The sequence below is a fragment of the Pristis pectinata genome, chromosome 14 (assembly GCF_009764475.1).
Source record: "Pristis pectinata isolate sPriPec2 chromosome 14, sPriPec2.1.pri, whole genome shotgun sequence".
Taxonomy (NCBI): Eukaryota; Metazoa; Chordata; class Chondrichthyes; order Rhinopristiformes; family Pristidae; genus Pristis; species Pristis pectinata.
Genome location: NC_067418.1, coordinates 7,738,686 through 7,801,071, shown reverse-complemented (window position 1 = coordinate 7,801,071; position 62,386 = coordinate 7,738,686). Strand labels below are relative to the sequence as shown.

Genomic DNA, 62,386 nt, shown 5'->3' with positions numbered 1-62,386 from the left:
GTCCCGTGCATGCCGGATTATCGGAGTTTTACTGTTTAAAGATTTAGCAGAACCTCCTGGGTCCTGTACTATCTTATTGTTGTTCTTCATGTATATGAACACAGCTGCAAATCCTCTCTTTGGTATTGAGAGTGTTGCTTCTTGTTTAAACTGAAATCTAGGCTTGCAGAACGGAAAGGAAATTGCAATAATCTTCATTTCTATATTACGAGATACCTCTCTTACATTTTCCAGTGATGATATGTTTCATTTTGACTTGGAGATGCTTTCTTCACACCGAGCAATACTTCACTTTATCCGCTACCACAGATGCTTATCGCAAAAGCTAAACAATATTGTCAAGTATTAACATGTTCTTTTGCATTTTTCTTAGTTACACCAATAAAATAGTAAATTTCTAACAACCAATAAGGCTTCAGTGACCATCACTTACATTTCTCATGCACTGTGAACATGGGTTAGAGTCTCATGAGGGTTTTCTGATTTCCTCTTCCAACAGAACAGGTAATAAAATGACAGAAATGTCTCTTCAAAGAAACCTTGTGGATCATAGCCACATGAAATTGATAAAGTTAGGTAGATAAAAACTACTTTCGTTGGCTTTCTTGGAACAGGGGTCATTAAGAACACCTCAGGAAGGCAGCATCCATCACTAAAGGACCCAACCCATGTGGGACATGTCCTCTTCTCGTTACTACCATCAGGGAGGAGGTACAGGAGCCTGAAGACCCAGGCTCAATGATTTAGAAGCAGCTTCTTCCACTCCACCATCAGATTTCTGAACGGTCCATGAAGCCACAAACACTACCTTGTTATTCCTCTTTTGCACTATTTATTTTTGTAATTTATAGTAACTTTGCACTGTACTGCTGCTGCAAAACATCAAATTTCACATCATTAATGTCAGTGATAATAAACCTGACTTTGAACATAGAAGCAGGAGTAGGCCATTTGGCCCTTCAAGACTGTGCTACCGTTCAATCAGAACACGGCACCACTTACTTTCCTGCCTGCTCCCACATTGCTTTTTTCCCTTAATATCCAAAAATTTATTGATCTCTGTCTTAACACTGCTCAGCAACAGAGCCTTTATGAACATTTTGGGTAAAGAATTCTATTAATTCACCACCCACTCAGTGAAGAAATTTCTTCCATTTGGTCCTTATTTTAAGACTTGAGTCCTGGTCCCAGTAAGGGAAACATCACTTCCACCTCTGCCCTGTCAAGCTTCTTAATGTTTCAATGGGATCATCTTGTATTCTTCTAGGCCCAGTCTATTTAATCTCTCCTCATTTGGTAAACCCCCTATCCCAGGGATAATTCTGGTGAATCTTCGTTGCACCATCTCCAGCCCAAATACATCCTTAGTTTGGAGACGGGACCTGTGCACAATATTCCAAATGCAGCTTCACAAAGGTCCAATAGAATTGGAGCACAATGGCTCCACTCTTGTTTTCAAATCACCTTGCCATAAAGGTCAGCACGCCATTTGCCTTCAAAATCCATGGTGCAACGGCACAACTTTGTGTACAAGGCCCCTCTGAACATTTCCCACCACTTAAAGCAATACATCAGTCTAAAAACTGGAGCCAGGCATTTCAGGTGTAAAGCTAGGGAACAGTTCCACACACAGGGAGTGATTGAGTTTTGGAATTCGCCCCTGCAAATGTTAAATTTGTATTTTCATTGGCTGATATGGGAAAGCAGGTCAGACTTATTTTTACTTCCATGTTTCCTTTTGATGTAGGAGACCATTCGGCACATTGACTCTAAGCCAGCTCATAAACATACCCGTCCCCCACTCAATTCCCTTGTAGCCTATTCTCCCCATATTCCCCGCCATGATGTCATTCACTGCAGAGCAGAGTCCTGGGGCCAAATGGTCTCCTCCCATTCCCACAACATTCTGTGCGCAGTCCGCACTTCATACTGACGTGGATAAGAGTGGAATTCCTAGAAAACAATTAACAATTGGGATATGTCGAGCTACTGAAGGGTACATGGAGCTGCATCATCAATAACAAACATCAGCCCTCTGTGCAATGGTCATGCAGCAACCTGTGTCACATTGTCTACTCTCAAAAGGTTCAACAGCACAGTTTCTGCTGCCTAAGTGAGCTTTTCAGATTAATCAATCTATATCACAAATTAGTTTGGAGGGATCATCTTTGCCTAACCCTTTCCTATTTGTGCAGACATTCTGCTGAAGAGACTTTGTTCATACTACACTTAAGATAGGTGGAGTTCTGCGCTGGCTTCCCCTAGCTTGGTGATATTCTTGCTAAGTCAGAAGGTTCAACTCCATCTCCTGACATTGGAGCACAGTGTCCAGTGATATACAGAGAGAACCTCTGCCTTACGAATGTTAAATGGAGGACCTGTCTGTGTTCTAAAGTGGGTGTAGAGCATCCATGGCATGATTTTGAATGATACCAGGTGGGTTATACATAGTGTTCCACAGTTTTTTTTTATTTTATAGACATAGAATCATAGAGCACAGAAATGGGGGTCTTTAAGAAAAATTATCTGGTCATTATCCTGTTGCTGTTTGTGTGTACAAATTAGCTTTCATGTTTTCAAATTATAACAATGATGGCACATCAAAGGTATTTCGTTGGCCGTAGTGCACTTTGAGGTGGTTTGAAATGGACGAGAAAGGAGCTATATAAATGCAAGCCGCTTATGGAACTTCCTCCTAGCAACAGCCACATGAACAGCAGCTAAACCTGCTGCCCACCCTTCATGTGGCTCAAGTTCCAGCCCATCACCGGCGTAGCCCCACTTTCCCTGCTCGATAAAAGCATAGCCAACATTGCCCAGCAATCCCCATGAATTAAAGGACCAATCTTGTGGACACTGCTATGGTCAAGACCAGAGGAAAATCACGAAGGCATTAAAAATATTTCTAGAGCTCGCAACTAACCTCACCAGCACCCAATGCCGTTGGTTGGTTTCAGGGTGGGGATTATATTATTTCATATTGTTATGAAGCCCGTTGTTGTGTGTGATATGAAGCAGTTCAAGCATTCCTGAGATATTTCAAACATTCCCACTATAGCCACTGCACTCTTCACAATGCAGCACCATAGCATGCTCTTTACTGTAGTACGATTTGGACCCCTATGTTTCAGAAGTAGTACAGAGTATGCATTGATACAAGGAAACAGTTCAACTCAATTTTGCCTTGCCTCCTTTATAAAGAAATATCATAAAGTGGCTTTAGTGACAGGTTTTATTATTGAAATAGATTGTTTTCAATAGTCATCTTCAGGCACCTGCACTGCACCCTGACTATATAGGTGGTTAAATGGCAATTGGTGACTCTCAATTGGTGACTCTCAATTAGTCAAAAGAAGCACATCAACATTTGCAATAAATACATCAAAAACTCAACTATCAAATTCATTAATATGGCCAAAATGGGGTTTGGTTGTGTTTTGACAAAATGAGGTTTCACAGGGTTTACATCAAAGTGTTTTATTTAAATACAATGTGAAACGATCAGCCCAGGTACATTCTTTAAAACTACTTATTGTGGTTGAAGAACTCAGCTTTGTTCTATTTGGCAAATGTTCGTATACCTTTGAAATGTTAGGACGGTAATTCGTGACTCAAGATAAATTAACCTTGGTGGTTGTGCGATTTTGGATAAAATCAGAGAAGTTTCACAGAGCAAAAGACAAACTGCTGGAGGAACTCAGTGAGTCAAGCAGCATCTGTGGAGGCAGAGAAATGATCGACATTGCAAGACCGATGCAGGGTCCTAATCTGAAACATTGACCATTGCCTCCACAGATGCTGCTCGACCCACTGAGTTCCTCTAGCAGTTTGTTTGTTGCTCCAGATTCCAGCGTCTGCAGTCCCTAGTGTCTCCAGAGAAGTGAAGTGATGGGCAGCCATTTCACCCACTTCCCCAGTGCTGATGAGAGCTTTTTAAAATGGAAACTCTCTACTTTGGTCCGATACCCCTACCCATTCCCTCAGATCCTTTCATATTCCACCTTTTCAAATACTTATGCAATTTCCTTTCAAGTGATGTTGCCAAATCTGCCTCAGTAACTAACAGTGCAGCATCCGTGCCCACAGAGGGTGTTGGGGATGAGGATTCTAACTGGCTGAGTGAAATGGGGATTGAAGGGTTTTTAGAAGAATGCACTGTTTCAAATCCAGCTGGCACTTTCAAGAACCTTTTCACTGTCTTCTCCACTGGATCTGCTTTACAATGAACTCTCAGTCAGAACCTTGCTGCCCAAATCCTAACCTCAAGACCCAGTCAACCATCCCACAGTAAAGCATTTTGGAACATCCTGAAAGGGATGTTGAAGGCACTGTATAGCTGTAACAAAAACCATGCTGGAAACACTCGGCAGGTGAGGCAGCATCTGTAGAGAGAAAACAAAACGATGTCTCACGTCAAAGGTCCTTCATCAGAACGGGCAAACAGAGAAAACAAGTTAGCTTAAGTTGCAGAGAGGGTCAGGACAAAGGGAATTTCTCTGAGAGGGAGAAGCCAGCAGTTGCCGTAGCGATAAGCTGTTAATAACAGCATTGAGTAGATCTATCAATGGCTTAATCAACAGCTCATTACTATGGGAACCGTGCTCTTATCCAATCAGAGGGCACTCCCTTTGCCCTATGCATCTCTCCCCTACTCTCTGCAACTCGTTTCCTCACTTCCCAATTCTGATGAATGGTCTCAGATCTGAAACATTGACTCTGTTTCTCTTCCCATAGATCTCTTTCCAGTATTTTCTGGTTTTGGTTTAGACCTCCAGCGCTTGCATTTCCTTGTTTTTTTATTTGCTGCGGTGTTTTCTTCAGCCCTGCATTGTTTCACTGTTGACAGCAGTTTCCCCTTTGTTCACAAATACCACATGCTAGCAGCCTGAACCCTCCCTTTCCCCGAAACCTCCTCCACCTTCACAGTCACTTCCGCTGGCCTGTGTCTGGCCTTTTACACTTCCCCAGTGTGAGACACTCCACCGCTGGAGGCCTCGAGTTCTGGAATTCCTTCCACAATCCCCTCAGACACTCCTGCTTTAAGCTGCTTCTTAAAATCTCTCCCATTGACCAGGTATCATCAACTCATGTATAAGGTATATAAGATGATGAGAGGCATTGATTGTGTGGATAGTCAGAGGCTTTTTCCCAGGGCTGAAATGGTGGCCACAAGAGGACACAGGTTTAAGGTGCTGGGGAGTAGGTACAGAGGAGATGTCAGGGGTAAGTTTTTCACTCAGAGAGTGGTGAGTGCATGGAATGGGCTGCCGGCAACGGTGGTGGAGGCGGATACGATAGGGTCTTTTAAGAGACTTTTGGTGGATAGGTACATGGAGCTTAGAAAAATAGAGGGCTATGGGTAAGCCTAGTAATTTCTAAGGTAGGGACATGTTCAGCACAACTCTGTGGGTCAAAAGGCCTGTATGTGCTGTAGGTTTTCTATGTTGCTTGGTGGCTGCAGTGAAGAGCCTCGGAAACTTTTACTACCTTAAAAGTGCTTTCCAAAAGCAGAATCTCTCATTGTTCACTGGGATGGTTCTCAACGTTTGTTCTAAAGACCATAAAGAGCGAGTCTTCGAGTTGCCTCAGCATCGCCATCCTCCACCCCACCCCCAATCTCACTCCAGGGTCAGAGGTCAGCTCTGGGTGGCCTTTATTTTACAATAATATCCCAACAGTGATTATTGTACTGATTGTGGTCACAAATACGAGTAATGCAGTGTGGTATTGCCACACAACCTTAAATGGTATACAGTGAGGTTGTTCCTTAAAGAAAACCTATATTTCTATGAGGCATCGATAGGGTGAATGCACACACAGTCTTTTTCCCAGGGTTGGGGAAACCAAGAACTAGATGACATGGGTTTAGGATGAGAGTTGAGAGATTTGATAGGAACCCAAGGGGGAGCCCTTTCACCCAGTGGGTGGTCCGTATGTGGAATGAGCTGCCAGAGGAAGTGGTTGAGGGAGGTACGTTAACAACATTCAAAAGACACTTGGACAAGTACGTGGATAGGTTCAGAGGGATATGGGCCAAACATGGGTAAATGGGACTAGCTTAGATGGGAATCTTGTTCAGCATGGACCAGTTGGGCTGAAGGGCCTGTTTCTGTGTTGTATGACTCTATATTCTCTCTCTCTCCCACCCATACGCACAGATGCGATAGGTCCTTGAAAGTGGCGCCACAGTGAGACAAGATGGTGGAGAAAGTGTCTGGCATGCTTGCCTTCATCAGTCAGGACAGTTATGTACAGATCTGGTCACCCTGTTATAGGGAAGACATCATTAAGCCGGAAAGAGTGCAAAGAGGATTTACGAGAATGTTGCCAGAACTTGAGGGCTTAGTTATACAGAGAGATTGGGCAGGCTGGGACTTTAATCATTGGAGCATAGGAGACTGAGGGGTGACCTTATAGAGGTAGATAAAATCATGAGGGGCATAGATAGGGTGAATGCACACAGACCTTCCCCCCCCTCCCCCCACCCCCAGGAAGGGGAATTAAAAAACTAGAAAGCATATGTTTAGGGGGAAAGGGGAAAGATCTAAAAGAGACCTGAGGGGCAACCTCTTCATGCAGAGCGTGGTGCATACGTGGAACGAGCTGTCAGAGAAAGTGGTTGAGGCAGGTAAAAAAAAAACATTCAAAGGACATCTGGACATGTACATAGATAGGAAAGGTTTAGAGGGATACGGGCCAAACGTGGGCAAATGGGACTAGCTTAGATGGGCTAGCAGATGGTCGGCATGGAGGAGTTGGGCTGCAGGGCTTGTTTCTGTGCTGTATTACTTTATGATAGCATTCTCAGCATCAGAGCTATTAGACCAGTTACCATGAAGTATTGTTAGCATTTATATAGTGAACATGAATACACCTACTGTATGGACCGATCCTCTCTGCATATATCATGCACATGGGCTGACCTTCTAAACCTAGCCTACAACACACACACACACACAGAAGTATCCTCTCAGTTCCCCTCACACCACATCACCTGATCCACTATTATATATCCAGTCTATTGCGGCAGAGAATTAGATTCAAGGCTTCTTTGCTCATGCTTTCCACTATTACTTCTGGACAAACCAAGAACCATCTCATCAAAATATGTCAGGTTCCACATGCTAACAGAGGCACCCAGCTCTGCCTCGCTCGGACCACAGCCTCTCATTCGTTCTCCATTAGCTGTTGCACTGCTCTTCTGATAACCATGACTGGGCACGCAGAAACCTCTTGAGGGTGCTGAACCTACTGAGATAGTTGATTGACATGGTGTCATGACAACAATCTTTCCCTTAATGTCAGAAAAACAAAAGAGCTGGTCATTGACTTCAGGAAAGAGGGCGGTGTACACGCACCTGTCTACATCAATGGTGCTGAGGTCAAGAGGGTTGAGAGCTTCAAATTCCTAGGAGTGAACATCACCTATAGCCTGTCCTGGTCCAGCCACGTAGACGCCACGGCCAAGAAAGCTCACCAGTGCCTCTACTTCCTCAGGAGGCTAAAGAAATTTGGCATGTCCCTTTGGCACTCACCAACTTTTATCAATGCACCATAGAAAGCATCCTATCTGGATGCATCATGGCTTGGTATGGCAACTGCTCTGCCGGGGACCGCAAGAAACTGCAGAGAGTTGTGGACACAGCCCAGCGCATCACAGAAACCAGCCTCCCCTCCATGGACTCTGCCTGCACTTCTCACTGCCTCGGTAAAGCAGCCAGCATAATCAAAGTCCCCACCCACCCAGAACATTCTCTCTTCTCCCCTCTTCCACCAGGCAGAAGATACAGAAGCCTGAGGGCACATACCACCAGGCTCAAGGACAGCTTCTATCCTGCTGTGATGAAACTATTGAACGGTTCCCTTATGTGATAAGATGGACTCTTGACCTCACAATCTACCTTGTTATGACCTTACACCTTATTGTCTACCTGCACTGCACTTCCTCTGTAGCTGTGACACTTTACTCTGCATTCTGTTATTGTTTTACCCTGTACTACCTCAATGCACTGTATAATGAATTGATCTGTTCGAATGGTATGCAAGACAGGTTTTTCACTGTACCTCGGTACACGTGACAATAATAAACCAATACTGTTCATCACCAACACCACTCCCCAGAAACCCTGCTGTTCCATCTAACCCAGAGATAAACTTCCATCCACATATCCATCACTAAGACTACCAACTTCAACCTCCATAGCATCATCACCTGGTCCCAACTACTCCAATGCACTGCTAATCGGTCTCTAGTGTTGCATCCTCCATTAACGCAAGATCATCCAAAGTTCTGGCGTCCACGTCCTGACTCACACCAGCACCCATTCTTCCACCACTCCTACTTCCATTGGCTCCCAGTCCAAACACATGTCCAGTTTGAATTTCTTGTGCGTGATTGCAGGTTCCTCAGAGGCTTCACCTCTCCCTTTCTTCTGCACCCTCCTTCAGCTCTGCATCCCCCGAGATCTCCGCGCTTCTCCAATTCTCCTCCGGAATACGTTTATTTACATCACTCTGCCAATGGGCGGCTGTGCCTTCAGCTGCCTGGGCCCCGTGCTCAGGGAACTCCCTCTCTTCCTTCCTCCTCTCCTTAAGACCTATCCTTTACGTGAGGTATGCAGAGAGTCAGCCCAGCTATGCGAGGAGAAGGCAGACTCTATTGCAAACAAGCCTGATCCAACAGCCTCAGTCACTTCATGGGTTGCAATAAACCTACCATTACCACCCATCCTAATCTCACCTGGTTTAGTCTCAAATGGTCTGATTATACGGCTGATTTTACATCAATGACCTCTCAACATTTTACAGCCAACCTTAAACAAAAATCAACCATTCCTTAAACGTACTGAAAACGCAAATGATCTGTCACGTCCCCAGTAAAACCCGGGTGTCATTTTGTCAGTTTATCGATGGTGTTACATCAAACATGGGCAGGGCCTTCCCCTAACCAATTCCTCAGCCTCCCCCCTTTTTGGGCCTTGCCCCCTCTCTCACCTGCCTGTCATCCCTCTGCAAGTGAACCAATGCATCCTTCCGAGCAAATCAAGTTGGCAAAGCCCAGCTTGACAGGAAATGGCCACAAGGACTTCATGTAAACAGGAAGTGGTCCAATTATTCCATGCACTTCCACTGATAAGGTGAATGACAGTAAGTGTCATTTGGAAAGATGAATTGGAAGATGTTCTTTCCATGCATTCACAGGATGTGAGCATTGTGGACAAGGCTGGTGCTTGTCTTTGAAAGAAGGTGGGAATTTTTCTACTTGAATACTTGCAACGCACTTGGCGAAGGTGCTCTCACAATGATGTCAGGCAGGAACTGGGAGCCAGTGACAACAGAGCAATGGCTCTGCATATCCAGGTCAGGCTGGTGTATAATTTGGACAGAAACATGCTGCCCCTTCCCCTCCAGGTGCTGGATATCAGGAGTGGGACAGAACAAAATCAAATCAATGTATTCTCTTGTACCCTATGCTCCCAGATCAGGACTGCTGAGAATCCAATTTGGAAGTGAGTCAACTAACTCCCGGCTGTTCCATTATTATGATCATTATGGTTTTGTTCTTTATGGCATCAGATAGAGTAACAGAACAAGAGTAATCTAGCAGCCAAAGTCCTGCTTGGGGAATAAAACTGAATGTGCCCAATGGTTCCCAATATTCTAAACTGTACAACTCTACTGCAAAGAAGTCTTTGTACATTGATTGGCATTGGTTCAGTCAGATATCTGGGCAAAAGGTAGCCCGTGAGTTAATGAGGTAAAGAGTGGGCTAGATTAGCAGAGCGGGACTGAAGAACGGCTTCAGTCACTTTACACGTGGCAAGAACTTGCAGCCCATTGACCCGCTTCTTCATCTTCAACAGAGTCGTCTTCAAACTTCTAAGTGGAGGAGAACCGTCCAGCGTAACTTCTGCTGCTGCTGTCACAACTCAATGTGATTTCGGGTCAGGTCTTCTCCATAGTTGGTGGCTTGGCTGCCAACAAACATGTTCCAGTTGTCCAGGATTTCCTGCTTTGATAATCTCTTATCCTATTTTTGATTTGGGGTAAACAAAAAGAGTCACTGTTGTATAACAGGATCGATTGTTAACAGGAGTACGACTTGCTGCAATGTCTTTCAAGCTCAAGCTATTCTGAGGCACGGTATAGTAAGCAAGTGTAGTCACAGTTGTAACGGTCCAAGTCATTTAAAAATCATTAAAATTGAAGCAAATTTAGGAAGTCACATTCTTAAAAAAATAAAAGTACAAAATACAGATAAATAATTAAACATATCAAACTAAAGCAAAGTAATTTACAAGAAGTAACTTCTCTTCCTCTTTGTCCTCTGACCAACAATCCCCACTGAAATTAATGGGATCTCAGAACCTGTGACAGCTCAGACCTGGTGTGATATCAGAGAGGAACACCAGGGAATCCTGGCAAGGCCGGGTCCTTGGACTGTGCAGAATCCAGTGACGGAACAGACCAAGAGACTCAGCATCCCCTCCCGAGATGTCAAGTGGCAACTATACAAGTCGTTGGTGGAACCGCACTTGTCTGCAGTTCTGGTCACTCAGCTATAGGAAGGATGTCATTAAGCTGGAAACGGTGCAGAAAAGATTCACAAGGATGATACTGGGACTGGAGGAGTTATAAGGAGAGACTGGATAGGCTTGGACTGCTTTCCCTGGAGCATAGGAGTCTGGGGGTGGGGAGGGGCTGGCGGGTGTGCATACCTTAAAGAGGTATCTAAAATAGATAATCTGAATCGTCAGTCTTCCCTCCCCCCAGGGTAGGGGAGTCTAAAACTAGAGGGTTTAAGGTGAGGGGGGAAGACATTTAAAAGGGATCTAAGGGGCAAGGTTTTCCCCACACAGAGGGTGGTGGGTATATGGAACGAGCTGCCAATGGAAGCTGTAGAGGTGGGTACAATTGCAATGTTTAAAAGACCTTTAGACAAGTATATGGATAGGAGAGGCTTAGAGGGGTATGGGCCAAACACAGACAAATGGGAGAAGCTCAGGTAGACAACCTGGTTGGCATGGATGAGGTGCACAGAAAGCCTGTTTCCATGCTGTATAACTTCTAGGACTTAAGAGAGCCTGTCAGTAAGCCCTAGGTTTTCACCTTTCATGGAAATCCGGGATTTACTTCAGGTCGACTGACTGAACAGCAGTGGATCCAGTTGGTAACGCGATCAGGTACGACCTGCGGAGTAACGATGATCTGAAACACATCACCTGATGGGGGAGTGAAAGTAGATTCACCTGCAACTTCCGAAAGGGAGTTAACCTCATACTGAAGTCTGAGTAAAGGGCAGGGAATTGGAGAACTTTTTCAAAGAGCCAGCACAAGCACGATGGGCCAAATGGGCTCCTTCACGTTTGGGACCGATCGATCTGGTGTTTAAGGAATGTCCCTGCACTCACCCTATTTTTGTCAGATTCATAGACGAGATGCCTGGCTTCAGCCTGAGCATGGTCATAATCTTCTGGGAGGATCCAATGTCGGATTTCAGCCTTGTCCATCTTCCCGTCCTTGTTCAAGTCACGGAAATCGGAAAACTGTTCCCGCTCAGTCTTGACCCATTCGGGCTCGGCCGCACCTTCCTCTTGTGTGTACATATCGGCTGAAAGAGAACATAGAACAGTACAGCACAGGAACAGGCCCTTTGACCCACGATGTTGTGCCAAACTAAACTGATGACACCTAATCCCTTCTGCCCGCACAAGGTCCATATCCCTCCGTTCTCTACACATTCATGAGCCCATCTGTGAGCCTCTTACACATCTCTATCGTATCTGCCTCCACCACCACCACTGGCAGTGCATTCCAGGCACCCACCGCTCTGTGTAAAAAAAAAACCTGCACATCTCCTTTGAACTTTCCCCCTCTCACCTTAAATGCATAATTAGATAATTTGACCCTGGAGAAAAAGATACCGGTTGTCTACTCTATCTATGCCTCTCATAATTTTATAGACTTCTATCAGGTCTCCCCTCAGCTTCTGACACTCCAGCGAAAACAACCCAAGTTTGTCCAACCTCTCCTCGTAGCACATGCCCTCTAATCCAGGCAGCATCCTGGTAAACCTCTTCTGCACCCTTACCAAAGTCTCCACATCCTTCCTGTAATGGGGCGATCAGAACTGAATGCGATACTCCAGATGCGGCCTAACCAGAGTTTTATAAAGCTCCAAGTGGAGCTGGAAGTGAGACTGAATGGCTTCACCACCCTTTGTATCTCTGAGCTTTGAGGCCATACATGAGGGTGACTTCCATTATCACTACCTCATACAAATCAGCCTGTGCTTACTAACATATAATGGTTGGATTTCAATAGTCTCACCTCCTATCCTAATCCCTTCATACCCTTGCTCTCTGCAAAACCTTTTCCATTCCAAAAACCTTGTAATGATCCTGACCCAGGGTCCAACTATCAAATGGTGTCACTCCAGGCTGCGCAATGGACAATTGCTTCCACAAACCAGCCATGGGGTATCAGCGCCACCAGCAACTCTGTCCGAGCCAAAAAGTCAAGTCCCAAAGGACGGAAAATGATCCATTAAAAAATCATTTACATTTTTTAGAGAATATTTTTGATGTATTTGAATGCTCTCCTACAAGTTAATAGTTGCACTCTATATCATGGGCCTAGAATATGAAAAAGTCTTGCATTTCCACAGCGCCTTTTGCATCCCTCTCAGCCAATAAGGTACTTTTGAAGTGCAATCGGTGTTTGACTGTAGGATCTGGGGCAGCCAATCTGTGTATGACAAGCTCTCAAACAGCAATGCTCTGACAACCCGTTTATAACCAAAATGTTGACAGGGGGATAAATATGGTCTCGGTCTTTAAGTATTGCCAGGAGATATATTCTCCTGAGTGGATGGCTGCAGTTTCATGTCCCCTCTGAGATTTGGCACCTCCAACACTGCAGCATACTCTCAGTGGAGTGGCAGGCTAGATTTTTGTTCCTGTCTAATTTAAACACACATACACACAGCTATGCAATTAATCCCACTCCTCTGCTCTCTCCCCATTAAGTCAGCAAATGCTCCCTATTGAATCCAACACCCTTTCGAATCAGCTTCCACTCCCTCATTCAAGCAGTGGCAAAACACTCCTTCAAATTCTCTTCTCCTCACTGCTCATTTTCAGCTCCAAAAGCTTGGAGCTCAGCTCAGGCAGGGAGGACCTTGCAGACGCAAAGCAACTTTGAAGATTTTAATCCTTGAGTTTGCCGTCTCCCCCTTAATGAGGAGGAACTGCTACTCATGGCAGTAGGTATGATATCCACTCATGGAGACACTTTGCAGTTAGAGTTTCATTGGGAAATGATCGCAGAAAGTTTTTTTTAAATAATTTTGATAATGATAAAGGGTCAGAGACACATTCATCCTTACCAATGTACTCGTCCTCATCAACAAATCCATCTTCGTTCTTATCAATGTCTTCAAGTGTTTCCTAGAAATGAAAACAGTCTTAAGTTTGATTGTTCTGTGAGCTGGCATGGATTTATAGAGACATACAGCACGGAAACAGGCCCTTTGGCCCAACTCGTCCATGCTGACCAAGATGCCCATCCAAGCTAGCTCCATTTGCCCAAGTTTGGCCCATAACCTTCTAAACCTTTCCAATCCATATACCTGTCTTTTAAAAGTTGTTATTGTACCTGCCTCAACCACTTCCTCTGGCAGCTCATCCCATTTATGTACCACCCTCTGTGGAAAAAAAGCTGTCCCTCAAGCTCCTACTAAATCCCTTCCCTCTCACCTTAAATCTACGCCCTTTAGTTCATGAATCCCCGACCCTGGGAAAAAGACTGAGTGCATTCACCCTGTCTATGCCCCTCATGATTTTATACACCTCTGTAAGATCACCCCTCAGTCTCCTACGCTCCAAAGAAAAATGTCCTAGCCTGTCCCACCTCTCCCTATAACTCAATCCCTCGAGCTCTGGCAACAACCTCGTAAATGTTTTCTGAACTCTTTCCAGATTAATAATGTGCCGGCCAAAATCCATGTTAATCCCATTTGCCTGCAATTGGCCCCTATCCCTTTAAACCTTTCCTATCCATGAACCCGTCCAAATGCTTTTTTTTTAGAAAAACATTGTAACTGTACCTGCCTGTACCACTTCCTCTGGCAGCTCATTCCGTATACTCACCAACCTCTGCGTGAAAACTTGACCCTTTTAAATCTTTCGCCTCTCACCTTAAACCTATGCCCCCTAGTTTTAGTCTCCTGTACCCTAGGAAAAAGATTGTGCCCGTCCACCTTATCCATGCCCCTCAAGATTTTATACAGCTCAATGGGGTCACCCCTCAGCTTCCTTCACTCCAGGGATTGGATTGACACAGCCTCCTTCGATGTTGTTGGAAAAACGGCAGATGGTTAGTTCAGCGATGGGCTAAACAAAGAAAGGAATTCCACGTATGCAGATTCTCTCTAAACCTCAGTGAGTCCCTTTTGCTTCGCTTTTCCCCACCTCTGCAACTCCTTCCAGACCTACCACATGCCAAGGTCCCAGCTCTGCTCGTTAGTGATCCCTGACTTTATTCATTCCCATACTTTCAGCAATGAAATTATTCCACCGCCCTCAACCCTTCCCACCTCTTTTTCCTCCTTGAAACTCACCCTCGTAACCTGACCTAATGTCTCATGTGGGTTGGTGCTACATTTCATTTGGCTGCACTCCTGTGAGCTGTTTGGTACATTAAAAAGGTTGTTTATAGCCAGTAAACTTTCTGAAGGATTGTCACTGCTGGAATCAGCTGTTGTCACTGTCTACACGCCACAAACTCACTGACAGCAACATGATCACCACCGGATCATGTCTTTAGATGTTGCTGAGGCTCAAATAGTGGTCAAAATGCTGCACACAGTTCCTATGCTCGTACCCACACAGCTGTTTCACTGCAGGGTTCCCCTGGCCTCTGCTCGCACCCACACAGATGTTTCACTGGAGGGTTCCCCTGGCCTCTGCTCGCACCCACACAGCTGTTTCACTGGAGGATTCCCCTGGCCTCTGCTCACACCCACACAGCTGTTTCACTGGAGGATTCCCCTGGCCTTTGCTCGCACCCACACAGCTGTTTCACTGGAGGATTCCCCTGGCCTCTGCTCGCACCCACACAGCTGTTTCACTGCACAGAGTAAAGGGCAGTGATTTTCACCCCGTGCCCTTTGCGAAGTGCAACAGCGAACGAGGATTGCCACAGCAGCGGGCCGCCACTGGATGTTGGCGCCAACGTCACCACCGATGACCAGTGATTGCCTGCACAACACAAGCATATAGGCCTAAGAAACAGGAGCAGCACCAAGTCACACGGACCCTCTCGACTCACTCTGCCTTCAACCCACTCTACACCTGTCCAGCAACTTTTCCCCTTCTGTATAAAAACCTAGCTCAACTTAGGGATACACTGTGCATGTGTACACATACACAGCTGACTGGAGAAGTAAATGCCAAAGATTCCTGATCCTCAGAGAAGAAATTCCTTCTCATTTCTCAGGCACAGGCAGGCACGGTAGTGTAGTGGTTAGCATAACGCTTAACGGCGCCAGCGATCCAGATTCAATTCCAGCTGCTGTCTGCAAGGAGCTTGTATGTTCTCCCTGTGTGGGTTTTCTCTGGGTGCTCCGGTTTCCTCCCACATTCCAAAGGCGTACAGGTTAGGAAGTTGTGGGCATGCTATGTTGGCGCCGGAAGAGTGACGACACTTGCGGGCAGCCCCAGAACACACTACGCAAAAGATGCATTTCACTGTGTGTTTCGATGTACATGTGACTAATAAAGATATCTTATACGTGGCCGGCCCCTTACCCCAAGGGCCATGGTTGCATGTGCCACTCCAGTGCTCAACGTCCCAGGGAGATTTATGGCATGCAAGTGCCAGAAATGGCACCAGGCAGGATACTTCCACTTCCCTGCTCTCTGTCCTTGGCCTCGCAGGTTCTCACTCTTCAGAGGTGCCCACCGAGGTACGTGGTTCTCCACCTCTGCAGAATCTCTGTGTCTCCAGGTACTTGTGGTGAGGGTTTCTGCTTCCACCATCTCCTAGGTACTGAGCTCCAGACCCCACCTGTCATTGCGAGAAACACCTTTATCCTCAACTCCTCTCCAACCTTTCTACCAATTAAATCTATGTCTTCTTGTTATCGCTAGCCCTGCTGAGGGAAAACACCCTTTCCACTTATGCTGTCGAAACCTTTCATAATTTCACGCGCACCAACTGAATTGGCCTTTGGTCTCCCGTGTTCCGGGCAAGCCAAGGCCAAAGGCAAATTTAACTTTTTCCTTGTAACTGGCATTCTTTAGTTCTAATTCTCTAATTCTTTCCTTGTCATAGGGTATACGGTACGGAAACAGGCCCTTCAGCCCAACTTGTCCATGTCGACCAAGGTGCCCATCTAAGCCGGTCCCATTTGCCCCTCCATGAACCCATCCAAATGGCTTTAAATATTACACATTACAACTGTAGCTACCTCTACCATTTCCTTGGGAAGCTCATTCCATATACCTATCACTCTTTGTGTGGAAAATCTTGCCCCTTGGATCCCCTTTAAATCCTTCCCCTCTCATCTGAAACGTGTGGCCACAGTGTTATTATGTAGTTATAATAAAGAACTACAGTTCCCAGTGGGCAATGCAAGGGGTCACATGGGGAACAGGAGGTGGCTGTAAAAAGAAAGGGAAAGCAAGCCAGTCTGTTGTTGGTTAATAAAGATGTTCAGATGTTAAACCCACGCGAAGTTTGTCTCTTGTCTCTTGTTAAAATAGTGGGCTGAAGGGCCTGTATTGTGCTGTATTGTCCTATGGTTCTAAGAACAAAGAACAGCCACTAGCTTTCTCCTTGCTACCTATAAACAACTTACATTAAATATATTTGGGTAGCCTCAATGCAGATCCTAATAAATCCCGTTCACGGTACATCATGAATGGAATTCTCAAATGGTCCAGTTACAAATGGATTTTTGGCTTACCTTGCAATGCTCTTTCTCCACCTGCCTTTCTGTCTCTCAGCAAGCATTTTAAGACAGACACCAAGTGGACTGATTCAGAAGGCTTTGCAGCTTTTTTAAAATCTAACTAGTGTTCTATAATCCTGGCAACATCTTCATGGATGCCTTCTGCACCCACTAAGTGCTATCACATCTATCCGACCATAAAATCATACAGCATGGAAACAGGCCCTTCAGCCCACTGATTCTGCACTGAACATCAACCACCCACTTACACTAATCCTACATTAGTTCCATTTTGATTTCCCCCAATTTCTCGTCAACTCTCCCCAGATTCGACCACTCAACTACACACACTAGGGGCAATTTGCAGCGGCAAATTAACCTACCAACCTGCACATCTTTTCAATGTGGGGGGAAAACTGGAGCAGCCAGAGGAAACCCACATGGCCACAGGGAGAACGTGCAAACTCTGCACATAAAGCACCGGAGAGCAGGATCGAATCCAGGTCTCCTGTGCTGTGAGGCAACATCTCTACCAGCTGTGCCACCCTGCTGCCCTGTAGTGTGGTGAGCAGAACCATCCACAGCATCAAAATCTTAAATAAACGGCGCTGCCAGATTTGTGCTCCAGCCTATCCGCCGAATTATCCTGCAGTTGAAACTGTGTTAAAAGTCGACTAAATCTAAATGGAGAGTGGGAAAGTGAGAACTGCAACTGTCTTGAACAAGGGAAACGTGAACAGCGGGGCACAACAAACACTCCGAGCAGAACAATGCATACACGGGTGTGCCTCGCAAGGGAAGCCACACAATGAGTTAAGGAGTGTCACTGATGCACCTGTGACCCACAGCTGGATTATTTGTATTAATTTTCAGATATTCGATCCTCAGCATTCAGTTTCCAAATCAAAGAAATAATCAGTCCTTCCAGAGAATCAGCACTATCACCTTACTATTCACATGACCACACAAGACAGCATTTTCATTTTAAGTATTCCTTTATTCTCCATCTCTCCCCAGCCCTCCCACCTCACACTCCCTCTGCTTGCAGTGTACTACCTGGCTGCTATGTTTTCCACATTGAGAGTGTTACCTGTCTTTAAGCATAGAACTTGCCATTTTCTCAACATCCAAGTGCATTTGCATTGTGATCCTAATGGATAGCAGAGCCTACTGGTGTGTTTTCTTACCCTACAATGCAACAGCTTCACAGGCATTCAGATGTGCAGCAATAGTGTGCTGCATTATAAAGTTCTACCTCTGTCAGACAAGTAATCACCATATGTCAGAAAACAGTAAATGGACCTTCTACCCACAATGCCTGTGCCTTTTAAATTACTTTATTGTTGTAACTTATAGTAATTTTACGTCTTGCACTGTACTACTGCTGCAAAACAACAAATTTCATAATATACAAGTCAGTGATTATAAATCTGATTCTGATTCCATGATGCCAAATTAAAACTAAATCTTTCTGCCTGCACATGATCCACATCCCTCCGTTCCCAGCCTGTCGAAATGCCATTATCACGTCTGCTTCTACCACCACCCCTGGCAGCGTGTTCCAGGCACCCACCACTGTGTATATAAAAAAAACTTGCCTATGCATCTCCCTTAAACTTTCCCCCCTCACCTGAAAGCTGTGTCCTCTAGTATTTGACATTTCTACCCTGGGAAAAAAGTCTCTGACTACCTACCCTATCTACGCCTCTCATAATTTTATTAACTTCTATCAGGTCTCCCCTCAGCCTCCGACGCTCCAGAGAAAAGAATCCAAGTTTGTCCACCCTCTCTTTATACTCTCTCATACCTTCTAATCCAGGCAGCATCCTGGCGAACCTCTTCTGCACCCTCTCCAAAGCATCGACATCCTTCATGGGGCGACCAGAACTGCACACAATACTACGTGTCCTGACCAAAGGATTATACAGCTGCAACCTGATGCATTTTGATGACATCACAAGAACAGGACTGTAGAAACTCTTCATTGGTTGTACAAGGCTTTGGTGAGGCTCAACTGGTGAGCAGGTGTGGGATAAATGCAAGTCTTCCTCTATGTTCTAAGGATCAGGCAATTGGGGGGGGGTGGGGGGGTTGGGGGGTTGGGGGGAGTGGGTTCTTGGCAGATGACTAGCCACCTGAGCTCACCACTTGCTTCCCGATGGAACCTGCTCATTCTAGCAGACAAAGCCCAGACATTTTCTCAAGAGCTGGTAGCAGAGGAATAAATGAAGAATAAATTGAGGGGTCAGCGGTGGGAAGGGTGAGCAGCTTCAAGTTGCTGGGTGTCAACATCTCAGAGGATCTACCTTGGGCCTAACACATTGATGCAATCACGAAGAAGGCACGCCAGAGGCTCTACTTCATTAGGAGTTTGAGGAGATTTGGTGTGTCACCGAAGACTCTTGCAAATTTCTACAGATGTACGGCGGAGAGCATTCTGACTGGTTGCATCACCACTGATGGACCCTCACCATCCAGGACATGCCCTCTTCACGGTGCTACCATCGGGGAGGAGGTACAGAAGCCCAAAGGCCCGCACTCAACACTTCAGGAATAGTTTCCTCCCCTTCGTCATCAGATTTCTGAACGATCCATGAACACTACCTCATTATTCCTCTTTTGCACTATTTATTTATTTTTGTAACATAGCAATTTTTATGCCTTTATGTCTTGCACTGTACTGCTGCCACAAAACAACAAATTTCACAACATATTGTCAGTGATAATAAACCTGATTCTGAAGTTGGTAGGTTAAAGAAAGGTTAGATATTGGGCTTATGTGGAAAGAAAAGCACATGTAAAGTCTACCAGCTGCCAATACATGGCGAGTTTATACAAAGCTGACACATCATGATTTAATGCTGAAGGTTTATGTTGCTTTGGTTTGGACTTTGATTTATTTTCACCATAGTTTTATTGGATTACATGCTTTTTTTGTCCACGTGGTTCCCTTAAAGAGGCACTTGTGTGGCACTGACTACCTGTCAGGTGACTGTGAGGCTGATTAGTATTCTACTATCAACAGTGGCTATAGGAGGGGCAATGGGGAGATGAGGAAGGAAGGTAGTAGTGTCAAAAAGAAACAGGTTTCAGAAAGGGATTCTGTTGCAATCTGAATCAGTTGTTGGCATTTCCCAGGCAAGTTGGAACTAAAAGATCTCAGGGAGGAGGAGGAGAAGAAAAAACAGCAAGGGAAAGGAGTGAGCGAGAGCAAGTGGGAGAAAAAGAGAGCGGGAGGGGGGAGAGAGATGAGCAAGAGAGACACATAAGAGAGGGAGAGAGTGTAAAATTCTTTGCAGATGATACATCATATAATCAAAAAAAATTATTTTGCCTTTCAAGGAGCTGTCAGGGGAATGAGGGGCCAATTGGCCTCCTCCTGAGCTGAGAGGTTGTACAATTCTATACAGATCGAGGAGCGAGAAGGAGAACCCAGTACTTACAAAGACAACAATTTCTTTCATGTGATCAAACTCCTCTGGGTGAAGGAAGGCTGTGAACTCTTCCCTAGTGGCCACCATGTCTCCGTCCAGATCGGCTGCCTTGAATCGCCGCTCGTCACGAGGTAACATCTTCTTGAAGCTGAACTGATCATTAGCATCCTGAAACTCTCCAGGGTTCTCTGCGGTTTACAAAAGGACGGGTGCTGTTACTGAATGTTGCAAACCAGCCGCACCATACTCCCCCATGTCGTTTTGCCGTACAGAGGGAACAAAAAATTTACAATAATGAACCAATTAAATTCTTTTTAAGGTCATTCATTGTGATGTAGGCATCATGGTACCCACTTTGTGCACAGAAAGATTCAACAAACAATAATGCAACAATAATCAGCTAATCCTAGATACAGGTATAAGTATAGGCCAGGAGACCAGGGGCAAACTTTCCTTTAGTGAGTGAAAACTAAAAAAACACAGCAGATACTGGAAATCTAACACAAACATGTAGGTAATACTCTATGGGAAGAGAAACAGTTGATATTTCAGGATGAAGCGTCTTTGACCCATTTCTCTTCCCATACTGTGGCCTGACCTGCTGAGTATTTTCAGCATTTTCTGTTTTTTTTTATTTTCCTTTTCTCCTCTGAAATATTGACAAGGGTTCTTGCATGTCCATCTGGGAGATCGTTAAACACCTTGCCAAGAAGATGGCGCCACTGACAACGCAGCACTTCAAATGGAGTGCCAGCCTATATCGAAGCCTCTGAAATGGTACCTGAACCCACAGTATTAAGACTCAGAGACATGGCTGACACAATATCAACAGGCAGCAAAGTTCCAATAACATGAAAATCTGCAATCACATTGGCCATTCCATGAGATCAAATTGACACCAGTTATATTGGAAGCTGGATCCATACAAAAGCAGGAGCATAAGGATTTCTACATTATAATCAAACTGCATAAATCCCTTAATGCAGATCAAACACTCTTTCTTTTACCTTGCTTTACAATGCAAGAGTCATGAAGTCTTTAATTCACCTTTACAGCTGCTAGCTGGGTGTGGTAAAATAAAATGGTTCTGTCCTATGCATGTACTGAGAAATGCTGCAGTCATGCTTTGGAACGGTAATTATACCTCTTTCAATACTGGCATTTAGAAGCTATGGATAACATATTTGTTGACTGTCAAATCTATGAACCACCACCACCACCAGTTAAATAAGGAAAGGGAGAAAGAATTTCATAAACTCCGAGCCCTGGAACGTTATGTCATGTGTAGAGTTTATGGATGCAATAACCACAGCGTGATTGCAAAGGGTCATAGCCAGTGGACTTTAGTTCCCAGTATTGCAAATGTTCACCCTGGACTGTGCCAACAATGGTAATGGGGTAGTTTTGATAAACTTTGTGCAGAACAGGTTGCAAGTCAGTAATCCCACCCAGTAATGAAACAGGCAGCTAATTCACTATCATGCACAATATTCAATCAAATTGCTGTGTCAAAATCATCTCTCCACACTCCTGATAAAAATTGTAAAACCACCTTATTACATGCATTCTAACTAAATCAGTTTTTACTCCGTCAGAACAGGAAAGTTTACCAAGAGAAATATTAAGCTCAAGACAAGATACGAGTTGGGAGCCATTCACACAGCATGGAAATATGCCCTTTTGGTCCATGTGAACCAAACACTCATTGTACTCTAATCCCATTTAATTATCTCCACATTCTCAGCAATTCCTACCACCCCCAGATCCTACCACAGCCCTACGCACTGGATAATTTACAGTAGCCAATAAACCTACCAACCCGCACATCGTTGGGCTGTGGGACAAAATCAGAGCACAGAAGGAAATGCATGCGGTCAGAGAGAGAATATGCAAACTCCACACAGACAGCACCGGAGGTCAGGATTGTTCTCTGGCGCTGTGAGACAATGACTCTGTGCTGGCCTTGCATTTCGTCTTACATTCAGTACTCATTCGTTGAAGTAGGTTCTGTGCAATAGTGCAAGGTGGGTGAAAGTCATTGGAGCAAAGAAATCAGGAGATGAAGAGTGGGGTTCCAAGCTTCCACAGTCACACACAGCCAAGATCTGCTTCCACGGTTGCAATGCAACAGGAGACTGACTATGATGAGCTGATAACTGCATCCTCACTTATTGGGTGATTGTATAGAGCAAGGTCTTAGGTTTCTTCACTAAGAGGGAGAGAACTATATTTTCATAGAGGTTTCAATTCACCCAGTATTTTTTTTAAGTGTAACCACTGCTGTTATATGGGAAATGAAGCAATCATTTTGCTCAAAACCAGTTTCCACAAACTGCAATGTGATAATCTGTTCCTGTGATATTGATTCAGGGCTAAATATTGGTCAGAACACTGGGGACAACTCCATTTGCTTCTCTTCAAAACGGTGGCATGGTATCTTTAATGCTCACCAAAGAGAGCAGACAGGGCCTCGGTTTAACATTTCAAGCACTTCCAACAGTGCAGCACTCCCTCAGAAGTGCACCGAAGGACTGGCCGGGACATTGGTGTTCCAACTGAAAGATTCCAGGAGCTTAATGGTGGTATAACTCCATTCTGCGCGTGTTCAAAACTGCCCTCACATCAGCTTCTGAACTTACTGCAGATGGAATGCGATAGGGGAAAAAACAAAAAAATCACAGGGAAACCTTTCCAAGAAGAAAGTGTATTTAAAGTCAGGGTCATAGACCACAGAAACAGGCCCTTCGGCCCAACTCGTCCATGCCGACTGTGTTGCCCAGCGAGCTAGTCCCATCTACCTGCATTTGGCCCAGAGCCCTCTAAACCTCTCCTATCCATGTACTTATCTCGATGGCTTTTAACCGTTGCTAGTGCCTGCCTCAATCACCGTTTCTGGCAGCTCATTCCAAATACGCACCACCCTTTGCGTGAAGAAGCTGCCCCTGATGTCCCTTTTAAATCTCTCGCCACCCCTTCCCTGGGAAAAAGACTGTGTGCTTTCACCCTGTCTATGCCCCTCATGATCTCATCACCTCTATCAGGTCACCCCTCAATCTCCTATGTTTTGCCACATCTTGTTCCTAAGGAAAGGCCGAGCTTTCTAATGCTGAAAACTGAAATTAAGAGGCGGGCAAATGTTTTATTTGATCATAAAGCTAGAAATTGCTGCTGATAGTAAAAGAAAATCAAGTAGAACCTTCCTCTATACAAGCATCTCATTTATTTCAAAGGAAACTGCACTGAAGTTGCAGTCAAGGAATGTCATGAACTCACTATGCATTCATCTGGTAACATTGCCAACTTCAGACAATGTTAATCAAGTCTTGGAATTTCACTGGTGTTTCAGTGACTGCAATGCATTTCAACCTCAGCACACAGGAGTCTCCATTGATTCTGATTCAGCTCCCAGGAGACACATTGATAGTCTGTGCTCACTTGTATTTCATTGCATGGAAGTGCTTTACAAAGGAACCACCAAAGTAGTGAGAAGAGGCCACTCATCAAACGAGTGCAGTGATGGTGAACACACTTTGGGGTTTGATGCACAAATAGGGTCACATTCCAGCACAGCCCCAACAAACAGGAGAACAGAGAACATTACAGCACAGTACAGGCCCTCCGGCCCGCAATGCTGTGCCGACATTTTATCCTGCTCTAAGATCTATCTAACCCTTCCCTCCCACATATCCCCCTATTTCTCTATCATTCATGTGTCTATCTAAGAGTCTCTTAAATGTCCCTAATGTATCTGCCCCCACAACCTCTGCAGGCAGTGTGTTCCACGCACCCACCACTTTCTGTGTAAAAAACTTACCCGACATCCCCCTTATACCTTCCCCCAATCACCTTAAAATCATGCCCCCTCATGTTAGTTATTGCCGCCCTGGGAAAAAGTCTCTGACTGTCCATTCGATCTATGCCTCATCATCTTGTGCACCTCTATCAAGTCACCTCTCATCCTCCTTCTCTCCAAAGAGAAAAGCCCCAGCTCACTCAACCTATCCTCATAAAACATGAAATTAAACTACTGGAGATATTACATTATTCTTCAGCAAAAGCATGTTCAGCATCCTCTAGGAATTCACTTAATCACCAAAATTAAAATACAGAAGTTTTTTCCCCATGAAACATTAGGTGTTACCAATTACACAAATAGTGATAACGAGTGGCTCCCCTCACAGTTCTCTACGATATATAGAACAGTACAGCACAGGAGCAGGCTCTTCGGCCCACCTTGTCTGCACTGACCAGGATGCCAAAATAAATTAATCCCATCTGCCTGTACATGATCCCTATCCCTCTAATCCCTGCCTGTTCACATGTCTGTCTAACTGCCTCTTACACATTCTGCTTTTGTATCTGCTTCTACCACCACCCCTGGCAGCCTGCTCCAGGCATCCGCCACTTTCTGTGAGAAAAAAAAAACTTGCCTTGCACATCTCCTTTAAACTTATCCCTTCTCATTTTAGGAAAAAGACTATCTACCCTATCTATGCCTCCCATAATTTGATATACTTCTAGCAGGTCTCCCCTCACCCGGAGAAAACAACATAACGCTTTACAGTGCCAGCGACCCAGGTTCAAATCCAGCCGCTGTCTGTAAGGAGTTTGTATGTTCTCCCCGTGTCTGCGTGGGTTTCCTCCGGGTGCTCCGGTTTCCTCCTACATTCCAAAGACGTACGGGTTAGGAAGTCGTGGGCATGCTGTGTTGGCAATGGAAGCATGGCAACACTTGTGGGCTGCCCCCAAAACACTCTACGCAAAAGATGTATTTCACTGTGTGTTTCGATGTACATGTGACCAATAAAGATATTTTATCTTATCTTACAATCCAAGTTTGTCCAACCTCTCCTTATAGCTAATACCCTCCAATCCAGGCAACATCCTGGTGAACCTCTTCTGCACCCTCTCCAAAGCCTCCACATCTTTCTTAGTGTAGTGACCAGAACTGTACACAATACTCCAAACGTGGCCTAACCAAAGTTTCATACAGCTGCAACATGACTGCTAAGTTTTATAGTCAATGCCCCAGCCGATGAAGGCAAGTATTCCATAAGCCTTCTTTACTACCCTATCATTGCATGTTGCCATTTTCAAGGAGCTAAGGACTTCCACAGAGAAAGGCCATTCAGCCCATTGAGTCTGTGCCAGCTATCAAAGTACTCCCATCAGCTCAATTGCTCCATTTATTTTCCTTTAAATTATTGACTCTCACATACGCATTCAATTCCTTCCAATCTCCTGGCATTCAGTTACAATTGGGGTAATTTACAATAGCTAATTAATCTACCAGCATGTCTTTGGGATGAGAGAGGAAATAGCAGCACCAGAGTAAAACCCTCAGTCACAGGGAAATGTGCAAACTCCACCCAAACAACACCAGAGGTCAGGATGGAACCTGGGTCGCTTGAGCTGTGAGGTAGCAGCTTCACCACCGTGTCAGCCTGCCGTGTGGAGAGAGTGGGGAAGCCAAGATTCCTCTCCTTGGAGCAAGAGGTGGCAGAGAGTTTGTGGAGAGCCTTGATACAGAAGAAATAAAGCAACGGGTGAGAAGTCAAATTATTTTTGAACAATCGGGAAGGAGGTGCCTGAGGGGTGTGGACACAGATTCAATATAACTTTCAAAAGGGAATCGGACAAATATAAGAAATTGAAACACTTGCACAGATAAGCAAAAGCAAGAAGTGGGACTAACCCGACAGCTCTTTCAAATAGACCAGAGCAAAAGGGACAAACGGACAATTCTAAAAAAAGTTCGTTTACATTTTATTTAAGAGAATCTCATGTTTGCACTCATTTTTTGCTAGACCTGTACAATATGAAACCCAGCACCCACATTTAGAACGAAGGCGCTCAGGAGGCCTGTCCCACTCTCGTCTCTGCAGTTGGCCATGGTACTGCCATCAATGGCTGGGTGTAATCGCAGCGTGACCCAGGAGTTCACAACACAAATATAAAGTCCCAAGCTTTCTGCCAGTGACGAGCTGGCCAGAGTTGCTGTTTGAAGTACAAACATACCTTTTCCAGATCCCTCATGGTCAACTTGGGCTTCAAAGCCAGCCCAGTTCTCCAAAGCAAGGCCCCACAAGGTAGAGGAGTTTTATGCCACGTAACATCATTGTATGGGGTGGGGGCTGCAGGTGTAGAACAAACCCAGCCCATGAAACATGTGAACAAAGCTAAGCCAGCTGTCAAACCCACTAAAAACTATAGTTCTGAATGTCTCTAAATGTCATAATATCTGACGTTCAAAAAGAATCAAAATTACAGCGATAAATACAATTAGAATGTGTTAAACATACAACAACAGTAACTGTTTAAACAATGAAAAACATCTAAATTTTTTTTTTTAATAAGTTAAACTACCTATTATCTTGCTTCCTGGTAGTCTTTGTTCTCCTTTGAAATGAATGGACTCACTATTCAGCTTGAATTCAGCAGCTCATTTCCCAGTTGAACTGCAGTCAGGTCACCCTCCATCATTAGATCCCAGCCATGAATTGCTGGCACAACCAAACATGTTGAGATGCAGTGAGATGCTGGAAAGGAACAGAACTGTCCTCACAAACACCCAGCTCAATAATAACTAAGTACAACCTTAAAAATGGGGGCTGTATTAAATCTGCAAGCTATCAGCTAATTCCATACCTTCCTCTTCCTCTGTAAAGTCGTTCACTTTGGGAGAAATATAGAAAGGCAGAGTATTTTTTTAAGACCATAAGACATAGGAGCAGAATTAGGCCATTCAGCCCATTGATTTTAAAATGATGGAAGACTGAAACGTGTTGGTTTGCTTTATCCTTACGCATGAATCACTGAAATTTCAGCAAGCAATTGGAAGACAAATGGTACATTGGCCCTTAATGCAAGCAAATTTGAGCACAAGAGCATATGATTATACAGGCTCCTGGTGAGACGACACCTGCAATATTATTTATTAATCTTGTCTCCATGGTAGTGTAGCAGTTAGCATAACACTATTACAGTGCCAGTGACCTGGGTTCAATTCCGGCCACAGCCTGTAAGGAGTTTGTATGTTCTCCCCATGTCTGCATGGGTTTCCTCTGGGTGCTCTGGTTTCCTCCCACATTCCAAAGGCGTACGGGTTAGGAAGTTGTGGACATGCTATGTTGGCGCCAGAAGCATGGCGACACTTGCAGGCTGCCCCCGGAACACTCTACAGAAAAGATGCATTTCACTGTGTGTTTCGATGTACATGTGACTAATAAAGATATCTTATCTTATATACAAGGATACACCTGTGTTAGAGGAAATGCAATAAAGGGTCAGCCAATTTATTCCTGAAATGTGAGATCCAGTTTATGAGGAGGAATTAAGACTGAAGATTAAAATTATGAACTTAATCTTGCTTCATCTGAAGACTCCACTTCTCGCTGCCTCAATGGGGACAATTCTGACTTTGCCCGATAATGCAAGTCAGAATCATAGAGTCGCATAGTGTGCAGACATGGGCCTTTTAGCTCACCGCACCCACGTCAACCACTGCACCCATCTAAACAAATCCCATTTACCAACACTTTGTCCTGAGCTTTCTATGTCTTGACAATTATAGTGCTCATCTAGAAGCTTCTTTAATGTTGCGAGAGTATCTGCCTTCACCACCTCCTTGGGTAGCGTGTTTTAGACACCAGCCTCTCTCTGTGTGAAAACCTCTCTCTTCCAACCACTCTTGCAAGACCTGCAATATCAGATCAAGCTATTATTCATCCCACCCAACTCTAATGATTGCATTTGATTTTTTACAACAACCCAGCGACTTCCATGGTTGAACTACAAGTCCCCACTTGGAACGGCAAGATTTGAATTCCTGCTTTCTCTGTCGAGGCTCAAACATTCCAACCCAGTGTAACCTTTCAATGCACCAATTACTATGAATCTGAATGTTTACCCCAGTTGCACAGACAGTAGCCACTGGATTAACAAATGCACAGGTTGAAGGAGGTTGGACATACCAAGGTAATAGCCATACGTCGCCTGCTTGTATTCGTCCCAGGAAATTTTGTTATCTTTGTTGAGGTCATAGTCTCTCCACACTTTGGCTACATTTTCATAAATATAACGTTTCTGCACCCGTATAATCCAGGCCTTCAGTTCCTCCATGGTCACATAATTATCCTTGTTATCATCGATCCGTTCTACAATTTTCCTACAAAAACACAAGAAAATTTACACTTGTTTGTTGAGCATTTCAGGGTTAAACACCATCTAGGTAGAAATGTTTGAGGATGGCGTACAACAGGCTGATACACCAGGGCATGTCGACGTGAGGACAGAGGATGTACTGGAACTTTTAAAAAAAATATTAGGATAGACAAGTCACCGGGGCCGGATGGGATACATCCAAGGTTATTATGAGAAGCGAAGCAAGAAATTGTTGCGCCTTCGGTGATGATCTTTGAGTCCTCACTGGCCACAGGAGTAGTGCCAGATGATTGGAGGGTGGCAAATGTTGTTCTTTTGTTCAAGAAAGGGAGTAGGGATAACCCTGGGAATTACAGACCAGTGAGTCTTACTTCAGTGGTAGGCAAATTACTGGAGAAGATTCTTAGAGACAGGATTTATGGGCATTTGGAGAAGCATAGGCTGATTAGGGACAATCAGCATGGCTTTGTGAGGGGCAGGTTGTACCTCATGAGCCTGATTAAATTCTTTGAAGATGTGACAAAGCACATTGATGAAGGTAAAGCAGTGGATGTGGTGTACATGGATTTCAGTAAGGTGTTTTATTAGGTTCCTCACTTTCCTCATTCAGAAAGTCAGGGGGTATGGGATCCAGGGAAACTTGACTGAGTGGATTCAGAATTGGCTCGCCCATAGAAGACAGAGGGTGGTTATAGATACAGCATATTCTGACTGGAAATCGGTGACCAGTGGTGTTCCACAGCGATCTGTTCTGGGACCCCTGCTCTTTGTGATTTTTATAAATGACTTGGATAAGGATGTGGAAGGGTGGGTTCGTAAGTTTGCAGATGATATGAAGGTTGGTGGTATTGTGGATAGTGTAGAAGGTTGCTGTAGGTTACAACGGGACACTGATAGGATGTTGAGCTGGGCTGAGAAGTGGCAGATGGCGTTCAACCCAGAAAAGTGTGAAGTGATACACTTTGGAAGATTGAATTTGAAGGCAGAATATAAGGTTAATGACAGGACTCTTAGCAGTGTGAAGGAACAGAGGGATCTTGGGGTCCACGTCCATATATCCCTCAAGGTTGCTGCGCAGGTTGGTAGGGTTGTTAAGAAGGCGTATGGTGTATTGGTCTTCATTAGTCAAGATTGAGTTCAAAAGCTGCCAGGTAATGTTGCAGCTCTATAGAACTCTGGTTAGACCACACTTGGAGTACTGTGTTCAGTTCTGGTTGCCTCATTATAGGAAGGATGTGGAAGCTTTAGAGAGGGTGCAGAGGAGATTTACCAGGATGCTGTCTGGATTGGAGAGCATGTCTTATGAGGATAGGTTGCGTGAGCTCGGGCTTTTCTCTTTGGAGAGAAGGAGGATGAGAGGTGACCTGATAGAGGTGTACAAGATGATAAGAGGCATAGATCGAGTGGACAGAGACTTTTTCCCAGGGTGAAAATGGGTAACATGAGGGGGCATAATTTTAAGGTGATTGGAGGAAGGTATAAGGAGGACGTCAGAGGCAAGTTGTTTTATTTTTTTTATAGAGAGGGGTGGGTGTGTGGAACGCACTGCCTGCAGAGATGGTGGAGGCAGATACATTAGGGACTTTTAAGAGACTCTTAGATAGCCACATGAATGATAGAAAAAAAGGGAGGGCTTTATGGGAGGGAAGGGTTAGATAGATCTTAGAGCAGGATAAAATGTTAGCACAACATCGTAGGCCGAAGGGCCTGTACTGTGCTGTAATGTTCTATGTTCTATATACATCATTGTTCCTTTATCATCACAGGGTCTAAATCCAGAAACTCCTACTCAACGGCACTGCAGGAGTGTCTTCACCAAAGGACGTAGGGATTCCATCATAAGCTTACCAGTACCTTACAGGCAATTGGAGATGGGAAATAAATGCTGGCCTTACCAGTGAAACTTGCATCTCATTCATTAGTATAATGTCTCTATGTTCACTGTTGGCCAATAGGCCATGAACAGCGGTATGGTGACAGCCATGATATTTCTAATGTAAACTCTCAGAGACTGAGTTGGCCCTGTAACACAACCCGAATAATGGATGGTTGTGGGTTTGTGAGTGACCTGCCTGATACCATCAGCCAATGTATGGGTATTGTGGTTGAAGGGCGTCAGATAACTTGTTGAAGTCTCTGAGCCAAAGCGATACATGGCTATTGCAAAGGGTTACATCATTTAAGGGCCACATCATTTAAGGGCCACAAGCCCTTAAATTGGAACATCCTGGAAACTGATTTGTCATTGTCAAAAAAAGGTGAAGAGAATTTCCAGCACTACTTTGTTGTGAGATGGTTCTGTGTTAGTAGAAAATCAGCTCTCTGAAGGTAACAAATAAGCCAGAATAAGGTTTGATTCATCAAAGAAATATTCAAGGCAAGAAACTGCACAGTTGTTTGCAAAGATCTTGTGATAGTAAATGAGCAATGTTCACTGTTATCACTCCAACAGGAGGATTTTCACACACGTACAGTGCAACACAGGAACCCCAGGCACCTTCAGAGATCTGGTAAGTTTTTACAGACTTCCTCCAATACAATCAAACTGAGTCTTGCTCTTGGCCTGTTATGAATTTAGTTCTTTTTACAGAAGTGAACTGGTCTCATTGTCTGCACTGTGATGCTCAAAAGTTCCAGGACAAACCTTCAGTTTGCAGGTTATTCTGCCCCAAGTACTGTCTGCAGGCAATTCATTGCTGAGTAAGAGCCTGGACATTAGATCCCGAGCAGTGTGGACCTGTTTATTTCAGCATTACATGATTGAAAGTCATCTTCAGAGGGAATGAAATGCAGTAACAACCATTCCTGGGTTGTTGCGCATCACCCTGGAAGTTTCCTGGTGCGAGTTGTGTTTCCACATCTAATGCAATTTCAACCCCAAAGGACGTTGTCCTCCATCCAATGCACCCTCTGGAGTGAGAAATTTCCATGGAAAATTAGTCCACATTATCCTGGGAACAACCATTGTTGAGACAGTTGTTTCCACTGTTCAGTGGCAGATGTGGGACCCACTAAGATTTGCCCCTCCTACCTCCATCATTTTGGGCCCCTCCCCCATTCTGGCATCAACCATCCCACTTCCTGATCCCAACATCAACTCCACCTTTGACACTACCCATCTCCACCTACCTGTAGGACTTCCCCACCACTGAAACAGCCAAGGTCCCCAATGGAGCTCCAATCTCAACCTCCTTGCCCCGATTATGATCATCAACCTGATCCAATCCACCCTTTCCACTGCCCAGGCCCTCACCAGGCCTCTGACTGCCAGCACTCTCTCTGCCTCTTTCCCCCTTATCCCACACCAACCTCAGTCATAGGAGGCACATTTTCCAACACAAAATATGCAACATCCTTTCAGTGACACTGCTGAAGTCTGCAGCAGCTGGTTCACACCTGAAATAGTCACTGCCACGCACAGTAACAACCATACACACTACACTGGACATGGCAATATCCAGATCATAACACTTTAATGGTTATGGGAAGGACAAATCACAACTGTCTCACAACATTTGCCATCAGACCCCCCCCCCCCCCATATGCTGAGCTACTTCAATGCTCATGAATGACTAAATTATGGGGTGATATTACATGAACTAGGGCCAGAATTTAGAGTGGGATGAACTGATTGGTTTTCAAGATATGTGGAAGAATGATGGGGTAAAAAACTATTCCTAATTGTTGGGGACTCTCGAACTGTGGTGTTGGATTTGATTGGTTTAAGTAGTTTATTAACATGTATAGTGTTTAATACACCTCATGTGGCTGTACAAGGAATGGCCGCTTCCTCGCTTATTGGTTCGTCCATCCGGTGAATGTGTGATTTCTCATTGGTTGGTTTTGCCTCAGGTATCTAATAGGTTTCCTGATTGGACTATTGTTAGCTAAGGAGTACCTCTTATCTCAGGTATAAAAGGTGTCGTTTTTTGTTAATCTCTCTTGCTCTCTTCTCCCCGGCCCTAGTTCATCTTTAGTTCCTTTGTCTCAGCTCATCTCCCAGTAGTAAAGCTAGTGCCATGTACCCCTGTGACTGTTTCTTTGTTTTAAACTTTTCCAATAAAACTTTGTGAAGCACCAAGTTGTTTTCAACTCATTCTTGGACTCCTGAAAGAACCTCCAGATCCGAAAATAACCGGATCGGACAGTGGGTACAATCTAAAAACAAGAGGCAGGATTAGAAAATTCATTGACGAGCAGAAGGTCTTAGAAATTTGGAATTATTCCCAAAGCATCAACTGATGATAAATTTATGATTATTACTCAAAGGATGTTATGGGAGAGAAAAGGCAGCAAGGTGTCAGATATCAGCAATGACTTGAATGAATGGCCAAAAAACCTCAAGGGCTGATTGTCCTCCTGTTTTCATATTTGTGTGTGTAAACCTACAACTTTGCTCCTATTGATAGGAAGAAGATTGGCCTTTGGGAGCCAGTGATTAAGGGAAACAAAACAGTGGTACAAAAACAGAGGGTCTCTGACCCCAAGCGTTAACTGGCTTCGTTTTCCACAGATGCTGCCTCACTGGCTGAGTACTGCCAGCATTTGTTTTGGTTTCAGATTCCAGCATCTGCCATTTTACTTTTTTCCCCCCACTAAATAACGTGTGGTCCTTCAATAAACTGTACTTACAAACTTGTTGCTTGGCTCTGTGAGAAGCTGTGCATATTCACAGCTCTCTGCATTTAAGTAATGTGATCTTTTTTCCATTATGGCAGTCAGCGAGTAACAATTGTGAAGGAAAACAATTAAACTTAATTGGAAAGTCTGCATGGGCAGCAAACCACGGGCAGCCATTCTGTGGAAGGCAGACACGTCATAAGGGGGCAATTTTAACCCAACCCTGCGGTGCGAATGCCAAGAGATTAGGGGGGATGCTGATGAGGAACCTCACCCAATAGTGACCAATCGATAGCAAACACCAGTGAATTCACGTCCAGCGGCACACCCAAGTCCATTAGTTTCTCCGCAAATGGGTTAAGCTTAAAACTGCTCTGATCAATTTTACTTTGGTTCCGTTATGCTCCACATTCCCAACTGTGATTTCCACCAAGGTATAACTGCCTGGTGTTTCACAGATAACCTCCACTGGAAGTTTGGTGGATCTTAAAACCAGTGACTCAAATCCCTCAGTTGCCAGCCACAGGACTATGCTCCAAACACAAAGCCCTTGTTGGCATTGATAAGGTTATTTGAATTTCTTCAAAATCATTATTGAGGGCAACAGTCCATCAGGGCTGATAAGTGAAAACACTGCCTATCAAGTGGTAGCAAAATGGGAGAGGTGGGAGGGTTAAAGGTATTTGGACCAATCAATGGGAGATTAGGGTGAAGGTGATTGGTGGGAGGAGTTATAAAAGGCAGCCAAATGGTTACAGTTACTGGATGGTGCAGTTAAGATGGTCAGGGAGGGAGCTGAGGTACCAATCTAGCAGTCATACAGCAATAAAACAGGCCCTTCAGCCCACCACATCTGTGCTGACCATTGTACCTACCCATACTGATTCCATTTACCAACCAGCAGCCCATTGCCTTCTCTACCATGGCCCATCTAAATACTTTCTAAACGTGTTGTGTCTCCATCACCTTCTCAGTCAGTCTGATCCAGATTTCAACCATCTTCTAGGTGAAAAAAATTCTTCCTCAAATCCTCTTTAAATCACCAATCCCTCATCTGAAATCCTCTTTAAATCACCTATCCCTCATCCGAAATCCATGTCATCTGGTTACAAACACATTAAGAGTTATGCCCCTCATAATTTTGTACACATCAATCAGGTTCACCTCAGCCTCCTCAGAGAAAACAAACCTAGTCTATTCAGTCTTTCCTCATAGTTGAAACGCTCCATCCCAGGCAACATCCTGCTGAACCTCCTCTGCACCCTCTCCAGTGCAATCACATCCTTCCTATAGTGTGGCAACCAGAAGAGCACACAATGTTCTTGCTCTGGTCTAAGTAATGCTGTTATATAATTATACCATAACTTCCCTGCTCCCATTCTATGCCCCAGCTAATGAAAGCAAGTACCCTGTATGCTTTCTTCACTACCTTACTTACCTGTGGTGCTGCCTTCAGGGATCCTCGAGCAGGTACACCCTCCGTTCCTCAAGTGCTTCCCAGGGTCCTACCATTCATTGAGAATATCCTAGCCACACTAGACCTTGCAAGATGCATTGCCTCACACTTTTTGGAATTAAATGTCATCTGTCATTGCCCTGCCCACCTCACCAGCCCATCACTGTCACTCTGTTCCCAAAGAATACGCTCCTCACTATACACCACTACCAATTTTCCTGTCATCTGAAAACTTACCATCTACATTCACATCTGGGTTGTTAAAGTGGTTAATAACAGTAAAGGTTCCAGCACTGCTCCCTGGAGTACATCACTGACCACAGGCTTCCCATTGTAAAAGCAACACTCATGGGCTCTTCTGTTTTGGACTAGACTCCCACATGGAACCTTGTCTGAAGTATGACTGAAGTCCAGGGAAAGTACAACAACTGCACTACCCTCATCGACATAGTTACCTCCTCATAAAATTCAATCATATTAGTCTGAAAGGATCTCCTTTCAAAAACAAAAAAACCATGTAGACTATCCTTGATTAATCCCAGCCTCTCCAAATGCAGATTAATCTTGTACCTCAGATTTTTTTTCAATTATTTCCATACGCATGACATTATTTACCTGACTTATCTCTGCCCACCCCACCGCCTTCTTGAATATAGATAGCACATTTGCTCTTCGGTATTCTGGCACCTCCCCTGTGGACAGAGGTTTGAAAGTTTCTGAAGCAGCCCCAGCAATCTCCTCCTGTGCGTCCCAAATATATCTCATAAGGCTCTGGGGATCTATCCTGAGGTGTTAGATGTCTGAGCCCTAAGATATTTAACACCTCCTCCTTTTCGATTATAATCTGTTCCAGAAGTTGTCCAATTACAATGCCGTTCTCCATTATGAAATCAGATGTGAAGTAAAAATTTAAGACCACACCCATGTCCTCTGGTTCCATGCACTGATTGCCCACATGGTCCCATGAGACATAGGAGCAGAATTAGGCCATTCGGCCCATCGGGTCTGCTCCGCCATTCAATCATGGCTGATTTATTTTTCCCTCTTAACTCCATTCTCCTGCCTGCTCCCTGTAACCGTTGACACCCTTACTAATCAAGAACCCATCAACCTCTGCTTTAAATACACCCAATGACTTGGCCTCCACAGCCGTCTGTGGCATTGAATTCCACAGATTCACCACCCTCTGGCTAAAGAAATTCCTCCTCATCTCAGTTCTAAAGGGACGTCCTTCTAGTCTGAGGCTGTGCCCTCTGGTCCTAGACTCTCCCACTACCGGAAACATCCCTAATGGGACCTAATCTTTCCCTGGTTACATTCTTCATCTTAATATAATTATAAAATGCTTTGGGATTTATTACACTTCTCCAAGTTGCTTGTATCCAATACATTGAACAAGAAATATATTGGATACAAGCAATATATTTCTTCTTCAATATATTGGATACAAGCAACTTGTCACCTCCTGTATTGTTAAGAAAAAGGGGAGATTAAACAACAGCTTCTCAAGGTCAAATGCACAGATTATAACATTAATGAAGCCATTTTCAGAGCAAAAAGACACAAAATGAAATTTAGCATTTAATAAAATTAAGCTGTGTTGAAGTATGGATACATAAATACCTCTCCGTGATAAAAATTATGTTGGGGTTGGTGCAGGCAAGAGCTAAAGTTAGATACTGAAGAACTTTTGACTGTGGACTTTAAGTTGATTACTGCAACCTAACATGTATACCAGTGCAAGCTACTCAATGCTGAATAATCACAGTCCATGACACGTCACTCAAATACCTTACTATACTGGTACAGGACTCCATTGAGGTTCATATTTCAATCTTTCCCAGTCTGGATGTGCACAGTTCATCACCAGGGACTAGAGTAGTTGCTTTGCTTTGCAAGTTTTGTATAATTAGAGACCACATCAGATGAAGCACCTTTGAAGTGAAGTTACTATTACAATTGAGGAAAAACAACCAACTTGTGGAAAGCAAGATTCCACTAACAGCAATCATCAGATAATTTGCTGATTGGGCGATAAAGAATTCTCAGAACATCATTCAGAATTCCTCTGGCTGCTCTTTAGAATAGTTTCATGGGATATTTGATATCCACCTGAAAGAGCAGTCAGAGTCCTGGTCTAACATCTTATCCAAAAAACAGAAGGCCGGAAGTGCACTACTCTATGTCTTATGTTGCATTTTACAACTTACCAGATGATCTGGCAGCGAAGGAACAGAATATATCAGCAACAAACAATATAATGAATTGTCTGCAATGCATGAAATTTGATTTGAATTATCTCTATATCATCAATTCCATTATCTGGTGACTTAAACTTGCTATTATCACAAGTGCATGATGTTGTACATAGACCCTTTAATGCAGTAAAATGTATGCAGTAAATATTGGGTCTTGGTCAAACTTTGCTGAGGAGCACACGAATTGAAGCTGCAGAGAGAGGGAGAGCAATTCGGTTGGGGAATTCCAGAATTTAGACCTTGTGAGCCGAAGCCACTGAGGAACATGGTGGACCAATTAAATTTGGAGTTGATAAAGAGGCCAGAATTGGAGGAGTGATTTGTTCTTGGAGAGCTGTCAGGGGTGACAGAAATAGGGAGAGGAAGGCTATGGAGGGAGTTGAACACAGCGATGAAGATTTTTAAGGCAAGGTCATAGAGCAGTACAACATAGAAATGGGTCTGTCTACACTACTCACTGCCTCAGTAAAACAGCCAACATAATGAAGGCCCCCTCCCACCCCGGACATTCTCTCTTCTTCTCCCTCCCATCAGGCAGAAGATACAAAAGCCTGAAAGCATGTACCACCAGGCTCAAGGACAGCTTCTACCCTGCTGTTATAAGACTATTGAACGGTCCCCTAGTACGATAAGATGGACTCTTGACTTCACAATCTACCTCGTTATGACCTTGCACCTTATTGTCTACCTGCACTGCACTTCCTTTGTAGCTGTTACACTTCACTCTGTATTCTGTTATTGTTTTACCCTGTACTACCTCAATGCACTGTGTAATGAATTGATCTGTACGATCAGTATGCAAGACAAGTTTTTCACTGTACCTCGGTACATGTGACAATAATAAACCAATTCAATCCCTTGGCCTAACTCGTTCATACCGACCTGCCTATCCACACTGATCCCGTTTGCTTGCAGTAGGCCAAGATACCTCTACTCCTTTCCTATCCAAGTAGCTGTCCAAATGCCTTTTGAATTTTGCAGTTGTATCTGTCTCTACCACCTCCACTGGCAGTTTGTTCCACATGCCCACCACCTTGTGTGTGGAAAAACTTGCCCCTCAAATTTCCTTCAAGTTTTTGCCCTCTCATCATAAGCCAATGCCCTCCAGTTTTAGACTCCCCTACCCTGGGATAAAGATTCTGACTATCTATTGGTATTGGTTTATTATTGTCACTTGTACCAAGGTACAGTGAAAAACTTGCCTTGCATACCGATCGTACAGGTCAATTCATTACACAGCGCAGTTACATTGAGGTAGTACAGAGTGCATTGAGGTAGTACAGGTAAAAACAATGACAGTACAGAGTAAAGTGTCACAGCTACAGAGGGAGTGCAGTGCAATAAGGTGCAAGGAGACAACAAGGTATGCCCCTTGTAATCTTATAAGGTCACCCCTCAAACCCTTGCACTCCAGTGAGAATGAACCCAGGCTTATCCAATCTCTCCCTGTAACCAAAGCCCTCCGTTCCAGGCAACATCGTGGTTAAAAAAAAAGTAAACTGCTGGAGGAATTCAGAGGGGCAGGCAGCAACTGTAGAGAGAAATGGACAGTCGTCGTTTTGGATTGAGACCCTTCATCTGAATTGGCCAGTCCAGATAACATTGACCATCCATTTCCCTCTACACTTGCTGCCTGACCCACTGAGTTCTTCCAGCAGCTCTTTTTTTTTCCCCTCTCCAGATTCTAGCATCTGCCGCCTTTTGTGTCTCCATGTTGACGTCCTGGTGAATGTCTTCTGCACTCTTTCTAATGCTACTTCATCTCTTCTGTAGTGTGGCAATCAGAACCATATTGAATCAGGAGCCAATGTTGGTTACGAAAAAAAGTTTGCTTTAGAAATGTTGTTGTAAATCATTTCAGACTTACAGCAATGCGACATGCAGTACTCACTGATATAAATCACCAAGTCACCACATCAAACAGAGTTCCTCTCCTACTGTGGTGTATAGGACCATGCCAAACCACACCGACACCTATTAATCATGTAAAATTTATGATGGGGCAATTAGCAACCTAAACATTTCTAATCTGTAGCCAATGTTTTAAAATGCAACTCTCTCATTTTCATGCTGCTAGCTTAGATCTCTCTCTGCACCCTGTCAAACCCTTTCAGAATCTGAAGGTTCTCTCTCAACTCTCTGGTAAATCAAAATGAAAGAGTGTTGGAGATCAGCAGCTAGAAACAAATTTAATGGTTCAGTCCCATGCTGGTATCTCCAGCATCATCTATTTATTATGGATCTCCAGTATCTGCAGTTTTATTGCTTCTCTCAGATCACTCCGTCTTCTGCTTTCGACGCAAGTCTACGTGCCTGTGATGCTGCTGCAATTGTACCCGTACCTCACCGTACTTGTGCACGTGACAATAAACTCGACTTGACGTTTGCAGTCTGTTCATTTGTTCCTGACAGGTATAAGTCCCCAATGAAAATCACTGTGTCTCCAAATGTGTTATCAGAGCAATAAAACAGAAAATGCTAGAAATAGTTAGCAGGCTATGTCGCACCAGGCTCAGGGACAGCTTCTATTCCTGCATTTATTAGACTATTGAATGGAACCCTTGCATGATGATGGACTCTTGACCTCACCATCTACCTTGTTTATGGGCTTGCACCTTATTGTTTGCCTGCACTGCACTTTGTCTGTAACTGTAACGCTTTATTCTGAATTCTGTTTTGCTTTTCCCTTGTACTACCTCAACGTACTGATGTGATGAAATGATCTGTATGGATGGCATGCAAGACAAAGTTTTTCACTGTACCTGGTTACATGTGATAAAAATAAACTAATTTTGGTAAGGCAGAGTCTGTAGCAAGAGAAATGGTCCTGAAGAGTTCTGATAAAAGGTCATCGACTAGGAAAATTAGCTCTTTTTCTCACTACAAGTATTCCCTGAATTACGTTCAACATCTTCTGTTTTATTTCAGATTTCCAGTATCTGCGGTGTTTTACTTTCATGATAATAAGACAGTGTATGCTTACACTGAGGAACAGCCTGGAACCAGAGCTTCGCCTGCTTCAGTCCAGGTGAGGGAATGTTATGCCACATCTACCCTCTCACCAGTAACTATTTGTCATAAGTTTAAGAGATGCGGTCAGCTGTTGACGTGGCATTAAAGGCTTAAATTAATCACAGGCAGGCTTAAGGAGCTTACAATGTACTTGGCCACATATTACACCTGAACAGCATCAAGTGGAAAGTTAGTACGGATCGGAAATGTTGTGCCATACCTACTGCAGTGATGTTAAACTAATATTGAACATTACAAAGTTCCAGGAAAATAGCTGTCTGCAAGATGCTGCTACATTGAAACTAACCTCCTCAGTTACAAGTTCCTTCCTTAAGGCCACAAGAAATTGCAGAAAGTTGTGGACACAGCCCAGTCTATCAAAAAAAAACAGCCTTCCCTCCATGGACTCTGTCTACACTTCCAGCTGCCTCCAGAAAGCAGCCAACATACTCAAAGACCCCACCCACCTGGGACATTCTCTCTTCTCCCCTCTCCCATTGGGCAGAAGATACAAAAGCCTGAAACACGTACCAGCAGGCTCAAGGACAGCTTCTATCGCACTGTTATCAGACTCTCATACACCATAAAGATGAACTCTTGATCTCTCAATCTACCCCCTCGTGGCCCTTGCACTTTATTTGTCTACCTGCACTTCACTTTCTTTGTAACTATGACACTATATTCTGCATTTTTTTCCCTTTTGTACTACCTCAATGTACTTACATATGGACTGATCTGTCTGGATGACACGCAAACAAAAGCTTTCCACTGTATCTTGGTACGTGACAATAATAAACCAATTACCATTAACGACATCGGAATCAATATTAACCCTAACCAAGCCTCACTCACTCCCTGCTCAGCTCAGCTCCCATCACATTCTGTGGGAAGCCCCGTCTCTGATTTAGAGTACCGTGGGTCAAATACCACAGCAAAGCCTTGCGCACATGATCTAGGCTAACAGTGAGAGTGCACTGCACTATGGTGGCACCAATGGTGTAAACCAGGATGAAAAAAAAATGAAAGCATAATTAACAGGAGGAATGTCAAGAGTACAGACCCTGGACAAGATTTATCCAGCAAACAATATAACTAAAATACTTAACTAACACAATTCATTAACCAACATAAATAATTACAAGCTGTGCCCTGGTTATGAATGCCCAACTTATGAGCACCCTTACAAACAAACAAGCTCCCATATTATTAAATTCATAAGTCCCAAGTACATACCTACATTTGTTCCTACGAATGGCAGAAACTAGTTTCCTCTCTCTCTCTCCACTTCTAGGAATTGTTCTTTCTTATCAGTCTTGTGTGCTTTTGATGCCGTTCATTACAAAACTGCGGAAGTGTGGTTACTGTATCGAGTGACTTTTGTGTCATTTATGGGCGTCCGTAAAAATGGAATCGATTCATTTCCTGGGGACAGCCCATGGAAAGGAACATAGAACGTTACAGCACACTACAGGCCCTTCGGCCCACAATGTTGTGCCGACATTTTTCCTGCTCTCAGATCTGTCTAACCCTTCCCTCCCACATAGCCCCCCCTTTCTCTATCATTCATGTGTCTGTCTAAGAGTCTTAAATGTCCCTAATGTATCTGCCCCCACAACCTCTGCCAGCAGTGCGTTCCATGCACCCACCACTCTCTGTGTACAAAACAAGTGTGGCAGAAGTTCATCATCTGACCCCTGAGATAGCAGGCTTAAGCAGACTCAGCCTGTGCTCTCTATAGTTGAGAAAACTGCGAGCCCACCTCACTGAAACACACAATTATTCTTCTGGGGCTTGGCAGGAAGATGTTCGGATGGTCTTCCCCCTAGTCAGCATCTGGAATCAGGGGATCGGTTTGTAAGACAAGCTTTTCACTGTACCTCGGTACAAGTGACAATAATAAACCAATACCAATATAGGAGATCAGCTATTCAGGCCCGTGAAGAGATCTCTTCGGCCAGAGGTCAGTGAATCTTTGAAATTTTCTACCAAAGGCAGCAGTGGGGGCCGGTAATTGGTAAATTATTGCCACATGTACCGAGATACAATGAAAAATTTTTGTTTACATGCCATCCAGATAGATCATTCCATACACAGGTGCATCTTGATAGTAAAAGCAAAATGATAACAGAATGCAGAATATAGTGTTACAGTTACAGAGAGAGTGCAGTGCAGGCAGACAAATAAAGTGCAAGGGCCACAACGAGGTAGATCAAGGGTTCATCTTTATTGTGCAAGAGGTTCATTCAAGAGTCTAATAACAGAAGCTATCCTTGAGCCTAGTATTGCCTGTTCTCAAGCTTTTGTATCTTCTGCCGATGGGAGGGGGGAGAAGAGACAATGTCTGGGGTGGGTGGGGTCTTTGATGATGCTGGCTGCTTTAGTGAAGCAGCGGGAAGTATAGACAAGTCCATGGAGGGGAGGCTGGTTTATGTGATGGATTGAGCTGTGTCTACAACTCTCTGCAATTTCTTGGGGTCTTGAGCAGAGCAGTTGCCACACCAAGCCGTGATGCATCTGGATAGGATGCTTTCCATGGTTCAGTCGCTGAGTGTATTCAAGACAGTGAGCGATAATTAAGGGAATAGCGCAGGGAAGTGGTGCTGAGGTATTGGTTTATTATTGTCACTTGTACCGAGGTACAATGAAAAACTTGTCTTGCATACCGATCGTACAGGTCAATTCATTACACAGTGCAGTTACATTGAGTTAGTACAGAGTGCATTGATGTAGTACAGGTAAAAACAATAACAGTACAGAGAAAGTGTCACAGCTACAGAGAAAGTACAGTGCAATAAGGTGCGAGGTCACAACAAGGTAGATCGTGAGGTCAGAGTCCATCTCATTGTATAAGGGAAGCATTCAATAGTCTTATCACAGTGGGGTAGAAGCTGTCCTTAAGTCTGGTGGTACGTGCCCTTAGGCTCCTGTATCTTCTACCCAATGGAAGAGGAGAGAAGAGAGAATGACCCGGGGGGGGGTCTTTGATTATGCTGGCTGCTTCACCAAGGCAGAGAGAGATAAAGAGAGTCCAAGGAGGGGAGGCTGGCATCCGTGATGCACTGGGCTGTGTCCACAACTCTCTGCAGTTTCTTGCGTCCTGGGCAGAGCAGTTGCCATACCAAGCCGTGATACATCCAGATAGGATGCTTTCTATGGTGCATCGGTAAAAGTTGGTGAGAGTCAAAGGGGACAAACCAAATTTCTTTAGCCTCCTGACGAAGTAGAGGCGCTGGTGAGCTTTCTTGGCCCTGGCTTCTACGTGATTTGACCAGAAGAGAAGCAGACACTAGGGCCGAATGGTCTACTCCTGCTTCTATTTCTTAAGTTATTTAAAAGCCGATGATCTAGAGAGTTGTGACATTGCGCTTTGCTGGAGCAAATTAGCTGCCACATTTCCTAACGCTAAAATAGTGGCTACACTTCAAAGCAGTTTATTGGCTGGAGTGTGTTATGGGACGTCCCAATGGCCGCGAAAGGTGCTAGGGAAATCCAAGTCCCGGCTTCCTATTTAAAGATACAATAGGTTCTCCCCCTTTGCGTGCCAGAGACAGCTGATCCCTGGAAAAGAGCCGACTGCCACGTTTTCGTGTTAACATGACACTGCTCCAAAGACACCACAAGCTGTTCTTGGGGGATTTTTGCAACAGTAGCAGTTGGAAACTTTGCAAACGACCGTGCAGGTTAAACTCTCCCCGGTTTGTTTCACGCCGGGGTTTCTCACGGCAACCGCTCTGCAACGTTTCATCTGCACCAGCGCTGTGTCAAGTTAACCCGGTTTACAGCTTCAACGGGTGACAAGGTCAGAATAACGCTCGGTGCTTCGCCGGGGCTGAAATCCAACCGTGCCTTCAGCTGGTGAAACTGGCAGCCGCGGCTCTTGGAACACCCACCCCACTCCCTCCCTCAGCTTACCCCAGCCTCTCGATACTCTCCTCGGAGCTGAGCTGGTCGAAAGTCTTGGCTTCTTCCTTGCCCAGAAAGGCCTCGTGATCGTACTCGAAGTTGGCCGAGTCCTGGTGTGGCTTGTCGCTGAGCACTGGCTCCTGGTGGACTCGCTCGTTCCTCAGGGTGGGCTTGGGGCAGCCCCCCGTCACATAGAGCAGTAGCAGATACAGTCCCCTAAACCGGCCCGCGTTGGGATACATTGTAACCACTGAAACCTGCAAAGGGAAACAATGTGATACAAACAGCGCAAAAAAAGATACAATTCAGGAAATCAACAAGCTTCTGCCCCATTCATTATCCCACCTCCTTCCGGGTCAATACCTGTTTAATTAAAACGACCCTCGATGCCTCTTAATTCACGCACTCTACAATCTGCCCCATGCAAGTTGCAGTCAGTTCAAACCCAGCGGCTGCTGCGTGCCTGCGCTCCCTCCCCGCTGCCCCAGTCCCCTCTGCTCCCGGCCTGAGCCACTCAACACTCGCCTCTCTTCCTCAGGCAGCGATGCGCGGTTCTGTTAAAGCGCTTCCGATTGGCGAGAGGGCGCGTCCGCCACCCGAGGGGGCTGGTATCGCCACGTTGCAGGGGCTGGAGGTGTAAATGTAGCCCGCGGCAACTTTTTCATGCTTTTATTTCCAGTTATTTTATTGTGTGAGTGTGTGCGTACGCCCTGGAGCTATGAACAGGCTACATGTGTCCGAGATAAACTTACTGCCGTGGCTACCCACATTAGTGTCAGTACCTGATTCCACCCCTATTTTAGCTTTATTACTGCAGAAACCTTCGCCCGTATCTCCAGACCATGATTCCAACTCACTGCAGGCCAATGTGTCTCTTCTCCCCCCATCCATAACTCTGAGGACTTCCAAACCCTTGTCCTGTCCACACCACACCCCACCCCACCCCACTCCATGTTTCATGGCCCACTCTGGCTCCCCAAAAAGCAATGGCTCATTTTTTTTTTAAATCCCTCAGTTGTCTCATCCCTCCCAAGTTCTGCAACCTCTTCCAACCCACATCCCTCTGAGCACAACCCAGTCCATCACACAAACCAGCCTCCCCTCCGTTGACTCTGTCAACACTTCCCGCTGCCTCGGAAAAACAGCAAAAATAATCAAGGATCCCTCCCACCCCGGTCATTCTCTCTTCTGCCGAATGGGAGGGGGCAGAAGATACAAAAGCCTCAGACCATCCAGCACCAGACAAGGACAACTTCTATCCCGCCATTATCAGACTCTTGAATGGACCAAAGACGAATTCTTGATCTCCCAATCTACCTTGTTGTGGCCCTTGCACTTTATTTGTCTGCCTGCACTGCACTTTCTCTGTAACTGTAACACAATATTCTGCATCCTGTTTTCTTTTTACCGCTTCGATATACTTGCGTATGGCATGATCTGTCTGGATGGCATGTAGACAAAAGCTTTTCGCTGTACCTTGTGACAGTAATAAACCAATATCAATTCTGGCTTGTTGCACATTCCCAGACATAACAGCCCTCCTAATGGCTGTCTACCTTCAGCTGACAAGCTCGAGGCTGCAGTTAGCTCTTAAAGCTTCTGCCTTTCTTCTCTTAACTTCTTCTGACTGAGCTGCTGGTCTTCTGCCCTAATATGGCAGCCCTCTGAAGCATCTTGGGATGTTATAGAGCCATAGAATTATACAGACCCTTCGGCCCAACTCGTCCATGCCGACCAAGTGGCCTACCTGAGCTAATCCCATTGGTTTATACTTGGCCCTCTGATCCTTTCCCATCTGTGTGCCCGTAAATGCCTTTTAAATGTTGTAATTGGACCCACTACCATTTCCTCTGGCAGCTAGTTCCACACACCCACCACCCTCTGCGTGAAAAAGTTGCCCATCTCAACCCCTATAAAATCTTCCCCTCTCATCTTAAACGTATGCCCTCTAGTTTTAGACTGCCATATATATATTAAAACTGTTGTAAGTCCATGAACAGGCACTTTACCTGTGAGTCACCTCTGATTCTGTGGAGAGCCTCATTTAACTGCCCCTCGTCTCCCTCCAGCCCCTCTCCAGGGAAGACTGGCACCTGAACTAGAGATGATATAACCTTCCCATATGTTAGTTCATTAAGTCGTTGTTGTGGCTATCCCTCGAGGTCGAGGATGACGGTCTTCCGTTGATCTATTTATGGGCTCTCAAGTGGCTTATGAGTCCAATCTTGGCTAGAAGTAGCCCACAGAGCAAAGACGCCTGTGCGTGTATTTGTTTAACGTGTACTTGATGTTGCACTACAAAAAGCACATGATGCTTCACAGATCAACCAACTGATTCCAATGGCATGGAAACCACGACGATTGGAGCTGATGGATTTGTTGCAGCCTTCATCTGCCTTCACAGCCGTTGAGTTCGAAGTGACTTCGTCCGCCTGTTCCACACCTGAGGTCTTGGTTGGACTGTTCTTTGCCAGGGACCTCACCATCAACCTTACCACCATGGGTGACCCTACCAGGAGCGTAGCTCCAGACGGCATCGCTCTCGGGATCTCAGGACCACACAAGCTTCTCCACCGTGACAAGGTGACAATCCACAGAGAAGTCATTAAGTAGCATTGGAAGATAAATCGCTTCCATATTTATGCAAATGATGCTCCATATAAACTCATTTGTCTCTCACAGACATGAGAAATTTGAGACTCTTTCATGAAAAACATCAAAATTTGGTCAGAAAGAATAATATTTGTAGTATTCCTCCCTGGCCTATTTTCTAAGTAAATGTTGAGAGTTGGTTAAGATATGTTTGATATAATCTATTGTGGAAATAGGTTTTACAGAATTACTATATGGAACGAGCTGCCAGAGGAAGTGGTTGAGGCAGGTACGTTAACAACACTTAAAAGCCATTTGGACAGGTACATGGATGGGAAAGACTTGGAGGGATATGGGCCAAATACAGGCAAATGGGACTAGCTTAAATGGGCGCCATGGTCGGCATGGACAAGTTGGGCCGAAGGGCCTGTTTCCGTGCTGTATTGCTCTTTGACTCTACCAATCAGCCGTTTAGTTCCATGGTATCACAGTTAACCAAACAGGTCATATCTGAACACAAGAAAAGAGGAGCAAGAGTAGGTTACCAGATCCCTCAAGCCTGCCCCACCGCTCAATATGTTCATGAGTGATCTATGCTGGTCTCAACTCCTCATCCATGCCAGTTCCCCAGCATTCCTCGGAACAAAAAGCTAACTGCTGGAGGAGCTCAGCAGGTGAAGCAGCATCTGAGAAATGGTCAACGTTTCAGGTCAAGACCCTGCATCAAAACAATTTATTTTTTTGCTCGATTCCAGCATCTGTAGTCTCTTGTGTCACCCCACCAGTTCTTTGGTCTTTCAAATATCTATCCTTAGATATATCTCCTGATCTGACCTCCACCACCCTTGGGGGCAGAGACTTCCAAAGAATCAGTGTCTGTGATGTACAGAGGGAACTTGGGGTACAAGTCCTCAGCTCTTTGAAAATGGCAACACAAGCAGATAGGGTGCTAAAGAAGGCATAGGGCATGCTTGCCTTCATCGGTTGGGGAATTGAATGCAGAAGTTGGTAAGTCATGTTGCAGCTGTATTGTTAGGCCGCCTTTGGAGTCCCGTGTACAGTTCTGGTCTCACACTATAGGAAAGATGTGGAGGTTTTGGAGAGGACACTGAAGAGGTTCATCAGGATGCTTGCCTGGATTGGGGTGTCAAAGGTTCATAAAGCAATACAGCGTGGATACAGGCCCTTCGGCCCAACCAGTCCATGCTGACCACGGTGCCCACCCAGCTAGTCCCAATTCCCTGCGTTTGGCCCATATCCCTCCAAGCCCCGCCCCTCCATGTATCTATCCGAGCGCTTCTTAAATGACCCTGTTGTACCTGCCTCTGGCAGCTCGTTCCATATACTCACCACCCTCTGCATGAAAAAGTTGCCCCTCAGGTCCCTTTTAAATCTTTCCCCTCTCACCCTAAACCTATGCCCCCTAGTTTTGGACTCCCCTACCCTGGGGAAAAGACTGTTACCATCCATCTTACCTCTCATAATTTTAAACACCTATAAAGTCACCCCTCTAAGGTGTATTGGAGGTGTACCTAGAAGGTATATTAGTTATAGGAGAGGTTGGACAAACTTGGATTGATTTCTCTGATGTCTCAGTGTGTCTCAGTGTGAGATATACAAAGGTCCCATGATAATTCAGTTCACTCTGTCTCAGATCCAGCATAGGATGGTCATCAGTGGCATATTCCCAGCCCTGGCAGAAGTAATAAGGCCGGAGAGGAATTTCATTCCAAACTTGAGTTGAGTTTGGCCCAAATCCCTGTGAGAGACAGACTAATGTTCCTTCATTGCCAGAGGGGACATAATTTTAAGGTGATTGGAGGAAGATATAAGGGGGATGTCAGGGGTAAGTTTTTTACACAGAGAGTGGTGGGTGCATGGAACGCACTGCCTGCAGAGGTTGTGGGAGCAGATACATTAGGGACATTTAAGAGACTCATAGATAGACACGTGAATGATAGAGAAATGGAGGGCTACGTGGGAGGGAAGGGTTAGATAGATCTTAGAGCAGGATAAAATGTCAGCACAACATTGTGGGCCGAAGGGCCTGTGCTGTGCTGTAGTGTCCTATGTTCTAGAACAACAGGAGGTCCTGGAAATAATTAATCATAAACTCAAGGTGTTCTGGGACTGGAAGCCTCCAGTGTCTCAAGTCAAGTCAAGTCAAGTCCTGTCAATTCAAGTCGAGCTTCTTGTCATGTGCACAAGTACAGTGAGGGACAGGTACAACGCTTGCTTGCAGCAGCATCACAGGCATGTCAATTCAGACAACACACAGAACATAAATTAAACATAAATTATGCATAAATTATACAAGACAGTGAAGAAAAAAGACTGAGCGAAAGAAAACATTAGTGTAAAATAAAGGTGGATAGGGTAATTAAGAAAGCTTATGGGATGTTAGCTTTCATAAGGCGTGGAATCGAGTTTAACAGCTGCAAGGTAATGATGCAGCTCTACAAAACTCTGGTTAGACCACACTCAGAGTACTGTGTCCAGTTCTGGTCACCTCATTATAGGAAGGATGTGGAGGCGTTGGAAAGGGTGCAGAGGAGATTTACCAGGATGTTGCCTGGATTAGAGAGTATGCATTATGAGGAGAGACTAAGGGAGCTAGGGCTTTACTCTTTGGAGAGAAGGAGGATGAGAGGAAATGTGATAGAGGTATACAAAATATTAAGAGGAATAGATAAAGTGGACAGCCAGTGCCTCTTTCCCAGGGCACCTATGCTCAACACAAAAGGGCATGGCTTTAAGGTAATGGGTGGGAAGTTCAAGGGAGATGTCAGAGAGAGGTTTTTCGCCCAGAGAGTGGTTGGTGCATGGAATGCGCTGCCTGGGGTGGTGGTGGAGGCCAATACGTTGGTCAAGTTCAAGAGATTGTTAGATAAGCATATGGAGGGATTTAAAATAGAGGGATATGCGGGAGGAAGGTGTTAGATAGTCTTAGGCGTGGTTTGAAGGTCGGCACAACATGGTGGGCCAAAGGGCCTGTATTGTGCTGTATTGTTCTATGGTTCTAAAGCACAAGTCCATGGTAGTGCAAGAGATGGTGTATGGTGAGGACAAAAGGGACTGCAGATGCTGGAATCTGGAGCAACAATCTGCTGCAGGAACTCAGCAGGTTGAGCAGCATCTGTGGGGGGAAAGGAATTGTCAAAGTTTTGTGTCAAAACCCTGCAGGCTTTCAACCTGAAACAACGGCAATTCCTTTCCTCCCACAGATGCTGCTCGACCTGCTGAGTTCTTCCAGCAGATTGTTGGATGGTCCATAGTGCTCTGTTGCTGAGGTAGGGTTAGGGTCGTGCAGGTCGATACAAGAACCTGCTAGTCGTAGGAAAGTAGCTGTTCCTGAACCTGGTGGTGTGGGACTTCAGGCTTCTGTACCTCCTGCCCAATGGTAGTAGCGAGAAGAGAGCATGGCCCGGATGGTGGGGATCCTTGATGACAGATGCCGCCTTCTTGAGGCAGCGCCTCATGTAGATGCTGTCAGTGGTGGGGAGGGCTGTGCCTGTGATGGACTGGGCTGTGTCCACTACTCTCAAGGGAAAAAAAGATCTACAGGCAACTGAACATAGAACAGTACAACACAGTATGGGCCCTTCAGCCCACGATGTTGTGCCGACCTATATAAACCTACTCTATGATGAATCTAACCCTTCCATCCTGCACAGCCCATAACCCTCCATTTTTCTTACATCCATGTGCCTATCTAAGGGTCTTTTAAATGTCCCTATTGTATCAGCCTCTACCAACACCCCCGGCAGTGTGTTCCAGGCACCCACCACTCTCTGTGTAAAAAACCTACCTCTGCCATCTCCCCTAAACCTTCGTCCTCTGACCTTAAACTGGTGTCCTCTGATATTGGCCATTGACGTCCTGGGGAAAAGGTGCTGGCTGTCCACTCTACCCATGCCCCTCATAATCTTATACACCTCTATCAAGCCGCCTCTCATCCTGTGTCGCTCCAAAGAGAAAAGCCCTAGGTCCAACAATAAACTCATGATGTAAAGAAGAGATGGTGTGTGGAAAGAATGCAGGAGATACAGTGACTGGTCAATTGTCATGGCATGTATGGACTCTTCAGTACAGGTGAGGCTATCTGTGTTCCAACCATGAAGGGCCCAATCTGCTAAGAGCTAGGAATAGTGGGGAGCTTATCAAGGACCGGACAACAGTCAGTGTTCACCGGAACCACCACTTCGCAGATTTCCTCAACCGAGACTGTCTTTTAAGTGAGTGTCCTGAGCTCCATCCCACAGCACACTTTCTGTGACAGTCTCAGTGCTACTCCAACACAGCAATGCCATCCAACAGCTGAAATAAGCAATTAGGCATCTGGAGCAAACAAAATCCCTGCAGACGTTCCAAGACGTGGAAGAGACTGACCCCTGGTGCAAACTTATGACTTCATCTTCCTCATTGGGAAGAGGAGGGTGTGCAGGGAGATCTCAGGAAGGCTTTAGTTATGATTATTTTGAAGAGAGGAGACAAGTCTGATTGTAATAATCACAGAAGGTTCTTCCAGGTGAAAGTCATCCCAAGCATTCTGTTCAACAACCTGCTGCCAGTGGCTGCGAAACACCACACAGAGAAGCGGAGCAGATCCCTTTTATCAAACTGTAACAATGGACATAACTGTGTGACAGGTCCAAGAAAAGCATAGGAAGCAGCATCACCCAATCATTGACCTCACAAAATCCTGAGAGGGATGGTAGCGAATTCTCAATTTGGACTGTCCTCAGAAATTCATTGCCATTTTACACCTGCAGCAGGGTGGGATACAGGTTGTGGTTTTCACCCAATGAATCCAACACAGCACAGAAAAATAGAAATGAGACTGTGTCATTGCATCAACCTTCCGCTCAATCTTCCTCACTGTAATACTTCACTTCATCTCCAAAGAAATTTGGTCTGTCCCCTTTGACACTCACCAACTTTTATCGATGCACCATAGAAAGCATCCTATCTGGATGTATCATGGCTTGGTACAGCAACTGCTCTGCCCAGGACCACAAGAAACTGCAGAAAGTTGTGGACACAGCCCAGCGCGTCACGGAAACCAGCCTCCCCTCCTTGGACTCTGTCTTTACCTCTCGCTGTCCTGGTGAAACAACCAGTATAATCAAAGACCCCACCCACCCGGGTCATTCTCTCTTCTCTCCTCTTCCATCAGGTAGAAGAGACAGGAGCCTGAGGGCACAAACCACCAGACTTAAGGACAGCTTCTACCCCACTGTGATGACTACTAAACGGTTCCCTTATACGATGAGATGGACTATGACCTCACGATCTACCCTGTTGTGACCTTGCACCTTATTGCACTGCACTTTCTCCATAGCTGTGACACTTTCTCTGTACTGTTATTGTTTTTACCTGTACTACATCAATGCACTCTGTACTAACTCAATGTAACTGCACTGTGTAATGAATTGACCTGTACGATCGGTATGCAAGACAAGTTTTTCATTGTACCTCGGTACAAGTGACAATAGTAAACCAATCCCAATACCAATACAAAATTCCCACTGGAATGGGGTTAATCTATATGAAGAACAGGAAACTGTTCAACCTTCATCATCTCCACTCCAGAGTCAACCTCAGTCATCCATTTACAGAACACTGGTGCCCCTTGCGTACTTGTGCTTTTGGAGCTCCAAGTTGCTGTTGAATCCTTCACTGTAGCCTCTGAAAGACTGGGCTTTAAACTAAACATCCAGAAGACTGCCCCCTGGACTGTATACCTCAGGAGCCACTTCTCAGCAGGGCCAGACATTAATAACAAAATTCACCACCGGCTCCCAATTCTTAAGTGCAGCCTTTGGCCAACCAAAGAAAAAAGTGTTCAAAGACCAAGACCTCAGACCTGGCTTGTTGTCTCCAGAGCCACAGTGATTTCTGTCTCTCCTATATGCATGCAAAACTGATAATAGGCACTTCAGATCACTGGGGAAGTACCATCTGCACTGTTCCTGTAAAATTCTCCAAATCCATTGGCAGGATAGACAAACCAATATCAGCATTCTCTTCCAGACCAATGTCCCCAGCTTTCGGTCTCTGATTATGCTCAACTATCACCAGTGAGTGTGTCATGTCGTCCACATACCTGAGCATAGACTTCCGAAACAAACTTTACTCTGAGCTCTGTCATGACAAGTGAGTTCCAGAAGGACTGAGAAAATGCTTTAGAGATGTTCTCAAGTTAAAGTCGAGTTTATTGTTATATGCACATGTACATGTATGCACAGGTGCAAAGAAAAACTTACTTGCAGCAGCATTACAGGCACATAGCATCAGATAAGCTGCATTCACAGAAAAACAGAAATTAAACATAAATTATACACAATTTTTGCAAGAAAGGACACAATCAGAACAAAAAAAGACAAAGTCCATTTTACTGCAAAGAGGTCGTAGTGTTGCTATATGGAGGTCGTGAGTAGGGTTGTGCAGGTTTGTTCAAGAACTGAATGGTTGAAGGGAAGTAGCTGTTCCTGAACCTGGTGGTGTGGGACTTCAGGCTTCTGTACCTCCTGCCTGATGGTAGTTGCGAGAAGGTGGCATGGCCCGGATGGTGGGGATCTTTGATGATAGACATTGCCTTCTTGAGGCAGCAACTCATGTAGGTACTACTGACGGTGGGGACAAATGTCCCCATGATGTATTGGACTGAGCCCACTACTCTCTGCAGCTTCTTACATTCCTGCACATTCAAATTCCAGTACCAGTCTCAAAGCCTCCTTAAAAAATTCTCAGAGGCTCATGGGAATGCCACGCCTACAACTGCTGAAAATGGAGACGGAACCGAGCAGAAGGTACCGAGCACCTTGACGATCTACAACTACAACTATAGCACGTAGATGCCGTGCAGGTATAGCAGAAGGAGTCAGACCCTCCCAAGCAACCCAGTTTCCTAGTCAAGCACCTACCTCACCTGTCTGCACATAGAACTCTTCAACCACATTAGAACTCACAGAAATGGAGTGATACCAAGTCATCCACAACACTCAGACACTGCCTAAGAAGATGAAGTAAGTAGCTTGGTGGCTAAGTTACTGGTCTATGATCCAGAGGCCTGGGACTCTACACTAGGAGAGTTTAAAATGAAGTGATTAAATAAATCTCAAATTAAACAGCTGGAATTGGCTACATTTTTGAAGCAACTCATCTGGTCCGCTAATGTCCTCAGAATGAATTTTGCCATCCCTTTCCAAACTGGCCAATATATGACTCCAGACCAACTGCAATGTGGTTGCCTTTATGCTGCAACTAATACATGAAAATGAAAAAAATCTGCAGATGCTGGAAATCTGAAATAAAAACAGAAAATGCTGGAGATACTCAGCAGGTCAGGCAGCATCTGTGGAAGGAGAATCAGAGTTAATATATTAGGTAAAAGACCCTTCGTAAGAACAGGAGAGAGAGTAAAAAAAAACTTGTTTTTCTCTCTTTCCCAGTTCTGAAGAATGGTCTTCGACCTAAACATTAACTCTGTTTCTCTTTACGCAGATGCTGCCTGACTTGCTGAGTATATCCAGCACTCTCCCTTTTAAAGCCACAAATAAGTGTTGACTGGAAGCAAAAGAGAGAGCAGATGCTGGAATCTGGAGCAATAAACAATCTGCTGGAGGAACTCAGTGGGTCGAGCAGCATCTGTGGAGGGAAAGGAGTTGTCGATATTTGGGGTTGAAACCCTGCATCAGGACTGAGGACTGAGGGCAGGCATGGTAGTGTAGCAGTGAGCGTAATGCTTTTACAGTGCCAGCGACCCGGGTTGAATTCTGGCTGCTGTCTGTAAGGAGTTTGTATGTTCTCCCCGTGTCTGCATGGGTTTCCTCCGGGTGCTCTGGTTTCTTCCCACATTCCAAAGACGTACGGGTTAGGAAGTTGTGGGCATGCTATGTTGGCGCCGGAAGCGTGGCGACACTTGCGGGCTGCCCCCAGAACACTCTACACAAAAGATGCATTTCACTGGGTGTTTCGATGTACATGTGACTAATAAAGATATCTTAGAATGATATGCTGTAATGGAGTCACAGGGATACAGCACTGAGGCAGGTCCTTTGATCCAGATTGACTATCAAGCCACCAATTTTACACTTATCTCACTCTAACCTATATTATTAAACCCACTCTCCCATCACTTCCCCCCCCCCCCCAAATTCTACCACTCACCTACACACTGGGGAAAATTTACAATGGCTAATTAACCTATCAATGTGCACATCTTTGGAGGAAACAAGATCACCCTGAAGGAACACAGAGAGAACATGGAAACTCCATGCAGACAGCACCAGAGGTCAGGATTGAACCCAGGTAAGATAAGATATCTGTATTAGTCACATGTACATTGAAACGCACAGTGAAATGCATCTTTTGCGTAGAGTGTTCTGGGGGCAGCCCACAAGTATCGCCACACTTCCGGCGCCAACATAACATGCCCACAACTTCCTAACCCGTATGTCTTTGGAATGTAGGAAGAAACCAGAGCACCTGGAGGAAACCCACGCAGACATGGGAAGAACGTACAAACTCCTTGCAGACAGCGGCCGGAATTGAACCCGGGTCGCTGGCAGTGTAATAGCATTATGCTAACCGCTACACTACCGTGCCTACCCTGTCACTGGATCTGTGAGCCAGCTGCTTTACTAGCTGTGCCACTGTATCACCACTGTAGCACGAACACCCAATCTAACCTCCTGATCATGAAATTCGCGAAAAATATGTGCAAAGTAGCTCAATAGTGTTTACTACATAAAATTATGTGCTTGAATGGGACCTGGGAGGCTTCTATTGAGACCTCAGTCTGGAGTTCACAGTTACTGTCGCCTTGTTGCGGTGACATTGGGAGCTGAGTCGGCATTTACAGAACCCTCCCAGTAGCAGCTACGGAACTGCAACAGAAAGGGCTGCCATGAAGATGCAGGAAAATATGAGGAGGGAGGGCTGGTAACTCTAGCCATTAGCCCTCAAAACATGAGGAACTTGGCTTGCTCAAGTCGCTGCAGAGTGCAGGCTGATGAAGGAGCCAGTGATCACTAGAAATGGGTCACAATTGTTTGTAAAGGAAGCAGCTGGGATGTGGCGTCCCAGTGCTTTATCTACCATGATGCGGGCCATGGAGAAGTGACGGTGAAGGCAGAACATCAGTGTGACGGTGTGGATCCTTAAATTGCCAGCTCATTCCCAAAGTCTGCGCACTGGGTTAATGAAAGAGTCTGCAGGTTTCTCCCAAATCCTCGAATTTCTTCCTGCAGGGTGCATGGGATTGTTGCCAGGTAAACACTGAGGTGAAACATGCCCAGAAGTGCTTAGGCCAATTTCCCGATGGTCAATAATCCATCATGGCAATGATAGCGAGTGCGATGGAGCGTGCAGAAACGGGTCCTTGTGTGGAATCTGTATGAAAGGAGTATGTGCAAATGCACCAATTTCTAGGCAATTTCTGGTACTTGTTTGGGCAATCTGGAACCCTTTCCAAATCCAGACAGAGGGAGGTCGGTGAATGTTCTCTGGATTAAGTTGATGGGACTTGTCCCGTGAGCAGAAATTAACCAGACACAAGAGTTCAGAAGAATGAGAGGGTCATCTCATTGAAACCTACAGAATTCTTATTGGGCTTGTCAGGATAGGCACAGAGATAATGTCTTCCACTGGCTAGGGTGTCTAGAACCAGGGTTCACTGACTCAAAATAAGGGGTTGTCCATTCAGGACTGAAATAAAGGGAAATTCCTTCACCAAGAGGGGAGTGAATCTTCTGAAAGCAAAAAGCTGCAGATGCTGCAAAGCTGAAATAAAAACAGGACATGCAGGAAATACTCAGATGGTCAGGCAACTTCTGTCATTGATCTGAAACATTAATATTGTCTGATCTTCTTAATATTTCCAGCAAATCTTTGGAAATCTCTACCAGAGAGGCACTGTGGAGGTTTAGTCATTGGGTATATTCACATCAGTGACTGATCGATTTTTGGATATTAAAGGAATCACAACGTATGGGGTTATTGCCGGAAAGTGTCACTGGGTAAAAATCAGCCAAGATCTTACTGAATAGTAGAGCATGTACAAGCGTCATAGAGTCCTAGAGAGATACAGCATGGAAACAGGCCCTTCAGCCCATTGAGTCCACTGTGACCATCGACTGCCATTTACACTAATTGTACATTAATCCTAATTTGATCACTTTGCACTAAAATGAACTTTTTTTGTTCTAATTGTGTTCTTTCTTGTAAAAATTGTTTATAAGTTATGTTTAATTTATGTCTGTCTTGTGAATGCTGCTTATCTGATGCTATATGCCTGTGATGCTGCTGCAAGTAAGTTTTTCATTGCACCTGTGCACACATATACTTGTGCAAAAGACAATAAACTCGACTTTGACTTTAATTTTTTATTCCCCACATTCTCATCAACTCCTCCCAGATTCACCTACACACCGGGGCAATTTATCATAGCCTATTAACCTACCAACCTGCACATATCGGGATGTCGGAGGAAATGCACGTGGTCACAGGGAGAACATGGAAACTCCACACATTTGAACGCGGGTCTTTAACACTGTGTGGCAGTGGCTCTCCTAGTTGTGCTCCTGGCCTACTCCTGCTCCTATTCTTTATGTTCTTATTCAGGATAGAGATTGGAAAGAAATTCCTTCACCTTAGAGGGTAACAACTCTCTTGAAAGCACAAAAAAACTGCAGATGCTGGAAGTCTAATGCAGGATCGTACAGGTGTTCAAAGCAGGTAAATGTGTTAAAATACAGCACAGTATGAGAAAAATATCCTGCTATTGTTCCAAGTTCTTAGCAATTCTACTTAGCGACAGAAGGGCAGTAAGAGTAACAAAACAAACAACTTTCCTGCTCAGCTGGAAGATTCAGCGGTCAGCACAGTGTGCTCTGAAAGTGAGATCAGGTGTTGGTAAATTGGTAAATTGGTTTATTATTGTCACATGTACCAAGGTACAACGAAAAACTTAGTCTTGCGTATCGTTCATACAGATCAATTCATTACAACAGTGAATCGGGGTAAAAAACAAGAATGCAGAATAAAGTGTTACAGTTACAGAGAAAGTGCAGTGCAGGCAGACAATAAGGTGTAAGGTCACAACGAGGTAGATTATGAGGTCAAGAGTCCATCTTATTGTATAAGGGGACCTTTCGGTAGTCTCATACTCAGTGGGTTCTGATGTTTTCCCTTTGTACTACCCCGCTGTATGGAATGATCTGTCTGCATAGCATATGAACCAGAACTTTTCACTGTGGCTCAGTACATGTGACAATAATAAAGCGATTACCAATTCCTCTGGCAGCTCATTCCATGTACGCAACACCCTCTGTTCTGCCAATGAGTGATGTCTTCAGACAGTGAAGAAAGAAGAGAGAAGGATATCATCTAACGGACCAGTCATCATGTAGAGTGAGCATTAAAAATGGCACAGCTGCGGGGGACACTGAGAGGAGGTGGTGGCACCTTTCGCTTTTGGCTTGACTGGGCAGGTGGGGCTTGATATAACATCGAGATGGAGAGGCAGACACCCAGCCCCATCCTCACCACAGCCTGAACTAGCAGCCCCCATCAGTGGCGCCCAGGGAGCAAAGATCCGGAGTCCAAACCAGTCTGGGTGGTCACTCATCAGAAGCATATTTTATTTTGTGAAGTCTTCAGGTGTTTAAAGACACAAATTACATTGCTCTTGTTTCTGCACTCAGTGCTCCCCCTCATTGCCCTCTCCCCACTCCCTCCGCCCTCATTGACCCTCACGGTCCCCTTACTGTCCCAACTCACTGCCCCACTCACTCCCCCTTCACCCACCCTCTCTGCCCCCTCTGCTTTCTCCACCTCACTTCCTCCTCTCTGCCCTCTCTCTGCCCCCTCTGGTTTCTCCCCCCTATTGCCTCCTCTCTGCCCTCTATTTGCTCCACTCATTGCTGTCTCCCTTCCCACTCTCTGGTCTCCTCACGACAGTGCACCTTCCCTCCCTCCTAGACCTGTGCCCACCAGTACAGTGCACCTGTGTTAACATAAAACATAGAACATAGAACAGTACAGCACAGTATGGGCCCTTTGGCCCACAATGTTGTGCAGTCCTATATAAATCTGCTCCATGATCAATCTAACCCTTCCCTCCTACATAGCTCATAACCCTCCGATTTTCTTACATCCATGTGCCTACCTAAGAGTCTTTTGAACGTCCCCATTGTATCAGCCTCTACCACCACCTCCAGGCACCCACCACTCCCTGTGCAAAGAACCTACCTCTGATATCACCCCTGAACATTCCTCCTCTGAACTTAAATGGATGCCCTCTGGTATTGGCCATTGCCACCCTGGGGAAAAGGTGCTGGCTGTCTACTATCTATGCCCCTCATAAACTTATACACCTCTTTCAAGTTGCCTCTCATCCTGCGTTGCTCCGAAGAGAAAAGCCCTAGCTCGCTCAACCTCTCCTCATAAAACATGCTCTCTAATCCGGGCAGCATCCTGGTAAATCTCCTCTGTGCTCTCTCTAAAGCTTCCACATCCTTCTTATAATGAGGTGACCAGAACTGAACACAGTACTCTAAGTGTGATCTAACCGGAGTTTTATAGAGCTGCAACATTGCCTCACGGCTCTTGAACTCAATCCCCCAACTAATGAAGGCCAACACACCATATGTGGCCACTTTGAGGGATCTATGTACTTGGACCCCAAGATCCTTCTGTTCCTCCACATTCCTCAGAATCCTGCCATTAACCTTGTACTCCCCCTTCAAGTTCGATCTTCCAAAGTGTATCACTTCACACTTTTCCGGATTGAAATCCATCTGCCACTTCTCTGCCCAACTCTGCATCCTGTCTATATCCTGTTGTAACCTACGACAACCTTCTACATTATCCACAACAGCTCCAACCTTTGTGTCATCTGCAAACTTACTAACCCATCCCCTTACTTCCTCATCCAAGCCATTTAGAAAAATCACAAAGAGCAGGGATCCCAGAAAGGATCTCTGCCGAATGCCACCAGTCACCAACCTCCAGGCAGAATACACTCCATCTACCACCACCCTCTGCCTTCTGTGGGCAGGCTAATTCTGAATCCACACAGCCAAGTGTCCATGGATCCCATGCCTCATGACCTTATGGATGAGCTTACTGTTATGTACCAGCACCAAAAGAAACACACCGAGTCATGTATAAGTGTTAGAAACTATTTTATTAATAACTACTTTTGATAATAAGAAAAGTAAAAATGTTACATATTAAACATTAACCCCAAAACTAAACTCAAAGTGTGTGTGTGGCAAATTCCCAAACTCCAAGTCCAGGAATAGTTCTCAAAGTTCAGTTCAGCAAGCCATAAGGTGAAACATGAGCAAAGGCTTTTGCAAAACCACCGTTGACTGAAGAGAAAATGTAGAGAGAGAATAGAGAGAAATTACGAAATCCAAATGTTCTGTGATGGAACCCATATGACACCTCAGTCACTGATGATCTCCACTGCTTTGTTCCAAAGTATCTGCCACCCCGAAAGGCATTCAACACATGGTCGTCCACAGAAATACCTGTTTCCCTCTACAGGTTAATGACAAAGTGGATTCCACTGGATTATTCCACAAATCCATACATGGATTGTAGTGACAGACACAGTCATTGTTTTTCATCCATCGATACAGAGACCAGCAGGCGGTGTCTCTCTCTCCCTCTCTCTCCTTTCTGAGTGAGTAGTAAACATCAGCACATTGTTATCTTGTTGTTGTCGTAATGACGCCCCACACACACACACACACACACACACACACACACACACACACACACACACACACACACACACACACACACACACACACACACTACTGTACTATGTCTTAAAGGGACGTTCACCAAATAGCAACCTAATCCGTAACATTACCATGGAGAACCTTGTCGAACACCTTACTAAAGTCCATATTCACCACATCCACCACTTTACCTTCATCTATTTCTTTTGTTACCTCTTCGAAAAACTCAACTAGGCTCATGAGGCACAATCTGCCCCTCACAAAGCCATGTTGACTAACTCTAAAAAGACTATGCTATTCCAAATGCTCATAACTCCTGTCCTTAAGAATCCTCTCCAATAGTTTACCCACCATTGATGTAAGGCTCACAGGGCTATAATTCCCAGGGTTATCCCTATTACCTTCCTTGAACAACGGAACTACATTTGCCATCCTCCAATCCTCTGGTACCAATCCTATTCCCAGGGAGGAGGCAAAGATCATCATCGACGCCCCAGCAATCTCTTCCCTCGCATCCCGCAGTAACCTGGGTAGTTTCCCATCCAGTCCCGGGAACTTATCTATCCTATTGTTTTTCAGATGCTCCAACACTACCTCTTTCTTAACCTCGACATGCTCCAGCACATTAACCTGTTCTACGTTGACCTCACATTCATCAAAGTCCCCCTCCCTGGTGAACACTGAAGCAAAGTATTCATTATGGATCTCCCCTACCTCCTCTTCCTCCAGGCATTTGTTTTCCCCTTTATCTCTGAGCGGTCCTACCCTCACTCTAGTCATCCTCCTGTTCTTCACATACATGTAGAACGCCTTGAGGTTTTGCTTAATCCTACTCGCCAAGGCCTTCTCATGTCCACTTCTAGCTCTCATAAGTCCCTTCTTAAGCTCCTGCCTGGCTACCTTATAATTCTCAAAAGTCCTGTCTGATTTTTGCTTCCTAAACCTTAAGTATGCTTCCTTCTTCCTCTTGACTAAATATTCCACCTCTCTTGTCAACCATGGTTCCTTCACCCTACCATCCTTTCCATGTCTCAGAGGGAGAAATCTATCCAGAACCCCATGCAAGTAGTCCCCAAACAACCTCCACATTTCTGCTGTGCATTTTCCTGAGAACATCCGTTCCCAATTAACACTCTCGTTCTTGCCTAATACCATTGTAATTAGCCCTCCCCTAATTAAAAACTTTCCCGTATCGTCTGCTCCTATCCCTGTCCATGGCTATGCGAAAGGTCAGAGAGTTGTGGTCATTATCTCTGAAATGCTCACCTAACGAGAGGTCTGTCTCCTGACCAGGTTCATTGCCTTGTACTAGATCCAGTATGGCCTCTCCTCTAGTCAACCTGTCCACATATTGTGTCAGGAATCCTTCCTGGACACACCTAACAAATTCTGCCCCATCTAAACCTTTTGCACTAAAAAGGTGCCAATCAATATTGCGGATGTTGAAGTCACCCATGACAACAACCCTGTTATTTTTGCACCTTTCCAAAATCTGCCTACTTATCTGCTCCTCGATGTCCCAGTGGTTAATAGGGGGCCTATAGAATACTTCTAATAGAGTGATCGCTCCCTTCCTGTTTCTGACTTCCATCCACACTGACTCAGTAGACGATCCCTCCATGATATCTTCCCTTTCTGCAGCTGTGATACTTTCCCTGATTAGTAATGCCACCCCCCACCTCTTTTACCCCCCCCCATCCCTTTTAAAACACCTAAATCCTGGAACATCAACCAGCCACTCCTGCCCTTACGACAGCCAAGTCTCTATAGCGGCCACAACATCCTAGTTCCATGTACTGATGTAGTTAAAAAGTGACAGACTTTTACCCAGCAGTAAGTCCCTCCTAGTGCAGTATAATGACTGATGGACCTGGATTTGTATCACTTTATGGTAATTAGTAAATGCAGAATATAGTGTTACAGTTACAGAGAAAGTGCAGTGCAGGTAGACAAATAAAGTTAAGGTAGGCTGAGAAATCAAGAGTTCATCCTTATCGTATGAGAGGTCCGTGCAAGTGTTCTGTAACAGCGGGATAGAAGCTGTCCTTGAGCCTGGTGGTACATGTTCTCAAGCTTTTGTATCTTCTGCCTGATGGGAGGAGCGAGAAGAAAGTGTTTAGGGCAGGTACAATAACAACATTTAAAAGACATTTGGAAAGTACATGGAAAGGAAAGATTTAGAGGGATATGGGCCAAACGCGGGAAAATGGGACTAGCTTAGATGAGCCTCTTGGCCG

General features: G+C 44.9%; 1 protein-coding gene across 1 annotated transcript; it reads right to left on the bottom strand.

Moving 5' to 3' along the window:
• Window positions 1–3,364: 3,364 nt before the first annotated feature.
• Window positions 3,365–44,273, bottom strand: rcn1 (reticulocalbin 1, EF-hand calcium binding domain). The gene is made up of 7 exons (XM_052029554.1): window positions 44,164–44,273; window positions 43,810–44,057; window positions 28,362–28,555; window positions 20,398–20,576; window positions 13,388–13,448; window positions 11,412–11,611; window positions 3,365–10,030 (listed from the first exon to the last, which is right to left on the bottom strand). The coding sequence occupies exons 2-7, from the start codon at window positions 44,040–44,042 to the stop codon at window positions 9,923–9,925; spliced, it is 975 nt and encodes a 324-aa protein (XP_051885514.1). The 5' UTR covers window positions 44,043–44,057; window positions 44,164–44,273; the 3' UTR covers window positions 3,365–9,922.
• Window positions 44,274–62,386: the final 18,113 nt, after the last annotated feature.

Coding starts and splice junctions, on each gene's coding strand:
- rcn1 (XM_052029554.1), bottom strand. CDS start 44,042: ATGTATCCCAACGCGGGCCGGTTTAGGGGACTGTATCTGCTACTGCTC. Junction 20,577..28,361: donor GACGTATGGCTATTACCTTG/GTATGTCCAACC, acceptor TGTAAACCGCAG/AGAACCCTGGAGAGTTTCAG. Junction 10,031..11,411: donor ATGAATCTGACAAAAATAGG/GTGAGTGCAGGG, acceptor AATCAAAAATAG/GATAAGAGATTATCAAAGCA.